The sequence below is a fragment of the Oryctolagus cuniculus genome, chromosome 4 (assembly GCF_051225735.1).
Source record: "Oryctolagus cuniculus isolate XC-2025 breed Fujian yellow rabbit chromosome 4, ASM5122573v1, whole genome shotgun sequence".
Classification (NCBI taxonomy): Eukaryota; Metazoa; Chordata; class Mammalia; order Lagomorpha; family Leporidae; genus Oryctolagus; species Oryctolagus cuniculus.
Window position 1 is genome coordinate 82,298,756 of NC_142870.1, and position 51,572 is coordinate 82,350,327.

At 50.6% G+C, this 51,572-nt stretch overlaps 2 protein-coding genes across 4 annotated transcripts; both read left to right on the forward strand.

Moving 5' to 3' along the window:
• The first annotated feature begins 7,154 nt into the window (after positions 1-7,154).
• Positions 7,155-16,138, forward strand: LOC149127023 (uncharacterized). Its single transcript, XM_089331899.1, has 4 exons — positions 7,155-7,282; positions 14,118-14,312; positions 14,647-14,741; positions 15,825-16,138. The coding sequence occupies exons 1-4, from the start codon at positions 7,222-7,224 to the stop codon at positions 15,900-15,902; spliced, it is 429 nt and encodes a 142-aa protein (XP_089188025.1). The 5' UTR covers positions 7,155-7,221; the 3' UTR covers positions 15,903-16,138.
• An 8,721-nt stretch (positions 16,139-24,859) lies between these two features.
• Positions 24,860-35,598, forward strand: MUC20 (mucin 20, cell surface associated). Of its 3 annotated transcripts, none has more exons than XM_008266729.5 (4): positions 24,862-25,013; positions 27,763-29,034; positions 33,066-33,178; positions 35,256-35,598. In XM_008266729.5, the coding sequence occupies exons 1-4, from the start codon at positions 24,938-24,940 to the stop codon at positions 35,322-35,324; spliced, it is 1,530 nt and encodes a 509-aa protein (XP_008264951.4). In that variant the 5' UTR covers positions 24,862-24,937; the 3' UTR covers positions 35,325-35,598. The 3 variants fall into 3 exon arrangements, with proteins under 3 accessions (XP_008264953.4, XP_008264951.4, XP_017202523.4); XM_017347034.4 differs by having other exon boundaries at positions 33,081-33,178; XM_008266731.5 differs by lacking the exons at positions 33,066-33,178; positions 35,256-35,598 and adding an exon at positions 29,198-29,807 and having other exon boundaries at positions 24,860-25,013.
• Positions 35,599-51,572: the final 15,974 nt, after the last annotated feature.

The window sequence follows — 51,572 nt, forward strand, 5'->3', positions numbered from 1 at the left end:
TTTATATGCCCCAAAAACAACCTTACGATTTAAAAACTTGGTACACTTCAAGCTGAGAGGAGAATGATAAAGCCGTGTGAAAGACTGCTGAGGCTGATAAAATGTTCCAGTGTTTTCCAACCAGAGATGGCTTACAGCACAAAGCCTTTGTTCTGAAGCCTTTTGTTTATAATGCTACAAAAAAAGGTGTGCTTCACAGGAAACAAAGCTTGCTTTCCAAAAAATTCTTAAGCTTCTCTTGCAACATTTAATTTAGATTTTAGATCTTCTTAGCCAAGAGTGAAAAGACTTTTCAACAGGAAAAAAAGCACTGCTGGGTTGCAGTGCCAGCCCTGGACCCCGCCCCGCCATCCATCCCAGATAAATATCTAAGGATACTTCTGAGTTCTAGACACCATGGCAGAGCTGCAGACACAGAGTCACAGAACATTGTTACAACAGATATTTACTGTAGAACAATTTATGAATAAAAGGTTAATATGGAATATATACCAAAATAGGTGCCACCATTAAAATGATGATTACAAAGACCAGAAGACCAGGGTAGTTATGTGGGAGAAAAAAATTGTTTTAAGATTTACTTATTTATTTGAAAGGCAGAGTTGCAAAGAGGGGAGAAGCATGGCCACAATGGCCAGGGCTGGGTCAGGCCAAAGCCAGGATCCAGGAGCTTCTTTTGGATCTACCATGTGGATGGCAGGGGGCCCAAGAACTGGGCATTAGCAGGGAGCTGGATCAGAAGTGGAGCAGCCAGGACTTGAACCAGCACACCGTGGGGTGCCAGCGTTTCAGGGAGCGGCTCAACTCGCTGCACCATAGCAACAGTCCCAGGGGAGAAAATCTTGTAGCACCATGTTATGTGAAAAAAGGGGGGTAGCATATGGCAAATATTTATGAGCCCATACAGATAGAAATTGATGACTAAATAAACAAATGGAGAAGAAGAGAGAAATCTTCCTCACAGAATTCCAAACAATTGGAGGCTGGCGCTAATGCACCTGGGGAAGCAGTGGGAGATGGCCCAAGTCCTCTATCTCTCTCTGCTTCTGCCTCTCCCTCCTAAAATAAATAAATCTTAAGTTAAAAAAAAAGAATTCCAGATAATTTTATATGTCAATTCTCCCCTGTTCAGGAAGGTGGAACTCTCGTATGGAGGGTGGACTGAAATGAGTGATTCCCTGTGGCACAGTGGTTTAGGCATGGCTTGGTACACCCACAACCTGTATTTGGAGAACCTGGGTTCAAGTCCCAACTTCCTGCTAATGTGCATCCTGGGAGGCATCAGGTGATGGCTGAATTATTTGAATCCCTGCCACCCATGTGGGAGATCCACACTGCGTTCTTGGCTTCTGGCCTGGGCCCAGCCCAACACCAGGTATTCCAGTCATCTGAGGAGTGAACCCAGGGGATGGAAGATCAATTCTCAATCTCTCTCTGCCTCTTAAATATATAGAAAATAATAATAAAACTTAAGAAAATAGAAGTATGGAAAGAGAAAATAGCAACTTTGCAGTGGAGAAACCTGGCCAGTTCTACCTTAACCAAGTGATGCAGGTTCACGTCACCAATGCTTCATTAAATGTTGTGCACCCATGGACAGGATGTGATGAGATGGGAGTACCACCTTGCCCTTCTCATAAACCCATAACCCCAGTCTAGTAAGAGGAAAAATAAGGAAAACCCAATGTGAGGAGCTTTCAACAAAATAATTGACCTGCACGTCTCAAAAGTGTCAAGGTCATGAGAAGCAAGGGAAGACCGAGAACCTGTCACAGAGCAGAGGGAACTACAGCAACGTGGTGATTAACGCAATGCAGAACCTGGATCGGAGACTAGAACAGGAAAAGGAAGTTAATGGGACCGGCACTGCAGCGTAGTGGGTTGGGCTGCCGTCTGCAGTGCCGCCATCCCATATGGGCACCAGTTCCACTCCTGCTGCTCCACTTCCAATCCAGCTCCCTGCTGATGGCCTCGGAAGGCAGTGGAAGATGTCCCAAGTGATTGGGCCCCTGCTCACATGTGGGAGACCCAGAAGAGGCTGCTGGCTTTGACTGGCCCGGCTCCAGCCGTTGCAGCCATTTGGGGAGTGAACCAGCTGATGGAAGATCTCCCTCTCTGCATCTCTGCCACTCCCTCTCTGGAACTCCACTTTTCAAGTAAATAAATTAAAAAAAAAAAAAAAAGGAAAATAAGTGGTAAAGTCTGAATAAAGTCCAGAGTCTAGTTAAAAATAATGTATCAAAGTTGATTTTTTTTAAGATTTATTTATTTATTTGAAAGGTAGAGTTACAGAGAGGCAGAGGTAGAGAGAGAGAGAGAGAAGTCTTTCATCTGCTGATTCACTCCCCAAATGACTGCAATGGCCGGAGCTGGGTCAATCTGAAGCCAGTAGCCAGGAGCTTCTTCCAGGTCTCCAGGTGGGTACAGGGTTCCAAGGACTTGGGCCATCTTCCACTGCTTTCCCAGGCCATAGCAGAGAGCTGGATCAGAAGAAGAGCAGCTGGAACTCAGACTGGCACCCATATAGGATGCCAGCACTGCAGGTGGCGGCTTTACCCACTATGCCACAGTGCTGGCCCCCAATGTTGGTTTCTTAGTTTTAAAGATGTACTACAGTCACATAGCATGATAACATTAAAGAATAGAAATTGCTTGATGAATGTATGAAGCCTTTTGTACTATCTTTTATTGCAGATCTAAAATTATTCCAAAATAGGAAGTTTGCAGGGCTGGGGTTGTGACATAGTAGGTAAAGCTGCCACCTGTGATGCCAGCATCCCATATGGACACAAGTTTGTGTCCCAGTTGCTCCACTTCTGATCCAGTTCCCTGCTAATGGCCTGGGAAAGGCAGCAGAAGATGGCCTAAGTGCTTGGGCCCCTGCACTCCCATGGGAAACCGGATGAAGCTCCTGGCTCAGCCCTGGCCCTTGCAGCTACTTGGGGAATGAACCAGCAAATAGAATATCTCTCTGTGTTTCTCTCAGATTAAGTATTAGATAATGAGGGGCCTGCATTGTGGTGAAGCGGGTAAAGCTGCTGCCTGTAGTGTTGGCATCCTATATGGATGTTGGTTCGTGTCCTGGCTGCTCCACTTCTGATCCAGCTCTCTGCTAATTGCCTGGGAGAGCAAGAGAAGATGGCCCAATTGTTTGGGCCCCTGCACCCACGTGGGAGACCTTGATGAATCTCCTGGCTCCACTTTCAGCCTGGCCCAGGCCTGGTTGTTGAGGCCATTTGGGGAGTGAACCAGCAGTTGGAAGACCTCTCTGTATATGTAACTCTGACTTTCAAATAAACAAATAAAATCTTTTTAAAAAGAAGTTTACATATAGAAAAGTATATGTAACCATCATTACAACTATGCAAAAATATACCTAGATAGAAATTGATACATAAAAGAAAGGAAACACATGAAAATAAGTCTTGTTCTGCAGAATGATGGGATTGTGGACTGACTTTTCCCCTTATCTACATGCTGAAATATCTTTAGTCTTTTTTTTTATTATTTAAAGAATTAATTTTGAAAGTTTATTTTGTTTTAAGAAACTCTTGAAATGTTCAAAAGCAGGGGCCAGCGCTGTGGTGCAGCGGGTTAATGCCCTGGCCTGAAGCGCCAGCATCCCATATGGGCGCCAGTTTGAGACCCAGCTGCTCCACTTCCGATCCAGCTCTCTGCTATGGCCTGGGAAATCAGTGGAAGATGGCCCAAGTGCTTGGGCCCCTGCACCCTCGTGGGAGACCCGGAGGAGGCTCCAGGCTTCTGGCTTTAGATTGGTGCAGCTCTGGCCATTGCAGCCAATTGGGGAGTGAACCAGCGGATGGAAGACCTCTCTCTCTCTCTATCTCTTTCTCTCTGCCTCTCCTCTTTATGTGTAACTCTGACTTTCAAATAAATAAATAAATCTTTTAAAAATGTTCAAAAGTAAATAGGAAATATAAGTAAATAGATATCAAAGGGACATCAAAAGTACTGTTGCTTTAAATACCTCCAACCATTCTGCAGCAATAGAGACGCCCATCCCCGTGGACCCAGAAAGCATCAGGTGCCACTCCCTGGGCTCACAGCAGTTCCTCCGCCGAGGGCACTTGGGGAGGGGACACCTTGGAGCTTCTAGGAACTGTCTGCACTTCGGGACCTGGAAACCTTGATTTTCATCCTTGGTGGTTTACAGGGGTCCCGTGACTACCTTAGTCGGGGAGTGAGGGAATGAGGTGCAAACTCAACAGGTTTTCAGGGAGGCCAGAGCAGCTGTGAGGGTGAGGGGAAAGCCAGGCCTAGTGGGACTCAGGAGGAACCTCTTGTCTGCCCGGTTTTAGAGTGGAAGACCTGAGCAGTGGCTGTCTGAACGTCTTTCCAGAAGCTTCCTGGGCTCCAGCCATTCCCCAGGCCACACACACAGCACTGTCTGCGTCTGGCACTGAGCCCCGGTCCTGAGCACCGGGCAGCAGAAGCCACGGGGTCTTAGCAGGGATTTGCCCCAGCCACAGCCCTCCTCCGGCCAGGGAGGAGTTTACCCAACACGAACAGGAATGTTTGTCCAGCTGTGCACTTTCTGCCACGTGTCCAGGCAGCCAGAGAATCCCAGGGAGAAGACAGAAAGCGGAGGCCTTCTCTCTGCTCTTCAGTTAACATCTTTCCCCACGAAAGCTATCCTAGAAACAGGTTTTGTTTTTGTAAAACTTCTTTTAAAAAAATAAAAAGGATGGATTTCATTTATTTGAGTCAGAGTTATGGAGAGAGAAGAGAGAGAATCTACCATCCACTAGTTCACTCCCCAAATGGCTGCAATGGCTGGGGCTGGGCCAGGCCAAAGCTAGGAGGCAGGAGCTTCTTCCTGGACTCCCACATGGGTGCAGGGGCCCAAGCACTTGGGCCACCTTCTACTGCTTTCCCAGGCCATAGCAGAGAGCTGGATTGGAAGTGGAGCAGCTGGGACTTGAACCGGTGCCCATATGGGATGCCGGCACAGCAGGCAGCGGCTTTACCCGCTATACCACAGTACCTGCCTGGAGTTAGATGTTTTGAAGAGAAACCAGAGTATCTCTGTCATTTCCTTACCATAAATGAAGTAACTATGGCACAGAGAGTGTAAGTACCTTGCCCAAAATAGCACAGCTAATGGCAATGAAGCCTGGGTCCAAACCTAGGCAGTCATACTCCAAAACCCCAACCACTGTGTTATACCAGAGGGCCGGAAAGACGGCTCAGAGAATGGGGAGATGAGTGTGGTCGGAGGACCAAAGGCCTTCTGGTCTGGAGCTGGATCCAACAGAGGGGGTGAGACTCACACCAGCTGAGAAGAGGGAAGGGTGTGAGACGGGGGGGGGGGGGGGGGTCGAGGAGGAGCAAAAGCATGGCGCTGGCAGTGAAGGCAGTGTTTAGACAGCTATGCAACTGCCAGGGAGGGGTCCTTGGAAGGGTGGGGGGGTTGGGCCATAAAGGCCTTCCCATGACTTCACCCTGGAATGAGGGCCCCGACAGCTTCCACAGGGACTTACAGATGGGAACTCTTTTATTATTATTATAGAAAGTTACAAAGATAATGAGAGCCCTGAATCCCATGTCCCCATTATTCAGCTTTAGCAATTGTCAACTCACAGCCAATCTTTAAAAAACTTATTTATTTACTTGAAAGAGTGATGGAGAGGGAGAGAGAGGGAGAGAGAGAGAGAAAGAAAGAGAGATAAAGGAAAGGTCTTCCATCTGCTGGTTTCACTCTCCAAATGGTCACCATGGCTGGGGCTGAGCCAGGCCAAAGCCAGGACCAGAATTCCATCCGAGTCTTTCACATGTGTGGCAGGGACCCAAGCACTTAGGCCATCATCTGCTGCCTTCCCAGTCGCATTAGCAGGGAGCTGCGTTGGATTTGGAAGCAGCACTGAATCCCAGGCACTCTGACGTGGGACGCAGTTGTCCCAAGTGGTGGTGGCCAACAGCTGCTCCACTGTCAGTTTGATCTCTTTCCTTGCCCACTACCAAGAGCCGGCTTTCCAGCCTGGCCTGCGCACTCCCAGACTCTCACTCGGTGTGCTGCTGCATGCTGCAGAAACCCCAGCAAGAGTGCCACGTGGAGGCGTTCTCCGCTCACCTAGCAAGAGCCCCGCGGCAGACGGTTGCTGACCGTGGCTCAGGTGCACGGTGACATCGCAGGACTCGGCTTCCCTCCTACTCTACTGGCCTCTACAGGTGGCCTCTTGCTTCATCCCTGCGCCTGTTGCCTCGTGGTTGGAGAAGGACTGCCACAGCCTTGGGAATCTCATCCCATTAAAGACAAACGCAAGAGATGGGGGGAGGGGTAGCTGCAAGCTCTCCTCTTCTCCCTGTCCCCTTCGTGAGAGGGCAAAACTCCAGAAGATCGGCATATTGCATGTGTAGGTCACTGGCTGGAACGGCACACTGGTCACCAAGCGGAAGGAGGCTAGGAAAGGGAGACTCAACTTCTCCAGCCTCTCTGGCGGCAGGTGGCGGGCGTGATTAGGAACCACTGTTGAGCCAGTCTTCAGCTACTGAGTCTGTGCCTCTTAAAGCAGCCTCTGCCACATGTGGGGAGTAAACGGGAACCTGGCTGGTCCAAGGGTGGCCACTTCACAGTTAGGCATCTCCCAAGTGGCCATCAGAATCACTTTGTCATATAGCCCCCACCCCCACGGTGTCTGCCCCTCAGCCAGCAGTGCAACAGCCCGTGGTGTAGACAGTGCCTGCCAACTCAGAGAGGGAATGGAGGTGCCCAGCTCATCTCCTGGTGGACAGGACCTCCCATGGGACCTCTCTTCATATGTCCACTGCATTTTGATCAAAGGAACTCTGGAGTGGGAGCCAGGAGGTCAGGGTTCTTGCCCAGCTCTGCAACACCTGAGCCGTGTGAGCCCACAATGTCCCTTGTCCTCCGCGGGCCTCAGTGCCTTTATCTATGAGGTAGGATGAAGCAGACTGGACAGTCCCTGAGGTCCCTGCCAGCTCTGTCACTCTGGTTGTTTCTGATCTTCCCCCTGGAGCCTGGAGTCCCCAGGTGATGTGGAAACCACCTCTTCTTGGGTGAGTTATCACAAGCAGCTGGGACACCTGTGTCACCACCGTGGTACCACACCCCTGCCCGCTGCCAGTGACCGTCCAGGTGTCAGCTGGCTCCTCCCCCAGGGGAGCGGATGGCAGGTGAGCTTATGGAGATGGGTGGTTATTAAGAGCCAGGTCCTCAGTCCCTTGGACCCACCTGCAGTCATGTGGCGGCTCCTGCTCCTCCTGCTGTGGCTGAGCCCTGCGACCCCAAACCGGAAGACAGGTGAGGAGACAGACAAGCGTTTGTGCTACAGGTTAAGGGGATCTTGGGCTCTGGTCTCTTCCAATCGTTCATTCACTCAATAAGTCAATCATTTCTGTTTCTGGCATGATCCCGCTCCTGAGAGGTAATTCACTTATTCAGACATTTACCAAGTGCTTACTATGTGCTTAACGTGGCTCCTCTGTCCACTTTCATGTCTGTCAGTGTTCTTTGGGTGATTAGCTTAGGAGGGTCTGTCTTGATTGGAGAGGAATGGAGTTTTCCAGAGAAGGTTCTGGTGTGTATGGGCAGCACGGGGCTCTATATTGTGCACTACGGGAGAAGGTGAGTGTGGCAAGCCCCGATCTGTGTTAACAAGCAGATTCACTGGGCACCTACCCGGCACCAGTCCATCACATTTGCATTTCCCTGACAATGTCATGGGGTGGATAAGGTTGTGTTTACCAGAACTTCTTTTGGGAGAAATTGAATCTTGGTGGTAAGGGTGGGACCTGACAGGGGCAGCCAAGTAACCACAGGCATGTTATTAAGTTGCTTTGTACCCCAATTTCTGAGTAAGGGCAGGGCTTCAGTTTTGTTGAGTGGGGTTTGCAAGGTTGGGAGCAGAGCAGGCTTGCTGGGGACTTTAGCGGAGAGGAAGAAGCTGTCCAGTGTCCGTCCTCCTCAGCCTCCCCAACAGCCCTGGCCTTCCTCCCGACAGAAACCGCAAACACACTGAGAGACAGTTGCTGGCCTGGGCTTCCTCGCCCACGGCTCAGCACTTCCATCAGCCTCCTGGAGAGGCCAGTGGTGTCATCCTTGCTAAAGTCTGAGTGTGTTCCCCAAGGTTCACGTGCTGGAACATTGGGAGTTTGGGCCTAAGAAGAGGCGATTAGGTCACGAGGGCTCTGCCCTCATCAACAGGTTGATGTCTCTGTCGCTGCAGTGGGTTATCGCCCGGGCGGCCCTGCTGTAACGGCGGGGTCCACCCCTCTTGCCTGTGTGTGCCCTCGAGCTCCTGTGTGCTCCTGCCACGTGATGTGTTCCACCAGCCCATGGTGCACCATGGGGCTCCCACCAGATGTGGCCCCAGACCAACCTGTGGTGTCTGTAATTTACCGTCTGGGTGTTCTATCGTTGCGGCAGAAGGTAGACGAACCAGCCACAGAGGAGTCAGTGGTAGTATCCCCTCAGCAGGAAGCTGTTTCCTGAGGGGTTCCCTGCCCCCACCATCCCGTGGCTCTCCCCTCTGTCCTGCATACATCACTCACCACGTGGCACGAGGCCCTTCACTTCCACCAACTGGACGGTGTTTGCGGGGTGGAGGGGGCAGTGGAACGCATGCACGATCCACCATGGTACCCGGCTCAGTCTCTCAATAGGATAAAACGAGTGAGTGCAGGCACCAGGGAGTGGGTACTTGGTCCCCACGGGGGTGGACTTCTTTCCCCTTAATGTGTTGTCATTTTTCTGAAGATATCAGTCAGAACTGTTAAGAACTCTAGCCCTCCACAGACACGGCAGGAGCTCAAGTGTGAGCCCAAGTTCAATTCAGATCTTTTAAACTAAATTAAATAAAAATTATTTCACATGAAAAATACAAAGATGCATTTCCTGCCTTCAGGGCTCCAGCAGGGGAGACAGACACACTTGCAGAAAGAAAGCTGGAACAGTAACCGACGGGTATAACTGCTGTACAGTGAATGAAAATCAATAGGTGTTAAGATCAAAGAAGAAAATTAATCCCAACTGGGAGGATGTAGGATGGCCTTTCAGAGTAGATCTAATTGATTTTTTAAAGTTGTTTACTATGGTAAATTCCAAACACAGACAAAAGTAGTAAAATTGTACAATGAACTCAATGCACCTGTTGACCAGCTTCAAAATTATCAGCATTTTGGTGAAACTCTTATCCTATATTTGAAATATATAGGGGCCGGCGCTGTGGCATAGTGGGTAAAGCCTCTGCCTGCAGTGCTGGCATAGTATGGGGGCGCTGGTGCCAGTTCAAGTCCCAGCTGCTCCACTTCCAATCTTGCTCTCTGCTATAGCCTGGGAAAGCAGTGGAAGATGGCCCAAGTGCTTGGGCCCCTGCACCTGTGTGAGAGATCCAGAAGAGGCTCCTGGCTCCTAGCTCCTGGCTCCTGGTTTCAGATGGACGCAGCTCTAGCTGTTTTAGCCATTCGGAGAGTGAACCAGCAGATGGAAGACCTCTCTCTGTAACTGCCTCTCTGTTACTCTGCAGTCAGAGTTACACACGGAGAGAAGAGAGTCAGTGAGAGAGAGAGAGAGAGAGATCTTCCATCTGCTAGTTCTCTCCCCAATTGGCCACAATGGCCAGAGCTGTGCCGATCCGAAGTCAGGAGCCAGGAGCTTCTTCCAGGTCTCCCACGTGGGTGCAGGGGCCCAAGGAATTGGGCCATAGCAGAGAACTGGATCAGAAGTGGAGCAGCTGGGCCTCGAACTGGTACCTATATGGGATGCCGGCGCCCCGGACCAGAGCATTAACCCACTGTGCCATAGCACTGGCCCCAATAAATAAATCTTTAAAATAAAATATATAATCACAATACCTTATCAGATCTAAAATACTTACTAAAATTTAAATCCTATCAGTGTTTCTATTTCCCTACTTGTCAAAAATACCTCTTCCTCCCTCTCTCCCTCCCTCCCATTCTTTGAGAGGCAGAGACAGACATAGAGATCATTCATCTCAGCTCACTTCCCAGATGCTAACGATGGCCGGGGTTGGGCCAGGCAGAAGCTGGGAGCTGGAAACTCAATCCAGGTTTCCCAAGCGGGTGGCAGGAATGCAATTAATTAAGCCATCACTGCTGCCTCCCAGGGTCCACATTAGCAGGAAGCTGGAATTGGGAGTTGGAGCTAGGATTTGAACGTGGGGACCACTCCATGGGATGCCAGCATCTCAACTGTTGAACCCAACACCTTTTGACAATTGCCTTATTCAAAACAGCATTCAAAGTTCCCACACATATTTAACTGATATATTCATTAAGCATCTTTAATTCTGTAATAGCCTCATTTTCCCTCCTTCTGTTTAGGGGTTAAAGTGATTTGTCGGCCGGCGCTGCGGCTCACTAGGCTAATCCTCCACCTTGCGGCGCCGGCACACAGGGTTCTAGTCCCGGTCGGGGTGCCAGATTCTGTCCCGGTTGCCCCTCTTCCAGGCCAGCTCTCCGCTGTGGCCAGGGAGTGCAGTGGAGGATGGCCCAAGTACTTGGGCCCTGCACCCCATGAGAGACCAGGATAAGTACCTGGCTCCTGCCATCGGATCGCACCAATGGCGGCGGCCATTGGAGGGTGAACCAATGGCAAAGGAAGACCTTTCTTTCCGTCTCTCCCTCTCTCACTGTCCACTCTGCCTGTCAAAAAAAAAAAAAGTGATTTGTCATGTAGAGTATCCTATATTCTGGATTTGGCTGATTGATTTCTTTTTTTTAATTAATTAATTTATTTATTTGAAAGAGTTATAGAGCAGGAGAGGTAGAGATAGAGATAGAGATAGAGATAGAGATAGAGATAGAGATAGAGATAGAGATAGAGAAATAGAGGGAGAGTCTTCTACCTGCTGGTTCTCTCCCAGATGGCCACAACAGCCGGAGCTGGGCCAATCTGAAGCCAGGAGCTTGGAGCTTCTTCTGGGTCTCCCATGTGAGTGCAGGGGCCCAAGGACTTGGGCCATCTTCTACCACTTTCTCAGGCCATAGTAGAGAGCTGGATCAAAACTGGAGCAGCCAGGACTTGAACCAGCGCCCATATGAGATACTGGCATTGTAGACTGGCTATGCCACAGCACCACAGCGCCAGCCTGCTGATTGAATCTTTGTGGATGTCAGCCCTGTATGTCCTGATACTTGGTAATTAGGGTTGGATCAAAATCAAAGGACTTATTTTGGCAGGAATACTCTGAAGATGGGGCTCTGTACTCTCTATTGCATCTTGAAGGAAACACACAAGGTCCAATTGTCCTGCTTTTATTGGCAGTGAACTTGATCATTCAGTGAGTCCATTACAAAAGTCCCCCTTCAGTATTTCTCTGATGGTTTTAGTTTCAGCTGGGGATTAGTGCTTTGATTTATTTTCTCATTAGGGGTTGCCCAGTGGTGTTTTTCTAATCCTATCACACTTTGCATCTATCTGCTGGAGTTCTTCTAAGACCTTGCTTTGTCAGTGATTTGATTTGTATGCAAAGGTTAAGTAACTATTCTTTTTTTTTTTCAGTCATTTTCAAAATAATGAGCTAGTTTCTTAGCAGTCCTGGGGAGACTGGACTTCACTCTGGCCTTAAAGCGTATGAATATTGTCTTCTGATGGATACGGGAGAAAAGGGCTCTCCAAGTAGAGGAAGCAACTTAGGCCAAAAGACAGCAGCAGGAGCACTTCACATATTTAGCGAATCACAGAAACGTGAGAAAAGAGTGAGAACCCTGGGTGCAGCATGGTGGGAACGAAGAGGGGATATCAGGATTGTTGTTCTACTCCCAGGTCTCTGTCACCACCAGAGGCGGGATCTGGGCAGAGGGCTCTTCCCCGTCTACAGGATGAGAGCATCTCTCTGGATCAGTGGCTCTCAATCTTTTCCGGCCCCAGTTCACATTAATAAATGCATTTTATGCTGTGACCTAGTACATACACACATGTATATAAAAATTCAAAAAGAACTCAAAACAACTTACTCTTATATATATGTGATTTCGATTATTCTATTCTAGTCTAGGCTATTCTACACTATTCTAGGCTGTTCCATCCCACATGGTCATGAGCACTGAATTGATCTGACTCACAAATAGGCTACAACCCTAGTTTGAGGGTTCCTGTGGCTCTGTGCTCCAGCCCTCTTGGGTTGATCTCGGCTTTGGTGACAACCTAGTACTGGGGCAGGCGTGAGGGAAGGGGGATGACGTGAGAAGGGAAAATGATCATTTGCGGAAGGCCCTGAGCTGAACTTGGGGCTACTGCTCCCCTTCCACCAGACACGCTCTTGCTCCTGTTTCCACAACAGAGCGCATCAGCCACATCCTGCTCCACGTCCTCTCTGGATCCTGCCTTCTGTTGATCCTGTCAACTTTGAAGGCCCTCAAGCTTATCCCTAAACAAAGCCCCAGGCAGGTGCTAACCCAGAGGCAGTTGGGAAGGTCAAAGCAGAGTTGAAGGACAACATCGTTGACAGTCGTGGGCACAAGAACACCTGGGACCCATCTCTACATGCGGTAACCTGTCGGGCTCTCTACCTGCCAATGCCTTGCCTTCTGGTATCTTAAAGATGTGTCCCCTTCATCTGTAGTCAATGGGCAATGACCAGATACCCATTAAGTTGAGCAACTTGGGGGAAATGGTAGAGGATGGGGCTGGTGAAGCTATTTTGTGAATAAGGGATGGGGACCTTCCTCTAACCCTCTGGGGGTTTTCTCTCCCTCTTATCACGATTCTTCTCTATCACTCCTCTCGCATTTCTGTCATTTTCCAGTTGTCATCTCCTTTCCTTCTCTCTCTTTCTCTCTCTCTCTCTCATTCTGTCTTTAATTAATTAATTAATTTTTAAATTATTTATTTGAAAGGCAGAATTACAGAGAGAAGGAGAGAGAGAAAGAGAAATCGTTCATCCACTGGTTCGCTCCCCAAATGTCCTCAACAGCTGGGGGTGGGCCAGGTTGCACAAATCCCAGGGCTGGGCACTCCATCTGGATCTCTAGTGTGGATAGCAGGGACCCAGTACTTAAGCCATCATCTGCTGCTTCCCAGGCACATTAGAAGAAACCGGATTGAAAGCAGAGAAACTAGTACTTGAACCAACACACCCACATGAGATGCAGACATTGCAAGTGGCAGCTTAGCCCGCTGTGCCAGAACTTCCTCTCCTCATTTTTTATAACTTTATTATTTATTTTGAAAGTCAGAGTTAAGGGGGAGGGGAGAGCGAGAGAGCAAGCTTCCATCTGCTGGTTCACTCCCCAGATAACTGCATCATCTGGTACTGGGCCAGGAGCCAGGAACTTCATCTGTGTCTCTCACGTGGGTGTAGCCGGGACATGAACATGTGGAATGCCAGAGTTGCAGGCAGTGGCTTTACCTGTTTGCCACAATGCTGGTCCTACCCACTCCTCATTTCAAAATTTAATTATTTGTGGAGTTGGTGCTGTGGCTTAGCAGGCAAAGCCACTGCCTGCAGTGCCAGCATCCTATATGGGTGCCAGTTCCTGCCCCAATTGCCCCACTTCTGATCCAGCTCTCTGTTATGGCCTGGGAGAGCCGTGGAAGATGGCCCAAGTCCTTGGGCCCCTGCACCCATGTGGGAGACCCAGAAGAAGCTCCTGGCTCCTGGCTTCAGCTAGGCCCAGCTCCAGCCATTGTGGTCATTTGGGGAGTGAACCAGCTAATGGAAGACCTCTCTCTCTCTCTCTCTCTCTCTCTGTAACTATGCATTTCAAATAAATAGATAAATCTTTTTTAAAAATTTAAATTGTAAGATTTTATACACTCTGGATAAAATTCTCTAATCACATATATGATTTTCTCACATTCTATGTGTTACTTTTCACTTTCTTAATAATATCGTCAAAAGCTTTTAATTTTGATCAAGTTCAGTTTGTCTATGTTTTCTTTTGCTACTTGTGCTTTTGATGTCATGTCTGAGAAATCATTGCTTAATTCAAGGTCATGAAGATCTACACTTATGTTTTCTTTGGGAGTTTTATAATTTTAGCTCCTATTTTGTGTTAATTTTTGTATATAGTGTGAGGTAGGGGTTCCCAATTCATTCTTTTACGTGTGGATATCCAGTTGCCTCCACACCAGTTATTATGTCTGTCCCTTTTTAATGTCCCCTTCACTGCAGGCAGCTGCTCCCAGCCCCAGCCCCTCTGCTGCTCTGGAACCAACTACCACTGCAAGAGAGGAAGCTGCTACTGTGATGAATTCTGCCACATGGTACCCGACTGCTGTCCCGACCACAGCGCCCTCTGTAGTCCTGGCAACTCACACGAAGGCTCGTTCCCATCCACGGCAGAGCCGGATGCTGTGATTGACAGAGGCAAGCTCCTTGCCTGTAGTTTACTGGGTGGCCCATAAGCTCCCTGCAATCCCGAGACCCTGACATTCTATCCAGTTCATGCTAACGTGCATACATATTCATACCAGCTTTGTTGTCCAAACGCTTCCTGTTTCCCTCTGAGTCATTTTCTAAGTCCCATAGAGATCAGGGTGGGTGAGGAGATGGGTGGATTCCAGCTTCCTGCCTGCACCAGAGTCTCTCCTGGGGTGGATGTCCCCTGCCTCGAGTCTGCAGAGGGCTCTGGGATGTTGAGCAGCAGCAATTGAGGGTGGGAGGCAGCGACAAGGACAGGAGCCGTCACCCTGTGTTTCAGCTTCTTGGACTACAACCATGGTGCTCCAGATGGTGCTAAGGGTGGAGAAGCCACCAAGCCCTGCCAGGGGCCATCTGGATGGGATGCAGAGCATGGTGAGTGCCCTGCAGGTTCTGCCAGGAGGAGTGGATGATACCCTGCTCCTGCCTGCCTTGTCTCCAGTCCTCACAGTCGGGCAGCAGTTATGGAAGGTGGAAGCAGGGCCTAAGTGAGGCAGACCTCCACCACAGTGACGGCTTTGAGTGTAGGAGCCAGGATTTCTGCCCATGGACACTGGAATTTGAATTTCATGTAATTTTTATGTGTCATGAAATATTCTTGTTTTTTGATTTCCCTTATTTATTTATTTCATTTTATTTGAAAGGCGAGGAGGGGGAGAGAGAGAGAGGGAGAGAGAGAGAGAGAGGGAGAGAGATACATAGACATCATCCTGTTGTTCACTCTCCAAATGCCTGCATCAGCCAGGGCTGGGCCAAGCTGAAGCCAGGCACCTGTTCTCAATCTGGGTCTTCCATGTGGGTGGCAGTGACTCAGTTACTTGAGCCATCACCTGCTACTTCCCAGGGTGAGCTGGATGAACAGGAGGCTGGCATCAGAAGCAGAGCCAGGACTCGAACCCGGGCATCTTACTAGGGAAGTGGCATCTTAACTGCTGTACCAAACACCTGTCCCTTTCTTCACTGTTTAAAAACATGAAGAATGTTCTTGGCTTGTGAGGGGTACAAAAATAAACAGTGGGCCACATTGGCCCATGGACTGCGCCCTAAATCCTCCACCATGTCTCTTTCCTTGTGTGTCCTGGCTCCAGCCCTGAGCTGTCCAGAACTTTCAGCCCAGCCCTGAGAGACAGCTCCCGTCCCAGCATGTGACAGCTTTGGGCAGAAAGAAAGGCAGCAGAGTGCCATGGGAGAGCCTGCTCTTTGGCATCAGAGGGACTTGGCTTCCAGTCCTAGCTCCACCATTGCTATCGGGGCAGGAGTGGAGGGCAGGCACCGCCTTGCTCAGTCTTGGTTTCTCCATCTGCACCCTAGAGCTGGCCTGGCAGGACTGTGGGGAGAAGCAGTTGAGATCAAGCCTGGCGAGGGCCTAGCTCCTGGTGGGTGTGTGAGAATGCCTGTTACTTGGGAGCATGGGCAGAAGTCAGAGGGTGGACAGACCTTGGCTCATTGCTTCCTTAGGTCCAGCAGCTTCTCCAGCCCAGCCTCTCGGGAAGGCCGCTCTCCGTGGCTGTGAAGGGAATCAGAAAGAGAGCGTGAGTGCTCCTGAGGCTCTGCCCTCCCTGTCCAGCAGGGCCCGCGGAGCAGAGGTCCCCTCTCCGCACCTCGGCAAGCCGGTGCCAGTGACGCTGCTTGTCACTCAGCTGCCATCTGTGTGCTCCTGTGTCGGTTTAGCCAGAGGAAAATGGAAACCTGCAATTGTCATAAACACATGTTTGTGGAATCAGCCATGCAAAATATGAGACATGAACTTGGCTCCTGGTGTTATCATTCCTTGTTTTGTAAGTCCCTTAGAGATGGTCACAGTCAATGTAGCAAGCATTTCTTGAAAGTAGAGAGTAAGGACCTAGCACCACTTTAGCTAAGTAACTTCTTCTCTCTCCTCAATACTCCTTCCTGGGATCCCTATTATTCTCTGCAAATCTGGAAAAAATCCTGGGCTGAGCCTCTAGCTCGGGCCCCATGCCCACTCCCTTCCCTTCTTTGGGTTGGAAGGAGAGGCAGGGGCCTTCCTCTGGTGGACTGAGACCGGCCTTTTGGGGTCTCCTCGTGTGTAGAGAGCTCTAGGAGAGGGATGCCAGGGTTTGTGGGGTCTGATGAGCTCATCCCCTTCCATCCCAGACCATTTGGCTCTGGTTTCCATGAATGGTTTCCCTGTGCTCAGCCCTAGATCCCAAACCTCAGGGGCATCATTTTTATGTTAAAATTGTTAAAAGACTCATTTATTTGAAAGAGAGAGAGAGCGAATTGTTCCATCCACTGATTGACTCCCCAAATAACCACAATAGCTGGGGCTGGGCCAGGTCAAAGCTGGGACCCAGGAACTCTATCTGGGTCTCCCACTTGGGTGGTAGGCGCTCAAGCCCTTGAGTCATCTGCTACCTCCTAGGCGTGTTAGCAGGAAGCTGGATTGAAAGCGGAGCAGCCGGGACTTGAGCTGGCTCTCCAATATGAAATTCGAGTGTCACAAGTGGTGGCTTAACCCACTGCACCACAGCACCCACCGCTGCCATGCACAGAGTCCACGTGGGTGGTGGGATGGCACAGCATGGGGTCATCACGGCAGAGCTGCGGCCGCTCTGGGTGCAGGAGGCAGCAGAATCCATGGGGAAGAAGCTGGAGAGGGAGCACGTCCACAGGCCGCAGGGTCTGTGTTCCAGTGCGGCGCGGGCTACGTGAGGACAGCCCGGCATCCACGCAGCCAGTGCATCAGTGGATTGAACGCTGCCATTCACCTGTGGCTCCAGCCCAGGCCTTGGTGACCAGCAAGTGAGAGAAGTCCCAGGCTCTCCTGGCCCAGAGCACCATGCTTTGCGATTGCAAAGCCAAGGATTCAACAGAGGCAGGGAATATGGAGCTGCTGGCAGAGCGGTGGCCGCACAGCCGTGTGCCCACGTGTGTGGACGACCACATGCACCTCATCCCAACCGTCCCAGAGAAGACGCAGGAGTCACTCCCACTCATTGGGCAATAAGCTCCTCCAGAGGCCATCAGCACGGAGGGCAGGAATCTATTTAAAAAGAAGTTAAGGAAGGCGGTAGCTCTGAAGCGTGTCACTTGTCTCTGGCTGCTGCTTCCTTTGTGTGTCAATCCTCAGAAGTGGAAAAAAAACCTGGTGCTGAAATTTGGGTCAGAGATAGCACGGGGGAGAGTTTCAGAGCCTAAATTTCACATGGCGAGTGTTCGTCCTGGCAGTAGGCGACTCCCATGTCCCCACTCCGAGCGCTCCCGGGCACCAGAGCCTTCGGAACCACGCAGGTGCCAATCGGCTGGCGGGCTCATCCGATGTGCCTGGGTAGAGCTGGAGGAAGGGGTTTTCTGTGTGCTGCTATTCCCCTGCTTACCAGAGGTATCCCACACCATTGCCCATACGCTGTAAAGCAAAAGCCACAAGGTTGCTGATTTAGGAAAAATGAAAAGTTTCCGGGCCTTTGCTTTGCTTGGTTTTGTTTTATGTGCAAGGGCAGGAAGTTGATTTAAGACGTGGAGGGGCCAGCACTGTGGCATAGCAGGTAAAGCTGCCATTGGCAGCGCTGGCATCCCATATGGGCTCCAGTTCGAGACCCGGCTGCTCCACTTCCAATCCAGCTCTCTGCTATGGCCTGGGAAAGCAGTAGAAGATGGCCCAAGTCCTTGGGCTCTTGTACCTGCATGGGAGACCTGGAAGAAGCTCCTGGCTCCTGGCTTCGGATTGGCGCAGGTCCAGACTTTGCTGCAAATTGGGGAGTGAACCAGCGGAAGGAAGACCTCTCTCTCTCTCTCTCTCTCTCTGCCTCTCTCTGTGTGTAACTATGACTTTCAAATAAATACATCTTAAGAAAAAAAAAAAGACGTGGCGTTTGGAGACAGAGTAGTTTGGGGAAGGATTTGGAAGGGCTCCTTGTGGATGTCATTTTCCGGCCCTCAGGATGTGGATGCACGTTTCTTGACATGGGCTGGAGATACCACAGACACAGGAGAAGTGATGCGAGACTAGGCGTACAAGGCATAGCTCCCCTCTCGCTGGCCGATGATCCCCGGGGCTTTTGTTCCATCGGAGTGACAAGACACACTTGCAGGGACACTTCCCCCTTGAAGGAACTGTTGCCTACATAAACAAGACAGCCGGAAGTACTGGGTTTGGAAAAATCTGGTTTTCGTGCAACAGAATGGGATGAAAGTCTAAATAGCATTGCTTACTTAGCCCTAGATCATCAGAGCCTTTTTTTTTTTTTTTTTTTAATTTTTTGACAGGCAGAGTGGACAGTGAGAGAGAGAGAGACAGGGAGAAAGGTCTTCCTTTGCCGTTGGTTCACCCTCCAATGGCCGCTGCAGCCGGCGCACCACGCTGATCTGATGGCAGGAGCCAGGTGCTCCTCCTGGTCTCCCATGGGGTGCAGGGCCCAAGGACTTGGGCCGTCCTCCACTGCACTCCCTGGCCACAGCAGAGAGCTGGCCTGGAAGAGGGGCAACCGGGACAGAATCCGGCACCCCGACCGGGACTAGAACCCGGTGTGCCAGCGCCGCAAGGTGGAGGATTAGCCTAGTGAGCCGCGGCGCCGGCCATCAGAGCCTTTTTGTGACAATCCCCTGGCAACAGGAAGGGCAAGGGAGAAAAAGCAAACAACTGGAGCTAGGACAAGCTAAGACTCCCCAAGAGTGAATAATTGAATAAGGGCTGCCCAAATATCAAATACTGTGTTTGACTGCGGCCTCTGTAGCACCCAGGTTCTGCCCCAGCATGATGCCTTATCACTTTTGATAAGAACCTTGCCTTTTTTTTAACCTACTTATTAAAATGATGATATAGCCTGTCCATGCTATTACATATTTCCCTGGTGGTTTGGTTTTCAAGAAAATAAATAAGGTTTCATTTTCCCTTAAAAAAAAAAAAAAAGCCCGTTCACCCCTTTCATTTTAAAACTTCGAATGTTTATTTGAGAGGCAGAGAGAGAGAGAGAGAGAGAGAACCCCACCCCACCACCCCACCCCTGGTCCGTTCACTCCCAAATGCCTGCAATGGCAAGATTTGGGCTTGGGTTCAAGGCAGGAACTTCAATCCAGGGCTCCACCATGGGTGGAGAAGAAAGGTCTTCCTTTTCCGTTGGTTCACTCCCCAAATGGCCGCTACGGCCGGCACTGTGCAGATTACCTAAGCCATCACCATTGCCTCCCAGGGTCTGCATTAGCAGGGAGCTATAGTCAGGAGCCCGAGCTGGCCCTGAACCCAGGCACTACATCATGGGATGGGAGTGTCTTAACTGGTAGGTTCACCCACCGCCCTCAGGGTCATCTTCTGTCTCTTCCTGGCCTTCATTTCCTGCTTGCCGAGTCTAGTTCCTCTTCACAACATACTTCACGTCCACTCACCGTGTGGACCCACTGCTGAGCTCCTGGCTCGCGGCCCCCTGACTGATCCTCTTGCCCTTGACTCTCCCCTACCTGCTCTCTGCCCAGGTGGTGTTAGTGTTGCCAGCTGCTCACTCAGAAACCATCACTGGCCTCCCATCATTTACAGAATACAGGGGCCCCGTGCACTTTTTCTTCCTCGTCTCCTGTTAATTCCTCTTCATTTCCTCCTGAAGGGAATGACCCCTTTGCTAATCTGAGCGCTGGTTTCTAATAGTATAAGGGCCCTGGTGGCACAGAGCCCAGCTCTTGGCTAATGGGTTTGTCTTAACTGAGTTTCTCCTGATCATTTATTTAGGAACATAATCTCCAGGAGCAGGAATTAGGAAAAGGGGAATCAGAGCAAAGAGGAAGGGGAGCCAGATGGAGATGTGTGAGGCAGCTGGCGTTGACGGGCTGCTTCATCCTGTGGGCTTTCTACTTTTTTTTTTTTTTTTTTTTTGACAGGCAGAGTTAGACAGTGAGAGAGAATCAGAGAGAAAGGTCTTCCTTTGCCGATGGTTCACTCCCCAAATGGCCGCTACAGCCGGCACTGTGCAGATTCGAAGCCAGGAGCCAGGTGCTTCCTCCTGGTCTTCCGTGCAGGTGCAGGGCCCAAGCACTTGGGCCATCCTCCACTGCACTCCTGGGCCACAGCAGAGAGCTGGACTGGAAGAGGGGCAACTGGGACAGAATCCAGCGCCCCAAATGGGACTAGAACCTGGGGTGCTGGCGCTGCAGGTGGAGGATTAGTCAAGTGAGCCATGGCGCCGACCTCTATTTTTTTTTAAGATTTATTTATTCATTTTAAAGTCAGAGTTACACAGAGAGATAAGGAGAGGCCGAGAGAGAGATCTTCTATCCGCTGGTTCACTTCCCAATTGGTCACAACAGCCGAAGCCAGGAGCCAGAAGCCAGGAGCCTCCTCTGGGTCTCCCACACTGGTGCAGGGGCCCAAGAACTTGAGCCATATTCTATTGCTTTCCCAGGCCATAGCAGAGAGCTGGGTTGGAAGTGGAGCAGCTGAGACTCAAACCGGTGCCCATATGGGGTGCTGGCACTGCAGGCAGCAGCTTTACCCACTATGCCACAGTGCTGGCCTCCCATGGGCTTTCTAGAAAGCTTTATGAAATTGTCTGGGGAAGATAAGTCTGTCCCCCGTTCCCATTCTATGTGGATTACAGGTTGCTCCACAGGGTCCTGGACTTAGTCAAGACTTTGACAAGCTTTGGTGGGGATAGGGGATAGGGGATAACTGGGCCAGACGCCCCTCCGTAGGGATATGGATAGACAGATTGCACTATCTTTATACATGGAAAACTACCCAACAATGAAAGACAGCAATGCACTGTTGTTACACACAGTGGAGAGGGGGGAGAGAATCCCACATTGACAACATTAAGAGAAAGAAGCCAGGGTCCATGTATGTGATTCCATTCACACGAAGTTCAAAAGCAGGCAGGGTTAATCTATGATGACCGAGACAGGAATGGTGGTTGCACCTCCAGGGTAGAGGCCAGACATGGACTGGGAGGAAACACAGGGGAGCCCACTGAGGGGCTGAAATGCTCTGTGTCTCCGTCTGAGTGGCGGATGCATCCTGGGTGGGGCCATAGTGAAAGGAACGAGCAAATGAACAAAGCGTGGTCGGACCTTCCCTATTCTACAACCCAGGGAAATCAGACTTGGTGCGGGGGAGGGGCCTGTAATTTAGGGACTTCCCACACCTCTCCTGCAGGAACTCGGCTTGCTGGGGTCTCATCCACACAGTCTGCGCGTGTTCAACATCCAGAACCCAGGAGGACCTGTTCAGACCGCCCCCTGAGTTGCTACAAAAATCGTTTAAATTTATTTTTATTTCTTGGAGAGATAGAGGTGGAGAAGACTACTGTCTCCTCGTTCACTCTCCAGCTGCCCACAGTGGCTGCGCCAGGTCAGGGCCAAAGCCAGGAACTCGGTCTCCCACACAGGTGACGGGAACACAATCATTTGAGCCACCACTGCTGCCTCCCAGGTCGTCACTGGCAGGAAGCTGGGCTCAGGAGCAGGAGCTGGGTATCGGTCAAACAGGTGTCTTAACTACTAGGCTAAATGCCTGTCCCTAAAAATTATCTTAAAGTGAAAAACTTGAGCTGCAGAAGATGCAGGAGAAATGGTTCCCGAATTTCCCTTAGGTGACTAAAACACAGCCTCCCCAAAACACAAGTGCTCAGGCAGCTTCCTGCCAATTCAATAGCCTGGGAGACAGGCTGTCCATGCCATCAGCGTGCAGAAGCCCAAAAGAACCTTCCGTGCTTTCCCACGGGAGCCCCAACCCCCTCTCCTTTTGTTTGATTTGTTGCACAGCCTTTGTCTCTGGCTACTCAGCGACTTTCTCCCTACTAAGCAACTCACACGCACACAGGTAAATAGAGTAGGCAGTCTTTTCTTGGATAGTCTGTAGGCCCCAACGACTGGTCCCAAGTTGAGAGAGGAGATTTTCCTCCTGATAGATCCGGAACACCCGTGGCCCGTGGAGCTCATCTCGCAGATCCGCCACGCTGTATCTCAAGGACATTTAACCAAGTGCACGCTCCCATCGTCCGAGGCCCTTGCCCAGGGCGGATTCACCCGTGGGTGCTAAATACCTGGATGGGAGAGCCAGACCTGAATGGTGCTGCTGACAAGCCCCTCCCTCAGGTGTTCTGGCTGGAAAGCTCGCAGTCAAGATTCTTGAGTCCTCTCTTCGACATCCCACGGCAGTCTGGAAGGCAGCACGCTGGTCTTATTTCAAAAAAGATCCGGAGTCAGACCACTCCCCACCTTTTTCTCTGATACCCCATCTTACGGGATCAGAGCCACCCCATCTCTCAGCTGCACCAAGGTGAAAGCCTCCTAACCCCCTGCTTCTCCCTGTCCTCACATAGCTGAGTCCGGCCCCAGCACCCCCTGCTCAGAGCTCACCAGCAGTCTTACCTCCCCAGGCCCCTAAGGCCCCCGAGGCCCTTCATCAGCTGCCCTCTCCCTCTGCTCCCCCTACCCCAACCCTTCCCTCTCATGGCCCCAGCTCACTGGCTTTATTGTGGTTCTTTTTCTTTTGTTAAAAAGTTATTTGATTTATTTGAAAGGCAGAGTGACAGAGAGAGAGAGAGAGAGAGAGAGAGAGAGAGAGAGATCTGCTGGTTCTCTCCTTGTATGGCCTCAGTGGCCATGGCCAGTCCAGGCTGAAGCCAGAAGCCCTGAACTCCATCTGGGTGCCCCACGTGCACGTGGCAGGGGCCCCAGCACTGGGGCCGTCTTCTCCTGCCTTCCCAGATGCATTAACAGGGAGCTGGATCGGAAGCAGAGCAGCTGGGACCTGAACTGGAGCTCTGATACAGGATGCTGGCATGGCGAGTGGCTGGTTAACCGGCTGTGCCACAACGCCAGCCAAGTTAGACTGAAAATATGGTCCAGAAATTTCCATGTAAGATTGTTCTGGTCTCGAACAGCCGTCCACTTAGGCTTGGAAATCCCCCAGATACAGAGGGAGCCGGTGCAGGCCAGACCCAATACCTCGGGGCAGCTGTCCCTTGGCTTCCTCACCAGGGGGCGCCTCATTTCCTCATGGGCAGGCAGCCTAGAGCTGGGCTCTTGATGCTTTAGGTGATAACAAGCAGAAGGAAATGGAGAGGGGAGCTGCCAGTTGGGGCGAGGAAGGCACCCTGAATACCTCTGGAGATTAAGCCCTGGTCGAGGGACCCACCTGCTGCTGGAATGAGGAAGCCCCCTCCCTGCCGGGGCGGGGCTGCCAGAGCCTGGGGTTCTCCAGCTCCTCTTGGGGTGGGCCTCACGCTGGGCATTGCTACTAGACAGGATCTGACAGTCAGCTCTCTGCACGGCCCTGTCTTCTCTTCCCACCCGAGACCTTCCCAGGGCCCCCTGCTCCATCTATAAAATGCAGTGCTGAGGTTGAGTGGGGGGATGGAACTGGGAGCCAAGATCCCCAACCCTGAGTGCTGGATTGCATCTAACAGGGGCCCCTCAGCTTCTCCTGGGACAGTCCTCCTCCCCAGGCCCTGGGACAGCTCCTGCCTCCCTCCAGGCAGCCTGGCCCTTTACCCTAAAGTGGGTGAAGTTCCGGAAGACGGTGTCTCATTGCACACCGCAGAACCCCAAACTGCAGGGCCAAGAAGACTTCAGAGCTCTTGAGTCCAGAGAGGGCAAGTGATTACCCAAAATCACACAGCCCCTGGGCCACCATCTATGGCAGAGTTGGACACAAAACCTGAAGCTTCTGATCCAGTTTGCAAGCTCCTTCCAGGCCTGAGGTTTTGTGGTCCAATGATGCCCATCCAGCACGAGTCCTCTGCCCAGAGTTGAAATCCCCTGAGTGTCCCCCTAGCAATGGCTACAACAGCAAACGTCCTTGGCCCCTTGAGGAGTGAGACTCTTCTCTAGGACATTTGAAAATACATTCTGCAGCTCCACTCCTGGGCCTGGCCAAAACCCCCTGTGGTCCCTAAATCTTCACCTTGCCCTCCCCCCGACAGACCCCGAGGCCTGTGGCTCCAACAGTTGCTCTCCCTCCCTCGCCCCTGCATCCCGGCTGTGGCACCCTGCCGCAGAATCGCAGGATGTTGAAGATGGAAGAGTGTGGGAGATGAGAGACCTGCCCCACCTCGCTGAGCTGTTCCCGCCAGACCTCAGAGGGCCATCCCTTCTCTCTAAGGCTCCAGCGCGGGAGGATGCCAGGGCTCTCATCAACTGAGCACCTGTGCACATTTTTGAAGCATCTCTGTTGTGTAGCAGGTACTGGGTAAGGCTTTTACTGCCTCATTACTACAGTAGTCTAGTATTGCAGGCAGTATGCCCATTTTATGGATCAGAAAGTTGAGGTTCTGGGACCAGAAACAAAACTCAAGGCAACTCTCTATGAAGCTGGGCCCAGGCCTGGGGGGCAGGCAGGACAATGGAACGGCATCTGCCATGGCCTCGGAGCAGGACCGAGGGGTGAATAATTTAGTGCAGGTGACTCCAAATCGTTACACTGCACTTCCGAGAGGGCAGGGGCATAGGCCGACAGCCCTGACCTGCCCGCTCTCCGCCTGCGCGTTCTGTGGTCGCCCGCTGCGTCCTGGAAACTCCCCAGCCACACCTGGCCAGGCAGCTGCCCCTCCTCCCCGGGTGGAGGAAGCAGGAAAAGGCGGCAGGAGGAGGCAGCGGTGGTAGACAGCACCCCAGCCAGGATGGGCTCTCTCCAGCGCCTGGCCCTGCCGCTTCTGTTCGTCTGCCTCCAGGCTGGGGCGCCTGGGAGCTCTGCAGGTGAGGAGGCAGTGGGGGGGGGGGGGGCTTGGGGGAGCGCTCCAGGGTGGGCAGCCCTCTGTGGTGCCGGCAGCTCCCCTGGGGTAGCTGTGAGTAACCCACAGCTCTGCTGGTGGTGGTTGGAGGGCCCCAGTGCTGTGAGCCGTGTGTTGTCCTGAAGACCGCTATGGGTTTGTGTTGGGGAGGGGGGAGGCAGTGGAGGGTGGAGGGTGGAGGGGGCAGTGAGGTGCCAGCTGGTGGCAGTGCTGCCAAAGCTAGGATGTGACTGAGAATGTGACCCTTCGAGTTTATTTCCTAGCACAGATTTCCTTCAAAAGCCAGTTATTGTGTGACAGCCCGACTGTCACATGTTCTGGGGGGAAGGGTGGAGGCTGCGGGCAGGGTGCTTATGGAAGAACGGTGCTAACACTGACGTTCACTAATGGGAACCCTGCCACGCTCACCGTATACATTTAAAAACAGGAATAATAAAGACCATTTTGTAGAGCGGTTTCAGGTTCACAGCAAAGCTGTGTCCATAGGTGCCTGGTCCCTGCCTCCTGCACGCCCTCCCGCTAGTGGCATCCCCTGGGCAGCATGCTTGTTACATACAGTAAATGAGCCTACACGGACACACTGTTATACACGATTTTCCCAGATTTGTTTTCTTTTTATTTGAAAGGCAGGAAGAAAGGGAGAGAGAGAGAGGGAAGAGGGGGGAGAGAGAGATCGTTTACTCTCCAAATGGCTGTAATGACTGGGGCTCAGCCAGGCCAAAGCCAGGAGCTGGACCTCAGTCCGGGTCTCCAACATGACTGGCCCAGCTCCATTTCATAGAAAACGCTGGCTTGGAGCACTTTCCTATCCCCTGGAATTGAGGCCCAGGCCAGGGGAGCTTTGAGGGCCGGGGAGGGGCATGGCACTGTGGTGGAGCAGAGTGGGTGCGTTTCTGAGAGTCCTCAGAAGGAAGAGGCTGTGGTTTGGGAGTGAGTTTCTTTTCTTTTTCTTTTTTTTTAAGATTTACTTTATTTATTTGAAAGAGTTACAGAGAGAAGGAGAGACAGAGAGAAAGGTCTTGCACCCACTGGTTCATTCCCCAAATAGCCACAAAAGCCAGAGTCATGCCAATCCGAAGCCAGGAGCCAGGAGCTTCCTTCAGGTCTCCCATGCGGGTGCAGGGGCCCAAGGACGTGGGCCATCTTCTACTGCTTTCCCAGGCCATAGCAGAGAGCTGTATGGGAAGAGGCCAGGGTTTTAACCTGCAGTGCCATAGCACCGGCCCCATAGGAGCAGGTTGCATGGCAACACCGATGACATGAAGCTCCCGGGGAAGAGGGGAAGTGTGTCAGAGGTCAGAGGCCAAAGGGCTATGGGAGCTGGGGCAGAAAGGCAACCCAGCAGGTACTGAGAAATGGCTCAGGCTTTGAAGTAGGGAGAAGGCACGTGAGCAGCTCAGGCAAAAGTGTGATTTGTGGGTGCGGCTGCGCAGCACTGAGCAAGGAGTGAGAGCCCATGCCCGTGAGGCACCTGAGCCGCGTGTGGCGGGGGACGGTCAGGAATTCCCATGCGGGAAACTAGGCTGGGCTCAGGCCCACGTCGAGGCAGGGCTGGAGAGCTGTCTTTTGCTTGCTGGAGCCCCCAGGACTCCACCTGCTCCCAGTGCTCACTCTCAAGGCTCCTGGCCCCAGCACTCCCAGTTACCGCAAAAGATAAACCTCAGACTTCCCTCAGACACGTCCACGGGAAAACACTTGTTGGATGAGAAAAGTCTCCATAGAAAAGTGACAACTCATTCACAAAGTTCTGAGTCCTGGCCCCTGCTGGGAGTTCATGGCTCACCTGGGACTTGGGCCTTGTTTGCTCACCCTTGGAGCCGGGTCCTGGCCATACACACTCCCTGTGCTGGCTACAGACCAATAATCAGCAAGGATCCTGAGACTTGGGGCCTTGAGTGGGTCGTTGGGGTCTCAGAGGACACCAGGCAGGGCAACTCCAGTGCTGTGGCTGCTCCGCGGGACAGGGCTTCCTGCACTGCCCCTGTCTTCCTGGTTCATATGAGGGGTCTTCATGATCTTTTTTAAAAAAATATGTATTTATTTGAAAGGCAGAGTGATGTTGGGAGGGCAGGGGGGAGAATCTTCCATCTACTGGCTTAGTCCCCCAATGACCACTGCAGCCCAGGCTGGTCCAGACTGAAGCCAAGGGGTCGGACTACATATTTGGGCCATCATTTGCTGCTTCTCAGGTGCATTAGCAGGGAGTTGGCTCAGAAGCAGGACAGCATCCCAACCACCATACCACACATTGTTTGAAGCATCCGTATGTGGATGAAAAAGGAGGGGTGGTGTTTGGCACAGTAGCTAAGATGCTGCTTGTGGCACCCACATTCCATATCAGAGCACCTGGGTTCATGTTCCAGCTCCACTTCCAACTTCAGCTTCCTCCTGGGAGTAAGCAGGTGATGGCTCAGGTGGTTGTGTCCCTGCCACCTACCTGGAGACCTGGATTGAGTTCCCAGCTCCTGGCATTGGCCTTCTCCAGCCCAGGCTGTTATGAGCATTTGGGGAGTGAACCGGAAGATGGGAGAAATCTGCTTCTTCCTCTCTGTCCCTGTCTCTCTGCCTTTCAAATACATAAAATAAATTAAAAATTTAAAAAAGAAGAAAATTGAGACAACATCCTCCAACAGTATCCAGGGCACAAATAAGAGAGCTGGGTAAGTCTGTGCATTGAGAGTCAGGGCTCACAAAGTCAGCCTTACCCTCCACAGGCCCCAGCACCAGTGCACCAGACCCTTTCTTGACAGCAAAGACCACACAAGCACCTGCTGGGACTGCCGAGGTCAGGACCAGCTCAGAGGGAGCCTTGCAGGCCACTCACCTTGCCGAGACCTCAGTGCCGGCCCACGCCACTTTGGAAGCTCAAACCCTGAGTGCTGAGATCTTTGCCAGCACCTTCATCTCGGCTGGGACTATTTCAAAAGCAGAGACCAGGACCAAGACCATTTCCCCGGCAACACAGCCCAGAACCCTGACCAAGACGATACCTTCCAAGCTCATGGCTATGATCACCACCTCTCTGGAGACATTAGCTACAACTGGCGTAGAAACTGGGCTGACCACAGTGGAGGCCACCACAGGCAGCAGTCCCACAGATGCTGTCCTTGACACCTTTTGCACCAATGACAACTCTGAAGAGGCAAGGAGGATCCTGGTTGACATCGTGACATGGGCTCACACCTCCCCGGGGGCCGGGGGCCTGCCTCCAGGCAGCAGTTCCTCCTTTGACAACTCAGTTTCGGCCATCACCACTTCCCAAACCCTGGCACCTGACATCATGACAGCCACCAAGGCCTTGGTTGCCTTCACCATTACCCACGTTGAGGTTACCACCAGCAGCCTGATGGGGACAGGAACAGCTGCCACCACCTCTGGGACCTCCAGCACCACAGGGGCAGAGGTCTTGCCCACCTCTGGAACCACAGCTTTGTCTGTCTCCACCGCGGCAGCGTCATACCCCCCCGACACCTCATCCTCTGCTGAGACCTTGTCAACAGCCTGTACCACAGAGCCAGTGACTTCCTCGGCTACCGGCTACTCTGCCATGGGCCACAGCCCCTCGGAAGCAGTGACCATCAAGAGCTCTGTGCCTTCAGACAGCACAAGCAATGGGCTCTTTCCCACCCACAGGCACTCTCTCCCTTCTGCCCATCTGACTACAGCCAGCAGCAGCCAAGAGACACACAGCACCACAACCGAGACCACAACCTCCGCCGAGACCACAACTACAGCCAAGACCACAACCTCAGCCAAGACCACGACCTCAGCCGAGACCACAACCACAGCCAAGACCACAACTACAGCCAAGACCACAGCCTCAGACGAGACCACGACCTCAGCCAAGACCACAATCTCAGCTGAGACCACAACCACAGCCAAGACCACGACCTCAGCCAAGACCACGACCCCCCCAGAGAGCACAACGAAGATCCCCGTGGCTGTGCCCTTTACTCCGACAAGGAAGACCACAAGAGTTGATCCAGGTAAGTGCCCCCGCCATGTGTGATTCTTGGGGATTCAGGCTTCGAGGTCTCCAGGATGTCACCAGCCCCATTGGAGAGTGGGGAGGAAGGGAGGACCCAGGGGCCCACACGGAGCCCCCTCTCTGCTGCTGCCTCCTCGTGATCCTCTTGTGGTTCTTGCCAGTAACAAGCAGGTGTGTGGAAAGACTGCAGAAGCAGTTTGGAGAAGTGGTTTGAGATCCTGGCTCTGCCCGTAGCAGCCTGAGTGACCTTGGACAAGCAAGCCTGTCTCCCTCTCTGGGTCTCAGCTTCTCCATGTATAGTCAAAGGGGCTGCATCGAGTGAGCCCAGAAGTCCTCTCTGGCTCTGATCTGGTCTTTTTACAAAGCAAACTGTTCCATAACTACTCCCGTGAATCAGGCAGGGCCCCTGATTTTATTTAACAGACGTGGCCGCCATGCGTGGCAGCCTCTGGTTCAGCCGTGGCCACACAAGCCCCTGGCCCAGGCTGGGCAGCTGGGCCTCCAGGAAAGTGGGGCTCACTGGATGTCCTTGCTGGGGTGTGCACCATCGAGAGTGACTTCAAATAACTAACTGAGTGACAGTTGGAGAGTTTAAAGCTACATCTCCGAGACAACAGGTACTTGTGGGCAGAGTCCGTTGTCAGAGGCCGCCTGACCAGCACAGCCCCTGGTCCTCCTGTACTTCCCATCACACTGACCCTGTGCCGCATCCCCATCTCTGCAGATCCTCAGCTTTCTGGGAGGTGAAATAAAAATATTACTCACAACCGCCCTACTTGTATCTTTTGTGTTCCTGGCTAAGGAATTGTGAGAGTATTTCACAACCAGTAAGCATTGGTACCAAGTGAATGTCATCCCGGATACCAGGCAGGGTGCTGTGAGTTTTGCATACTATCTCTTCCAGCCTTCCAGACAATCCTGTCAGGTGGCAGGGGGATGGCAGTCTGATGCCCAAACTCATAGTCACCCTATTGCACTTCGATTATTTAAAGCTCAGCTCATAAAACATTTACTTGTTTGTTTTGAAAGTCAGAGTTAGAGAGAGAGAGAGAGAGAGAGAGATCTTCCATCTACTCGTTCACTCTCCAAATGGCCACAACAGCCAGGGCTGGCTCAAGCCAAAGCCAGGAACTTCCTCCAGGTCTCCCATGTGGGTAGCAGGGGCCCAAGGACTTGGGCCATCTTCCACTGCTTTTCCAGGCACACTAGCAAGGAGCTGGATGGGAAGTGGTGCATCTGGAACTTGAACCAGAGCCCATATGGGATGCTGGCAGAGCAGGTGGCAGCCTAACCCACTACACCACAACATCGGGCCCAATATTTTTATTTTAAAATGCTTTTCTTTATTACTTGTTGATTAGATAATACATTCACATGATTAAAATTTCAAAAGGAGAGGAGTCTAGCGCTTAAGACGCCTGCCTCCCACATTGGTGTCCCCCAGGTTCAATTCCTGGCTCTGGCTCCTAACTTGAGCTTCTTGTTAATGTAGACCCTGGGAGGCAGCAGATGATGGCTCAAATACTTGGGTTCCTGTCACTCATGTGGGAGACTCAGATTGAGTTCTCAGCTCCTGACTGTGGCCCTGGCAAACCATTTGGGAAGTGAACCAGAGGATAAGAGTGTACTCTCTTTCTCTCTCTCTTCCATCTCTGAAACCTTAAAAAAAAAAAATACATTCAAAAGGTAAAGAACAGTCCACCATAAAATGCCTTCCTCCCATACCTGTTACACACACAGAGAGAAGGAGAGGTAGAGAGAGAGAGGTCTTCCATCTGCTGGTTCACTCCCCATTGGCCACAAGGGCCAGAGTTGCGCCAATCCGAAGCCAGGAGCCAGGAACTTCCGCCGGGTCTTCCCATGCGGGTGCAGGGGCCCAAAGACTTGTGCCATCTTCCATTGCTTTCCCAGGCCATAGCAGAGAGCTGGACTGGAAGTAGAGCAGTTGGGACTTGAATCGGTGCCCATATGGGATGCCGGTGCTGCCGGTGGTGGCTCTGCCTGCTACACCACAGAGCCAGCCCCTTATCCTCTGTTTCTATGCAAGGGGAGCGTATGGTAAATCCAGCTCCCTGAGATAAAGCTATCATTTTGGGGGGAGGAAGGGAAGAAAAGATTTTTGTTCACCTTGTTATTCTTTCAAAAGATTTGTTAATTTGAAAGGAAGAGTGGGGGCTGGCACAGTGGCGTAGTGGGTAAAGCTGCTGCCTACAGTGCCGGCATCCCATATGGAAGCTGGTTTGATTCCCAGCTGCTCCACTTCTAATCCAGCTCTCTGCTAGGGCCCGGGAAAGCAGTAGAAGTTCTTGGGCCCCTGCACCCATGTGAGAGACTTGAAAGAAGCTCCTGGCTCCTGGCTTCGGATTGGCACAGCTCCAGCTGTTGCAGCCAACTGGGGAGTGAACCATCAGATGGGAGACCTCTCTCTGTCTGTCTCTCTCTCTGCCTCTCCTCTCTCCGTGTAACTCTGACTTTCAAATAAATAAATAAATCATTTTTAAAAAGAAAAGAAGAGTGATGGAGAAAGAGATCAAGAGATCTTCTGTCTGCTGGTTCACTCCCCAAATGCCCACAGGGGTAGGCCAAGCTAAAGCCAGAAGCCAAGAAGTCCATCCTGGGTCTCTCCTATGGTGGCTGAAACCCAGGTGCTTGGGCTGTCCTCTCTGCCTCCCAGCATGCATTAGCAGGAAGCTGGATTGGTAGTGCAGAGTAGCTGATAGGTGAACAGGCCCTTGATATGGGAAGAGGACATCTCAAACAGTGGCTCAACCCACTGCACCACTATGCTTGCCCCTCACTCTGTATTTTTTTTAAATACCTATTTTTTTATTTGAAAAACAGAGAGAGAGAGAGAGAATATTCTATCCACTGGTCCACTCCCCAAATGGCTGCAAGGCCCAGGGCTGGGCCAGGCTGAAGCCAGGAGCCAGGAGTTTCATCTGGGTCTTGCAACATGGGTGCAAGGACCCAAGCACTTGAACCATCTTCCGCTGCTTTCCCAGGTACATTAGCAGGGAGCTGGATCAGAAGAGGAGCAGCTGGGACTCTAACCAGTTACCCATATGAATGCTGGCACTGCAGGCAGAGGTTTAACCCACATCCCTCTCATTTTGTATTTCAAGTTCATTTTGTGATCTTACAGTTTGTCTCTTGACTGTATTTTCTTAGGTTTTTAAAGTGACTATGGTAAGATCTACCCCTTCACAGAGTGGGAAGTGCACGCGCCAGGTCTGCTTTGGACAGCTGGTGTTGGGCAGTGCATCTTTCAAGCTTGTTCATCTCGCGGAATTGCAACGTCCTCCCTGTTCGTTAGCAATCCCCCAGCTCCCCCAGAAAGCCGTTCTTTCCATGGCTGCTCAACGTTCCCTTTCGTTTTCCCGCTATCGATGTGACCGGTGCTCCACGGAGAGGCATTTAGGTTGTGTCCAGTATCTTGTCCTGTTGGAAGATCGTGCAGGAAATAGCTCATCTCACACGTGAGTTATTTTCTGTAGGATGATCAATTCTACCAGTATTGTGCCGGGAAGACAGGACCACAGGACGGCGGGTAAAGGCGGGGAGATTCGGTTCAACAAGACAGAGCTTCCTGCTGAGCCGCTGAGCCAGGAAGGCTGGGTTGAAAGATCTGGTCAGCCCTCCACCAGCCTAGAGCTGAGAAGAAGGGGCTGAGGCCTCCCTCAGAGACCCCGCCTCCCTGGCGCTCTCCCTTTGTGCAGCCCCACCTGGGCCCTCCAGACCCCGAGAGTGTTTAGACCCACTTCCGGTTCTCCTTCTCCACCCTCCCCTTTTAATTTCTCCAAAAGGCAGTGGGGCCTTAAGGCCTGGTTTCGTCCCCTCGAGTCGGGCTGGCACCACGGTGGCCGTAACTATCCCAGGTGGGGCAGCCTCTTTTCTTTCCGTGTCGCTGTCAGAAGCTTCGTGCACAGGGACACGTCTACACCCGGGAGACACCCAGATCTGCGGAGCCTGGGGAGCCGCAAGCACATGGTGACACTTTAATAGAATTCACGGGGTTTTCATCTCCCTCAGATTCTCAACCCGCAGGCGGAGCTGGGGCTGGGGGCTTCCTCCTCCTGCGGCTGAGTGTGGCCTCCACAGAAGACCTCACTGACCCCCGGGTGGCAGGGAGGCTGATGCGGCAGGTGAGTGGGCACTCTGCACGGGGGGACGTGCGCAGGGGCCGCAGGGTGAGCTGCAGGCTGCAGAAGAGCGAGGCCCACCCTGGTCGGGGTCTGGTGCCTCGTGGAGGACTAGCAAGTACATTTGAGGACCCCTGCCTGGCTTTGCTTTTGCCTGGCTCCTCTGCGTCCCTCACTTCCCTTTATTACAATGTACACAAATCCTGCCCCCAGCCTCAGTTCCTTCAGGTCTAGGAATCGCAGGAGGTCAGTGACACTGAGGGGTGTGCGGGCAGGATTACTGGAGGCAAGTGACAGAAACTGGGTCGTCGCGGCCCGGAGACCCCGGAGTGGTGCTTCCAGCTCGGCCATGGCTGAATCCAGCAGCTCCAACATGGTCATGAAGGCCTTCTCTTTCTCGCCCTCTCTTACCTCTGCTTCCATCATTCTCCACTCTTCCCCGCCCTGTGTATGGAAAGGTGGCCACGACAGCCTTAGATTCACATGGCACTTGCCCCTTGCCCAAATCTGCCTGTATTTTATTGGCCTGCAACAGCCACCATGACTGACAGCCTGAACAGGACCATGCACCTTGAGAAAGGCCCCAGAGGAAGTGGGGATTTGAGGCAGAACAAACCCATAGATGTCTAGACAGGGACCAGGATTAGGCTGTGTCTGTGTGATCTAATTCCCACAAAGCTCAGGTCATTGGACAGTTTCCAGTGGCGAAATTCTGGGTCAGGGCTTTGGGGGAGGGTGTGAATCGCTGGGAGGCTGGGCTGGGTGAGCTCAATGCAGACTCCACCGGCCCAGCCTCTCGGAGGTCTGGCTCCCCTGCTCTGGCTCGATGCAGCCGCAAGTGTCTAACTCTGTCCACAGTTGTGACCGGGGCCTGATGCAGTCTGATGCGGAGTGTCCCTTGGCCGGGCCCCTGCGCATGCCTCAGACTTGCTTCTAGCACCTCACAGCATCGTCAGCAGGTGCCACACCGGTGGTTCAGGCTTGGTGTCACCCCTTGTAAGGGCAAACCTGGCAGCGGTGCGAGCTGGGGGCCTCCTGCCAGCAGTAGAATCCACGGCTGGGCTGCACAGAAGAGGCAGTCAGCCCTGGCAGTTGAGAACAGGGGATGCCCATTGCAAGAAGGATTTTTTGTTGCAGCAAAAGAGAATGACTGTGTATCCTTAGTAAGGGATTGGCTGGCCGGGTCCCAGGGTGCATAGACTCCAAGGGATGCCAGAGGAGCAGGCTTGAAAACCAGGCAGTAGCAGCCCAGGGTGTGCAATGTCTCGGGGCTGGGCAGTGGGACCCTTCTGGCTGGGACTGTGTCAGTCTTGCTGTTGCTGATACAAGCCGGCACGGGCCATGACCGTCTGCTGCCTGCACACGCAGCCAGTGGGCGCTCCCTGCTGCTTTGTCTTGGGTGACTTCTTCCAGGGTCAGAGTCCTGCATGCTAATATCCAGTAGTCTAAGCATAGCTATTGTGCCCACATCTCACTGCCAGGAGACAGGCAGAGGGAATATCTGGATGCTAGAGTTCTCAGAGTGGCAGGGAAGCTCATCAGGGCTCCTGCAATGAGGGGTCCCCTAAACGCAGCTTGAGAGTTTGTTGTGGGGCAAATGCCAAGTGTGCGAGATAATCACAGTAGCAGATGGGAGTCCTTTTGGAGGAAGGAAGCTGGGGGTGAGTGTCAGGTCTGAGCCCCAACACAGGAAGCTACTCAGGCGCCAGGAAGAGACCTGGGAGATGGGAAGCAGGTCAGAGAGCTGAGGGGCAGGCGGCAGGCCGTGCGCATGTTGGGTGTCAGTTCATGCTAGGGGCCGGCTGATGGTGTGGGCTCAGAGACAGACCGAGGGCTCAGGAGCCCTGCAGATCTGGGTGTGGCTTCCGTGTAACTGTCACCTCGCCTAAAAGAAGGATAATGATATCGGTCCAAAGATAACTTTGAGGTGTCAATGACATCAAGTGTGGGAAGCCCTCAGTCCACGTTCAGCCCAGGGGAAGGCGCAGGAAGCACCGCTGTGTTCCCCGTGGGCGCTCTCCCATTGCGTCCTCCTGTCCTGTCCCGTGAGGAGCTCACGAGGCTCCCTCTTTTCTTCCAGCTCCACCGGGAACTGCACAGCCACACACCCGCCATCCAGATCTCCTTGCTGCGTGTTGGGAGGGCCTGAGGAACACCAGCTGCAGCCAGGCGGGTCCTGGAAACCAAGGACAGTGCTACCTGTGGCCCGGGACCACACCTACCAAGGCTGGGGCCACTCATGGAGCTGAGGTTTGCCTGGACGTTTCTGGAAAAGGTCAGCTGGCCCATGCCTCTTACCCCAGGCATTGGGTCATGTACCGGAGTGTGTGTGTAAGGGGTAGGGGCTTCTCCTGTTCCCAGAAGTGTTCTTGGACTTCCCATGGTGCGTGTCTTATATTTCAGTAAAGAGTCCTGGTCACCCATCTGTGCTTCTGTCCTGTTTTGAAATGACACACAGTGTGGCCCAGCGATTATCCGTCTGACCTGCAGGCATTGGGCGTTTTTCTAACGCGGGGATTGTGTGCATTCTCACAGCTCCACAGCTCTGGGTTGGAATCTTGGGGACAGCACTTACTGAGTGCACCGTACGCTCCTCCGGGCGGGGGTCTCATTGTCCCTCCCGGTTTCCCCTGGTCCTGGTGGAGCACTGCTCTGGTGGTCCATCACAGAGAATGTCTGCTGAATGGACTTCAATTTCAACTTCTGGATACAAAAAGCTTTTAAAGTCTGCCACAGCCAGCGTTGTAGTGTAGCAGGCTAAGCCCCCGCCTGCGATGCCAGCATCTTGTATGGGCACGGGTTCAAAACCTGGCTACTCCACTTCTGATCCGGCTCTCTGCTATGGCCTGGGAAAGCAGTAGAAGATGACCCAAGTCCTTGGGCCCCTATACCCACGTGGGAGACCTGAAGAAGCTCCTGGCTCCTGGCTTCAGCCTGTCCCAGCTCTGGTCAGTGCGGCCATTTGGGGAGTGAAGCAGTAGATGAAAGATCTCTCTCTCTTTCCCTCTTTCTCTGTATTTCTGCCTTTTGAATAAACAAAATAAAAATAAATCTTAAAAGGAAAGTCCGCCAGACTCAGCTGTAATCATGCATCGGATAACGACAGTTTGGTCAAGGACAGCCCACAGTACCCTCCTGAAAACCATCTAGTGACGTCACAGCAGCCCCAGTCTGTGTGAGTGCATTCCATGATGTTGGCACAACAATGCTGTGAACTAATGGCGCATTTCTCCGAGTGGCAGGTGACCATATTCCTCCCACAGCTCCCAACCCATGGGATTGAATCTTCAAAAGTTAAACATGGCTAATTGGTTGTTACCTATCATAAAAGTAAAAAATTGCTTATGATTTATACATTTTTTAAAATCCCCAAAGACTAAGATGGGAAAGAAGTGATAAAGGGAAAAGAAAGCAAAAAAAAAAAAAAAAAAAAAAAAAAGACAAAAACAAAAACAAAACGCTCCAATCCCGCCTCTGCTCCGCAGCCCCTGTAATGCATCTGCTCAGTTGCCTACTCCGCCTCTCCACTGGGGTGTGGAGAGGACGCCTCACCTGCGGCATTTCCGAAACAGAGGTCTTGGTGTTTCCCCCTGCACCTGCTCTGCCTGCATCACCCCCATCTCAGTGCATCTCAGTTTCGTCCTGCAGTGACTCGCGCCAAACTCCATTCCTTCTTCCCCCTTCTCTCACTGTGTACCTCAGTCAGGCCATTTTGTTGGCTTCCAGACCGGCACACCATGTCCTGAATCTGACCCCTCCTCAGCATCTCTGCCGTCACCGCTCTGGTGCAAAGTGCCACCGCCGCTGGCCTGACCACAGTCCCTGGGTCACTGCAGGTCTCCCTGTGCCTGCCTTTGTGCCACTGCAATCTGGTCCCCACGCATCAGCCAGGGCCAGCGTTTTACAGCATATGCAGACCGTGCCGGTTCCACTCGGGGCAAAGCAGGGTCTGGCAATGGCCGCAAAGCTGTGCGTGATTGGTGATCTGCACCCGCCTCTGCTCTCCTCCTCAACTCGCTCAGCGCTCTGCAGCCTCACTGACTGGGTTGCTGGTCCCTGAATGCGGCAGGCCTGCTTCTGCCTCGGGCCCTTTGCACACCTTGCTCGGCCTGCCTAGGAGGGCCTGACTCCTCCGTCTCCGTCTCCCTCTCGTCCTTTCTCATGGAGGTCTGCCCTGACAACCCTATGTAAAAATCCAGCCTTCCCGCTGCTGCTTGCTTGGGTTTTCTGCATAGCACCAATGGCGACTCGATCCCACAATACTTGATTGACTTGTGTTTATTACCTGTGTCCCCCAACAGGAGTGCGAGATTTTGCCCATTAGAAGATTCCTAGTGCCGAGAGCAGGACCTAGGCATCCAAAGGTGCTCCATTAATATTTGGCAAATGGAGGGAGAGGAGGATGCATCACGTGGACGTTGTGCTGCGTAAGGGGGAGGGGTGGTCAGCTGCCCCCTTTTCACTTCCATAGCGGGGCAGAACGAGTCTCCCGGGGCAGGCTGCACAACAGGCCTTCCAGCGTTTACCCTGGCGTGTTTGCTGCCCACCTAGCGCAGGAGAGAGGGCGTCTCAGCCCATTTTCTGTTGCTGTAATGGAACACCCGAGGTTGAGTCATTTATAAAGAACAGACATGTGTTTCATGTCGTCCTGGAGGCTGCGAAGTCCCGGGGCCTGGTGCTGGGTCTGCTCAGCTTCCGGCGAGGGCCTCACGCGGGGAGCAAGAAGAACTGCAGCTTTCTCCTCTTTTCATAGCAGGGCCCTACCTCATGACCTCATCTGAGTCACCCCTGAAGGTCCCACCTCCGATTCCACCCACGCAATGAACCTGGGGACTGAGTTCCCGACTCATGAGGTTTTGGGAAACACACTCAAAACACGAGGGCAGCTACATGCACATTCTGTGCTGGGAGGTTTGACAGCTACAGAACTAACACACGGAAAGAACTTGTTTGTACCGGAGATAGCAAAAACAGAATGTCCCGGCTCCACAGAGAGCTCTTCGCAAGCCATTAAAACAATCAGGGCTGTTAGTAAAAGATGCACAGACCCCAAGGGCAGCAGCAGAGGAATGCAAATGTCCTCTCTGTGAAAAAGAAAGTTGGCCTGCACTAGGGAAAAAATGGCTGATCAATGCAATGAAGTGTTACTCATTGTGTGTCAGATAGGCAAAGATTCATAAAAACTTTAATATCTGTACTAATGAAAGTATGGGACAAAGTGCAATCTTGAACACCCCTAGTGTGAATGGAATTGGATCAGCCATCCTGGAGGACAATTTAACTATTAATCAAAAGACTTAAAAGCAGTTATCCCTGGTCCCGGCCTTGTGGCATAGTGGGTTGAGCCAGCACTTGGGACACCTGCATCCCACATCAGAGTCCTGTGTGAGTCCTAGGTACTCTGCTTCCAGTCCAGCTTCCTGCTGATGCATCCTGGGAGGCTGGGGCAGATGGCTCAAGTACCTGGGCCTCTACTGCCCACGTGGGAGACCCAGATGGAGTTCCTGGCTCCTGTCTTTATCCTGGCCCAGCCCTGTCTGTTGCAGGCATTTGAGGAGTGAACCAGTGGATAGAAGATCTCTCTCTCTCTCTCTCCCTCTTTCTCTCTCTCTCTCCCTCTCCTCTCTCTGTGTAACTCTGACTTTCAAATAAATAAATAAATCTTAAAAAATAATAAAGTAGGCCGGCGCCGCGGCTCACTAGGCTAATCCTCCGCCTAGCGGCGCCAGCACACCGGGTTCTAGTCCCAGGTGGGGCGCCAGATTCTGTCCCGGTTGCCCCTCTTCCAGGCCAGCTCTCTGCTGTGGCCAGGGAGTGCGGTGGAGGATGGCCCAGGTGCTTGGGCCCTGCACCCCATGGGAGACCAGGAGAAGCACCTGGCTCCTGGCTCCTGCCACCGGATCAGCGCGGTGCGCCGGCCGCAGCGCGCCTCCGCGGCAGCCATTGGAGGGTGAACCAACGGCAAAGGAAGACCTTTCTCTCTGTATCTCTCTCTCACTGTCCACTCTGCCTGTCCAAAAATAATAATAATAATAATAAAGTAAATGAAATAAATAAATAAGCACTTTTAAACCATGTATCCCTTTAGCAGACTATGTGAGATGGGTTTTTGGAATGGACGGAGATTCACTTGACTCATGGCTGTGGTGGCTGGGAGGTCTAGGGTGGGGGCTGCATCTGGTGAGGGCTTCCTGGCCGAATCATCCCAGGGTGGGTGAGAGAAGGCCAGGAGAACGCATGTGAGGAAGGGGAAACGAAAGCGTATGAATTGACCCTTTTGACCAGGAGCCCCCTCCTGTGATAAGAGCATTGACCTACTCGTGAAGGCAGAGCCCTCATGATCTCCTCACCTCTTAAAAGTCCCGCCTCTCCACACCATCACTTGCCAGATTACATTTCCATAACATGAACCTTGGGGGACACATTCCACCCACACACCCAGAAGCTTCACTCTTGGTTTGTCTTAAGAGAATAATTGAAAAGAGGGCCGGTGCTGTGGCTCAGCAGGTAAAGCCACTGCCTGTGATGCATGCATCCCATATGGGTACCTGTTTGAGTCCCGGCTGCTCCACTTCAGATCCAGCTCCCTGCCAGTGCACCTGGGAAAGCAACAGAAAATGGCCCAAGTGCTTGGGCCCCTGTACCCAAGTGGGAGACCCAGATGGAGTTCCTGGCTCTTGGCTTCCTAGCCATCCAGCTCTGTCCATTGCAGCCATTTGGGGAGTGAACCAGTGGATGGAAGATCTTGCTCTGCCTCTCTCTCTCTGTAACTATGTCATTCAAATAAATAAATAAATCTTTTAAAAAAAAGAAAGGACTAAACAAAGCAAGAGGTAATGTATCCCAAAGTTAAATATAGTGTTAAATACAGTGTTATATAATCTATAGAAATGTTATTGAGATATATATTAAGTTGGAAAAAATAATATTGTTATTAATATATTACCATTTCTTCCCTACTTTCTTAAAATGGAGTCCTCTTTCTTTTCTTTCTTTCCCCTTCAAAGGACCCTTTGTACTACCTCCAGTTTTCCTTTTCAGAATCAGAGCGAGTTCTGTTCCTACCTGCAGGAACAAAGCCCTGGCCTGGAGTGTGAGGATTCATGGCATAGCCTTGGCCAACGCTCAGCTCTGGCCCCATGGCCGCATCTGCTGTGTCCCTCCCAGGGGAGAATCTCAGTCCCCATGTCCCACTGCTGGGATCTGGGTGCGCACCACACCCCGCTGCGGGATCTCTCTCTTCTCAGGCCCAGGGCAGAAGGCGCCTCTTCATGACCACGTGAAACTCCTAGGGGAGAGGTGATCTCTCAGTCACTTCACTTACATTTCTGTTACGACAGTTATCGTGCTGTAGGAGAATGTGCTCCAAAGCTGTTGCAGCCATCTGGGGAGTGAACCAGCGGGTAGAAGACCTTTCTTTCTGCCTCTCTCACTATAATTCTACCTCACAAATAAATTAATAAAAATAAAAATCTTAAAATAAGTTAATAAACATTTTTATACCAGCTTTAGGATCACAGCAAAATTGAATGGACAATTTTTATGGTTGACTTAAAAATTTTTTTGATGAATAAAAAAATTAAGTGGAAAATACAGAAAATTCTCATTTATCTCCTGCCTCTACACACACACACACACACACACACAACCCTCCCACCATCCACATCCTGCACCACAGCGGTACATTTGTCACGGTTGAGCATGGACACAGCATTGTCAGCCAAAGCCCATGGTTTCCATTCGAGTTTCCTCCTGGTGTTAGACTTTCTACGTTCAGCATCCAACAAAGGTGTAATGACAGGTATCCATTTCTGAAGTGTCTTTTTTTTTTTCCTCTTTAAAGATTTATTTATTTATTTGAAAGAGTTACAGAGAGGAAGAGATGGGGTTGGGGGTGTTAAGAAAGAGAGAGAGACAGACAGACAGACAGAGATTCCATCCATTGGTTTACTTCCCAGATGGCTACAACAGCCAGTGCTGGGCCAGGCTGAAGCCAGAAGCCAGGAGTCTTACCCACTTCTCCCACATGGGTGGCAGGAGCCCAGACACTTGGGCCATCTTCTGCTGCTTTTCCAGGCACAGTAGCAGGGAGCTGGATTGGAAGTGGAGCAGCCAGGACTCGAACCGGCACCCATATGGGATGCTGGCATTTCAGGCAGCAGCTTTCCCCGCTACGCCACAATGCTGGCCCCTATTATTGAGTGTTTTTTCTTTTTTTAAGATTTAATTTTTTTTATTTGAAAGAGTTACAGAGAGAGGTAAAGACAGACAGAGAGAGGTTTCCATCCACTGGTTTACTCCCCAAATGGCTGCAACGGCCAGGAGCCAGGAGATTCCTCTGGGTCTTCTCATGTGGGTGCAGGGGCCCAAGCATGTGGGCCATCTTCTACTGCTTTCCCAGGCCATAGCAGAGAGCTGGATCGGAAGTGGAGCAGCCAGGACTTGAACTGGTATCCACTGTGGGATGCCAGCACTGCAGGCTGGAGCTAGGGCCCTAGTATTGGGTTTTAAGAGTTCTTTGTATATTTTGGAAACAGTTCTTTATAAGTCGTGAATTTTCCAAAAATTCTCCCCTGTTTGTAACTTGTATTTCACTTTCTTGACCTTCTGTTTCACAAAACAGAAGTTTTAGTTTTAATCAAGTCCAGCTTATCAGTTGTTTCCTTTATGCGTCGCGCCTTTGGTATTTTATCTAAAAAGTCATCACCATACACAAGGCCGTCTAAGGTTTCTCCTACGTCATCTCTAGGAGTTTTATAGGTTTTATCTTTTACAATTAGGTTTTTATTCCCTTTGAGTTAATTTTTGTAAGAAGTATAAGCTGGGTCTATAAAGAGTTATGTATTTATTTGAGAGGACACAGTGCCCTTTATTTTTATTTTTGTGTGTTGAAGTCCAGCTGCTCCGGCACCATCTCTCACAAGGATTGTTGCTTCCCCGTGGTATCGCCTTAACTCCTTTGTCCAAGATCAGTTGCTTATATTTATATGGGTCTGTTTCTGAACTCTATTCTATACCATTGGTCTGTTGGTTGATTACGATCTTACTATCTTGATTTCTACAAATTTACACAGATGTTCCCTGGCTTACGATGGTCCAACCTGCGATTTTTCAACTTCACAATGGTGTGAAAGTGTACACATTCAGTAGAAATAGTACTTCAGGGGCCAGCATTTGGCACAGTGGGCTTAGCCTTTGCCTGCATGCCAGCATCCCATATTAGCACCTGTTCAAGTCCTGGCTGCTCCACTCCCCATCCAGCTTCCTGCTAATGCACCCGTGGAAAGCAATGGAAGATGGCCCAAGTGCTTGGGCCCCTGCCACCCACGTGGGAGACCAGGATGGAGCTCCAAGCTCCTGGCTTCAGCCTGGCCCAGCCCAGGCCATTGTTGCCATTTGGGGAGTGAACCAGTAGATAGAAGATATCTCTCTTTCTCCCTCTTTTGCTGTAACTCTGCCTTTCAAATAAATAAAATAAATCTTTAAAAAATCAAAAGAAATAGTACTTCAAATTTGGAACTTTGATCTTCTCCCAGTCTAGCAATGGACTGTACTCTATGGATGCTGAGCGGTGGCAGTGAGCTAAGCTCCTATGAGCTACACAGTCACAGGATAAACCATCTGCAAAGAGGGATAGTTTGACTTTTTCCTTCCCAATTTGTATCCCTTTAATTTCTTTTTCTTGCCTAATAGCTCTGGCTAGAACTTCCAGAACTGTATTGAATAGCAGTGGTGAGAGTGGGCATCCCTGTCTGGTACGAGATCTCAGTGGAAATGCTTCCAGCTTTTCCCCATTCAATAGGATGCTGGCTGAGGGCTTTTCATAAATTGCTTTGATTGTATTGAGGAATGTTCCTTCTATACCCAATTTGCTTAGAGTTTTCATCATGAAATGGTGTTGTATTTTATCAAATGCTTTCTCTGCATCTATTGAGATAATCATATGGTTTTTCTTCTGGAGTTTGTTAATGTGGTATATCACATTGATTGATTTGCGAATGTTTAACCATCCCTGCATACCAGGGATAAATCCCACTTGGTCTGGGTGGATGATCTTTCTGATGTGTTGTTGCATTCTATTAGCCAGAATTTTATTGAGGATTTTTGTGTCTATGTTCATCAGGGATATTGGTCTGTAATTTTCTTTCAATGCTGCATCTTTTTCAGGCTTAGGGATTAAAGTGATGCTGGCTTCATAGAAATAATTTAGAAGGATTCCCTCTTTTTTGATTGTTCTTAATAGTTTGAGAATAATTGGAGTTAGTTCTTCTTTAAATGTCTGGTAGAATTCAGCAGTGAATCCATCTGGTTCTGGGCTTTTCTTTGTTGGGAGAGACTTTATTACTGATTCAATTTCTATCTCAGTTATGGGTCTGTTTTGGTTTTCTATGTCTTCATGGTTCAATTTAGGTAGGTTGCATGTGTCCAGGAATCTATCCACTTCTCTAGATTTCCCTGTTTGCTGGCATACAACTCTTTGTAGTAATTTATGATGATTCTTTTTATTTCTGTGGTAGTTGTTGTTACATTCCCTTTTTCATCTCTGATTTTGTTGATTTGGGTCTTTTCTTTTTTTTAATTAGTTGGGCCAATGGTGTGTCAATTTTATTTATTTTTTTCAAAAAACCAGCTCTTCATTTGGCTGATCTTTTTTTTATTCAATTATGTTGATTTCTTTTCTGATTTTAATTATTTCTCTTCTCCTACTAGTTTTGGGTCTGGTTTGCTGCAGTTTTTCTAGATCCTTGAGATGTATCAAAAGCTCATTTATTTGGTGGCTTTCCAATTTCTTGAAGTAGGCACCTATTGCTATAAACTTTCCTCCCAACACTGCTTTTGCCGTATCCCATAAGTTTTGATACGTTGTGTTGTTATCCTCATTTACTTCCAGAAAGTTTTTGATTTCTCTTTTGATTTCTTCTATGACCCAGTGTTCCTTCAGGAGCATGTTGTTCAGTCTCCATGTGTTTGCATATGCTCTAGGGATTCTTGAGTTTCTAATTTCCAGCTTCATTCCACTGTGGTCTGAGAAGCTGCATGGTATATAATTCTAATTCTTTTTTTTTTTTTTTTTGACAGGCAGAGTGGACAGTGAGAGAGAGAGACAGAGAGAAAGGTCTTCCTTTGCCGTTGGTTCACCCTCCAATGGCCGTCTCGGCCGGCGCGCTGCGGCAGGCGCACCGCGCTGATCCGATGGCAGGAGCCAGGAGCCAGGTGCTTCTCCTGGTCTCCCATGGGGTGCAGGGCCCAAGCACCTGGGCCATCCTCCACCACACTCCCTGGCCACAGCAGAGAGCTGGCCTGGAAGAGGGGCAACCGGGACAGAATCTGGTGCCCCACCTGGGACTAGAACCCGGTGTGCCGACGCCACTAGGCGGAGGATTAGCCTAGTGAGCCGCGGCGCCGGCCCTAATTCTAATTCTTTTGAATTTGCTGATACTTGCTTTATGGCCTAGTATGTGGTAAATCCTAGAGTAGGTTCCATGTACTGCTGAGAAGGATGTAAATTCTTTAAGTGTAGAATGAATAGTTCTGTAGATATCTGTTAGAACCATTTGGGCTATAGTGTCAATTAAATCTGCTGTTTCCTTATTGATCTTCTGTCCAGTTGATCTGTCTATTTCTGAAAATGGAGTATTGAAGTCCCCAAATACTAATTTATTGGAGTCTAAGTCTCCCTTTAAGTTCCTTAACATATCTTCTAAATAAACCAGTGCCCTGTAATTAGGTGCATATACATTTATAATTATTATATCTTCCTGTTTAATAGATCCCTTAATCATTATATAGTGCCCCTCTTTTTTTCTCTTAACAGTTTTTGTGTTAAAGTTTATTTTGTCTGATATTAAGATGGCTCACCAGTTCTTTTTTGGTTTCTGTTGGCATGGAATATCTTTTTCCAACCTTTCACTTTCAGTCTGCATGCATCTTTGTTGGAAAGATGTGTTTCTTGTAAGCAGCAAATAGATCGGTTTTGTTCTTTAATCCATTCAGCCAGTCTGTGTCTTTTAACTGGAGAGTTGAGGCCATTAACATTCAATGTGACTGTTGATAAGTAGTAACATTTCCCTGCCATTTTCCCAAAGATATTTCTAATATATGCTTTGAACTTCCTGTGCGTAAACTTTAAAATTGGATTGTCAATTCCCGCAAATAATTTGCTGGGATTTTTATTAGAATTGTGCAGAATGTGCAGATCAAGTTGGCAGAGTTAATTAAAAAAAAAAGATTTATTTATTTATTTGAAGGAGTTACACAGAGAGAGAAGGAGTGACAGAGAGAAAGAGAGAGAGGTCATCCATCTGCTGGTTCACTCCCCAGTTGGCCGCAACAGCCAGAGCTGCACCGATCTGAACCCAGGACCCAGGAGCGTCTTCTGCGTCTACCACATGGATGCAGGGGCCCAAGGACTTTGGTCACCTTGTACTGCTTTCCAAGGCCATAGCAGAGAGTGGGATCAGAAGTGGAGCAGCCCAAAAAAAAAATAATAAGAAGAAGTGGAGCAGCCAGGACTCGAACCGGCACCCATATGGGATGCTGGCACTGCAGACGGCAGCTTAACCCACTATACCACAGCACCGGCCCCGGAATTGAAATCTTGATGATGAGTCTTCCTATTCATGAACATGGACTGCCCTTGCACTTACTTCCTCTTCCATATCTTTCACAGAGTTTTGTACTTTTCCTCACACTCATATGCATACTCATATTTTGTTGAATTTATGCCTAAGCATTTCATTTCTGGAGTTGCTAATGTAAATGGTAATATGATTTTAATTCCAAATTCCATTTGTTCATTACTGGCACACAAAATATTGACTTACGTGCATTAGCATTATATCCTGAAAACTTGGTTGGTTTAACATTTTTTATATATATGATAACATCAGTCATTTGTGGACAAAGACATTTAACTTCTCTCTTTCCAATCTGTATACTTTTTATTTCCTTTTTTTTCTCTCATTTTATTGCATTAGCTAGGACCTCCAGTATGACGTTGGAAAGCAGTGGCGAGAGACCACATCCTTACCTTGCTCCTCATGTTAGCAGGAAAGTTTTTAGTTTTTCACAGTTAAATAAGGTGCTACCTGCAGGGTTTTTGTAAATGTTCTTTATCAAGTTGAGTAAGTTCTCCTCTTTTCCTGCCATTTACTAAGAGTTTAGATTATGAATGGATATTGAATTTTGCCAAATACCATTTCTGCATCTATTGATATGCCCATGTGGTTTTTCTTCTTTGAACTGCTGATGTGATGGATTGCATTATATAACTGGTTTTTGAATGTTGAACCAGTCTTGCGTGTCTGGGCTAAATCCCAGGTATTGTGGTATAATTGTTTTTATATTGTCTTAGTCCATTTTTTCATTGCTTTAATTAAATTACCCAAGAGAAGCTTCTTGAGAGAGAAAAGATTTGTTTCAGTTTACAGTTTGAAGGTTGCAGTTCAGGGTCTGTTGGCCCAACGGCCTGGGGTCTGTGCAGGCTGGTCACATGATGCACTAGGAAACAGACATAAGCCAGGCTGAGCCCAGACTCAAGATAACCAACTCGGGGCCGGCGCTGTGGCACAGTGGGTTAACGCCCTGGCCTGAAGCACTGGCATCCCATAAGAGCACCGGTTCGAGTCCCAGCTGCTCCATTTCCAATCCAGTTCTCTGCTATGGCCTGGGAAAGCAGTAGAAGATGGCACAAGTTGTTGGGTCCCTGCACCCACATGGGAGACCCAAAAGAAGCTCCTGGCTCCTGGCTTCGGATCGGCGTAGCTCCGGCGGTTGCGGCAAATTGAGGAGTGAACAAGTGGATGGAAGACCTCTCTCTCTCTCTCTCTTTCTCTCTGCCTCTCCTCTCTCTGTGTAACTCTGACTTTCAAACAAATAAATAATTTTTAAAAATCATGATAGCTTCTCATTAAAAAAAAAAAAAGATAACCAACCCTCTCAGATGGCAGCCACCCTCTGAGGGCATGCCACCAATGACAGAACCCCTTCCACCAGACCCACCTCTCACATGCCATGGTGACATCAATCTCCACCCTGAATCCATCAGCCATTAACATTTTAGGACATCAGAGTTCAAACAACTGCAGGAGGGGCCAACGTTGTGGTATGGAAGACTGAGCTGCTTCTTGTGAGGCTGGCAACCCATATCAGAGTGTGGGTTTGAGTCCCAGCTGCTCAGCTTCTGCTCCAGCTCCCTGCTAATGTACCTGGGAAGGCAGATGAGGATGGACCAAGTGCTTAGGCCCTGCCACCCATAAGACCTGAATGGTGTTCTAGGTTCCTGGCTTTGACCATTGTTGCCATTTGGGGAGTAGACCAACAGAGAGAAGATGGCTCTGTCTCTTCCTCCCTCTTTTTCTCTCTCTCTCTAGCTCTGCCTTTCAAAGTTACAGAGAGGCAGAGGCAGAGAGACAGAGAGAGAGGTCTTCCATAAACTGATTCACTCCCCAAATGGCTGCAACAGGTGCACTGGGCCATCCAAAGCCAGGAGCCAGGAGCTTCTTCCAGGTCTCCCCCTTGGGTACAGAGGCCCAAGGACTTGGACCATCTTCTGTTGCTTTCCCAGTCCATAGCAGAGAGTTGGATTGGAAATGGAGCAGCCAGGACTCGAACCAGTGCCCATATGGGATGCTGGCACTACAGGTAGCAGCTTTACCTGCTATGCCACAGCACTGACTCCTCAAATAATCTTTAAAAAAAATTTTATGGACCAATGCTGTGGCATAGTAGGTCAATCCTCTGCCTGCAGTGCCAGCATCTCATGTGGGTACCAGTTTGAGTCCCAGCTGCTACATTTCCAATCCAGCTCCCTGCTGATGCACCTAAGAAAGCAGTAGAAGATGGCCCAAGTGCTTGGGCCTCTGCACCCATGTGGGAGACCCAGAAGAAGTTCCTGGCTTCTGCCTTTGATCGGCCCAGCTCTAGCCCTTGTGGCCAATTTGGGGAGTGAACCAGTGCATGGACGAAAGATCTCTCTCTCCCTTTGTCTATAATTTTGCTTTCAAATAAATAATTTTTTTTTCAAAAGATAAACAACTGCACAAGTTTTGAGAAGATAAAACCTGCTGTACCCAAAACATATATTTTGTTGGATTCAATTTGCTAATATTTTGTTGAGAATCTGTAGTTATGCTCATAACAGAAATTGGTCCATAGTTTTCTCTTCTTGTAATTTTTTTTTTGACAGGCAGAGTGGACAGTGAGAGAGAGACAGAGAGAAAGGTCTTCCTTTGCCATTGGTTCACCCCTCAATGGCCTCTGCAGCCGGCACACCTCGCTGATCCGAAGCCAAGAGCCAGGTGCTTCCTCCTGGTTCCCATGCAGGTGCAGGGCCCTAGCAATTGGGCCATCCTCCACTGCACTCCCAGGCCACAGCAGAAAGCTGGACTGGAAGAGGAGCAACTGGGACAGAATCTGGCGCCCCGACCAGGACTAGAACCCGGTGTGCCAGCGCCACAGGTGGAAGATTAGTCTATTGAGCCGTGGCACCGGCCATGTTTTTGTTTTTGGTGTTAGGGTGATATTGATTAATGAATTAGGAAGACTCCCTCTACTTCTACTGTCTGGAGAAAAATTGTAGAGAATTGGTATAATTTCTTCCTTAAATGTTTGGTAAAATTCACTAGTGAACACACACACGAGGGCCGTGTGTTTAGCTCTTGATATGTGCTGTGACTACGGCTTTAAATAGTCTTGATTAGACTCTGGGGCCTGTGAGGGCAAAGCCATAGCCTTGTGGGTAAGGCAGGGTCTTTACCTGCTGGGAGGAGTCCTTGTCTAGGTGAAGTGGACACAGGTGCTTCTCTGGATGCTTCTCCCAGTGTCACTCACCCACTCAGGAGAGGGGCCCGAGTGCCTAGTTTGTATCACAGGACCTCCTTTCAGCCCTGTGACCACACGTGATTGTGATAGAGGGGTAGGCCCCTGGCGACCAGCTTGTCAGCGATGTTAATATCAGGTGCTAGCTCTTGTGACCAAAGTTTTTCTGCGCTGTTGTAACCTATCTAGGTAATGAGGATTCTATTCTCGTTGGGGGAAAGTTTCATGTGTTTTCTGTTGAGTCTAGATTGAACTATCACCCGACTAACCACTGAAAACCACCCCTTTCCTGGGCCCATCATGAGAACATTCCGTGTGGGCTAAAAACCACCCCCTTCTATGTCTTTTAATGATTTAGTTATTTTATTTATGTATTTCAAAGGCAGAGAGATAAGGAGAGAAATTTTTCATCCACTGATCCACTCTCCAGATGGCTACAAAAGCCAGGGCTGGGCCAGTCTGAAGGCAGGAGCCAGGAGCTTCATCTGGGACTCTCATGCCGTTGCAGGTCCAAGCACTTGGGCCATCTTCAGCTGCCTTCTCAGCCACATTAGTAGGGAGCTGAATCAAAAGTGGGGCCAGCGCTGTGGCATAGTGGGTAAAGCCACCGCCTACAGTGCTGGCATCCCATTTGGGAGCCGGTTCAAGTTCCTGCTGCTCCACTTCCAATCCAGCTCTCTGCTATGGCCTGGGAGAGCAGCAGAAGATGGCTTAAGTCCTTGGGCCTCTGCACCCACATGGGAGACCTGGAAGAAGCTCCTGGCTTCAGATCGGTCCAGGTCTGGCCATTGCAGCCATTTGGGGAGTGAATCAGCAAATGGAAGACTCTTGCGCTCTCTCTCTCTCGCTCTCTTTCTCTCTGCCTCTACCTCTCTGTAACTCTGCCTTTTAAATAAATAAATAAATCTTTTTAAAAAAGAAAAGAAAAAAGAAAGGCAGAGTTACAGAGTCATATATATATGGAGAGAGAGAGAGGGGTCTTCCATCCCCTGGTTCACTCCCCAAATAGCTGCAATGGCCAGAGCTGTGCTGATCTGAAGCCAGGAGCCAAGAGCTTCTTCTGGGTCTCCCATTCCTGTGCAGGGGCTCAAGGACTTGGGCCATCTTGTACTGCTCTCCCAGGCCATAGCAAAGAGCTGGATTGGAAGTGAAGCAGCAGCCGGCACCATGGCTCACTTGGTTAATCCTCAGCCTGCGGCACCAGCATCCCATAAGGGCACCAGGTTCTAGTCCTGGTTGCTCCTCTTCTAGTCCAGCTCTCTGCTGTGGCCTGGGAAGGCAGTGGAGGATGGCCCAAGTGCTTGGGTCCCTGCACCCATGTGGGAGACCAGGAGGAAGCACCTAGCTCTTGGCTTCAGATCGGTGTAGCTCTGGCTATAGCGACCATTTTGGGGGTGAACCAATGGAAGGAAGACCTTTTTGTCTCTCTCTCTCTCTCTCTCTCTCTCTCTCTCTCTCACTGTCTAACTCTATCTGTCAAATAAATAAAAATTTTAAAAAAAGAAAGTGGAGCAGCTGGGACTTGAACCAGCGCCCATATGGGATGCTGGCACTGCAGGCCACGGCTTATCCCACAATGTATTTTATTTTATTTTATTTGAAAGGAAGAGTTACACAGAGAGAGGAAGAGAGGTAGAGAGAGAGAGAGAGAGGTCTTCCATCCCCTGGTTCACTCCCCAAATGGCTGCAATGGCCTGAGCTGTGCCGATCCGAAGCCAGGAGCCAGGAGCTTCTTCCACATCTCCCACTAGGGTGCAAGGGCCCAAGGACTTGGGCCATCCTCTACTGCTTTCCCAGGTCATAGCAGAGAGCTGGATTGGAAGTGGAGCAGCCGGGACTAGAACCAGCACCCATATGGTATGCGGGCACTGCAGGCTTTACCCACTATGCCACAGTGCCGGCCCCAGTTTACCCACTATGTGACAGCACCAACCCCTTCTGCCTTTAAAATAAATAAATAAATCTTTAAGATGGAGGGAGAGAGGGAGAGAAGGGAGAGAGAGGAGGGATGGAGAAGTTGAGCAGCCAGGACAAAAAACTGGTGCCCATATGGGATGTTGGCGTCCCAGGCAGAAGCTCTACCCACTAGGCCACAATGCCAGCCCGGAAAATGTCCCCTTTTACCGCCTATAAAACCCTAGGAAATCAACCTTCAAAAAGCTCCCTCCTTTAGGGTCCCTTTCAGTGCCACTGGGAGTTTTTTCTTCACTTTTGCTTCCCTGAGGGATTCTTCTCTGTGCTGTTGAGTTTGTTCCTCATTCATTTTGTTCTTTTTTTTTTAATAAACCACTCTGCCTTACACATCCTTCCTTGTCTGGCTCCTCATTTTTCATGACCAAGAGACATGAAGCCCATGGACAAAAAAGAATTGACAGAGCCGTAGGTTCCTGCAACAATTGGGCCGCGGATGGACAACGGACATAAGTTGAGTGAATCAGATTCTCTCTTCAAGGACTTGGGATTTAAGAGGCGACTCAGTTTCTGTAGAGTTGAACTTGATGTGGTCTGGATAGAGGAGTTGTGGACCCAGTGTTGTTGGAGTTTTTACTCTAGGTAGGTGCTTAGAAAGAAGGATGAC

Coding starts and splice junctions, on each gene's coding strand:
- LOC149127023 (XM_089331899.1), top strand. CDS start 7,222: ATGTGGCGGCTCCTGCTCCTCCTGCTGTGGCTGAGCCCTGCGACCCCA. Junction 7,283..14,117: donor GACCCCAAACCGGAAGACAG/GTGAGGAGACAG, acceptor CCTTCACTGCAG/GCAGCTGCTCCCAGCCCCAG. Junction 14,313..14,646: donor GGATGCTGTGATTGACAGAG/GCAAGCTCCTTG, acceptor CCTGTGTTTCAG/CTTCTTGGACTACAACCATG.
- MUC20 (XM_008266729.5), top strand. CDS start 24,938: ATGGGCTCTCTCCAGCGCCTGGCCCTGCCGCTTCTGTTCGTCTGCCTC. Junction 25,014..27,762: donor GGCGCCTGGGAGCTCTGCAG/GTGAGGAGGCAG, acceptor TACCCTCCACAG/GCCCCAGCACCAGTGCACCA. Junction 33,179..35,255: donor CAGGGAGGCTGATGCGGCAG/GTGAGTGGGCAC, acceptor CTTTTCTTCCAG/CTCCACCGGGAACTGCACAG.